At 41.7% G+C, this 65,385-nt stretch overlaps 3 protein-coding genes across 40 annotated transcripts in view; all 3 read left to right on the plus strand.

Annotated features, from left to right (window-relative positions):
* Positions 1–13,942, plus strand: part of tox4b (TOX high mobility group box family member 4 b) — a 14,408-nt gene extending 466 nt beyond the window's left edge. Inside the window, exons 1-10 of one of the 6 annotated variants that reach the window (XM_050067114.1) lie at positions 1,893–2,826; positions 2,986–3,054; positions 5,506–5,556; positions 8,101–8,388; positions 8,470–8,730; positions 9,078–9,404; positions 9,611–9,691; positions 10,867–11,514; positions 11,660–11,814; positions 12,806–13,942. In XM_050067114.1, coding sequence (XP_049923071.1) covers positions 2,689–2,826; positions 2,986–3,054; positions 5,506–5,556; positions 8,101–8,388; positions 8,470–8,730; positions 9,078–9,404; positions 9,611–9,691; positions 10,867–11,514; positions 11,660–11,814; positions 12,806–12,863 — 2,076 coding nt within the window. In that variant the 5' untranslated portion in view covers positions 1,893–2,688 and the 3' untranslated portion in view covers positions 12,864–13,942. Of the gene's footprint in view, positions 1–1,892; positions 2,827–2,985; positions 3,055–5,505; positions 5,557–8,100; positions 8,389–8,469; positions 8,731–9,077; positions 9,405–9,610; positions 9,692–10,866; positions 11,515–11,659; positions 11,815–12,805 lie in introns of those variants that run through there. The other 5 variants (XM_050067115.1, XM_050067116.1, XM_050067117.1 and 2 more) reach the window with 5 other exon arrangements.
* A 1,331-nt stretch (positions 13,943–15,273) lies between these two features.
* supt16h (SPT16 homolog, facilitates chromatin remodeling subunit) lies at positions 15,274–34,239 on the plus strand. The gene is made up of 24 exons (XM_050066931.1): positions 15,274–15,708; positions 16,794–16,886; positions 17,074–17,244; positions 17,441–17,593; positions 17,693–17,839; positions 20,592–20,743; positions 20,985–21,157; positions 22,533–22,623; positions 22,717–22,790; positions 22,911–23,023; positions 23,141–23,206; positions 24,522–24,620; positions 25,029–25,144; positions 27,108–27,261; positions 27,359–27,486; positions 27,612–27,874; positions 27,979–28,097; positions 29,074–29,312; positions 29,421–29,496; positions 30,356–30,525; positions 30,686–30,815; positions 31,162–31,288; positions 31,584–31,658; positions 33,280–34,239. Exons 1-24 carry the CDS (start codon positions 15,643–15,645, stop codon positions 33,387–33,389), a joined length of 3,105 nt encoding a protein of 1,034 aa, XP_049922888.1. The 5' UTR covers positions 15,274–15,642; the 3' UTR covers positions 33,390–34,239.
* Positions 34,240–36,967: 2,728 nt separating this feature from the next.
* Positions 36,968–52,989, plus strand: LOC126404566 (mucin-2-like). Of its 33 annotated transcripts, XM_050067859.1 has the most exons (25): positions 36,968–37,105; positions 38,058–38,126; positions 38,427–38,834; positions 39,035–39,209; positions 39,335–39,507; positions 41,519–41,758; positions 42,202–42,435; positions 42,827–43,060; positions 43,454–43,690; positions 44,081–44,314; positions 44,715–44,951; positions 45,503–45,676; positions 45,887–46,057; positions 46,192–46,362; positions 46,454–46,573; positions 46,830–47,003; positions 47,138–47,308; positions 47,400–47,519; positions 47,775–47,945; positions 48,080–48,250; positions 48,342–48,461; positions 49,633–49,752; positions 49,829–49,957; positions 50,211–50,296; positions 50,557–52,976. In XM_050067859.1, exons 2-25 carry the CDS (start codon positions 38,090–38,092, stop codon positions 50,656–50,658), a joined length of 4,209 nt encoding a protein of 1,402 aa, XP_049923816.1. In that variant the 5' UTR covers positions 36,968–37,105; positions 38,058–38,089; the 3' UTR covers positions 50,659–52,976. The 33 variants fall into 33 exon arrangements, with proteins under 33 accessions (XP_049923816.1, XP_049923820.1, XP_049923819.1 ...); XM_050067863.1 differs by lacking the exon at positions 47,138–47,308 and having other exon boundaries at positions 50,557–52,982; XM_050067862.1 differs by lacking the exon at positions 48,080–48,250 and having other exon boundaries at positions 50,557–52,981.
* The last annotated feature ends 12,396 nt before the right edge of the window (positions 52,990–65,385 follow it).

Consider the following 65,385-nt stretch of genomic DNA (forward strand, 5'->3'; position numbering starts at 1 on the left):
CGACAGAAATATGAGGTCGTCCGTTTCACTCAGTTACTACTTAGTTTGAGGATTGAATTGGACCGAACCATTAGAGCGAACAGGAGGTAAGATAAGCTTAATGTCAGCCGTTAAACGATAAAATAAATGGCGTTTAATTCGTTAAAATTTAAAAATAATCTGTTGGGTGACATAATCTCATGTATGTCGCAGTTCAACTCCAAACCAGAGGCGTGTTAAAGCAGCTGTAGTCCAGTTAACGTCTCATCTGTCCTACTGGATTAGAGTACATTAGAACGGAGTGACGGGCGACTTCCGGTTACGGCTTTCAAAATAAAATCGGCTTAAAATCTGCAATTTCACCTTCTTTATTTATTCATAATGTCAACGCAAAATATTCAGCATTAGTGTAAATGTGTCTTATATTCAGATATTCAGCTTTAATTCTTAGGTGAGATGTTTAAAAAATAATACAGCAACAGGAAACAGCAAAACATGTGTATGGTAATATAGAATCACATTTAGCCAAGGATTTATTGCCTAGTAGGTTTTGACTTACAAGGAATTTGTTTTGGTTTTTGGCGCATACATTAAAACACAAACATATTAAGAGGAATATATTAACAATATCCACTCTTCAGTGCATGTAACCATGCATATAGGCGAGCAGGCAACAACAGCAGACATGCAGATCAGCAATAAGCAACAAGACATATGTGAAATACAACATTCATAGTGGATATCTTGATAAAGACGATAAAATATGTAGTTATAAGTTAGGAAAATGGGGCACAGTTGTAGGACACAGTTATAAAAGAGACTGTTTTTTAGTGTTTGTGAATATTCCATACATTCCCAGGCCATGCAAAGCTGACAATACAGATGGAGATTGATTGAGATCAAGATTGAGCTCCAATAAGTGGACTCTCCCCTACATGACAAAACATTAAATGTGTTTAGTTATAAAAGATATTGGAATCAGTGACGATCAAAACCACAATTTTGATATCACCCACGCCTACTAGGAGGTGTGTGGGGTCCCCGAATAGGTTAATCCAGCCATGGTTATAACAAATATTTTGTCGTCTGCTATGATTTTGTCACTAAAAGTTCAACTTGGGGGTAGTAATGTAATGTTTTCAATATTCCGACACTATTCTTACACTAAACTAAATTTAAAAAATAGTGTATTTTGGTTGTTCCCTACATTCATGTTTTGTGGGGTCCACTTAAACATAATGTATATTATATATACCTGAAAGTCCCACACAAAAATGCATATATTCATATTTTTAATAACTCAGTTTTATATTTGTTAATCATCTTATTTTGAAATATTTATTTTGAATCTATAAAGTGTTTTACACATTTTTAATTACTTTTCAAAAGTATTCTAAAATTCAATTCATTTGTGTGTTATACATCTTTTGTTTTGCATTTGTTCTAATATTTGTTTTTGTAAACATATTCTTAATTCACTTCTACATCGACTGACTCTGTTAGCATCTTATTTTTTACTTTATATATTAATTTATTCATTGGTATATTAGTATTTAAATGTTTTAAGTCCACCAAATCTCAGTTTATAAATAATTTGTTGGTTGGATTTTCATCCTGACAACTAAATAGTGAAAAATATAAAGTTAGCCAGGTGCAAATGGTCATGAAAAAGCTGGAAAAGTAATGGAATTTCACAGTCTAATTTTCCAGGCCTTGAGAAAGTCATTGAATTTGTCAAAGTCAGTGAAAGTTTTGGAGAAGTCCTGTTGCATATAATGAAATTGTCCATGGATAACCTTCCACGTAATGTAACATAATAGCAAATTAATTGAGTTAATTCTTAATTAATTAAGTGAGACAAGAAAAAAAAGTCCATGAAAAGTTGTGAGACAAGAAAAAAAAAAGTCCTTGAAAAGTTGTGGAAAAGTCTGGAAATTTTGTCCATGAAAATTTATGGCGACCCTGGGTTAGCTGATTTTATTTTGAAACCCGTATCGCTCCACGTCCGGTGGTTCCCTCGTTTATCTTGACCCCTTCCGGTCGGTTCATCCCATCCAGGATCCATAGCTCGGAATCCATTGAGCAGCCTGGCCCGGGCCAACACGAAGCAGAAACGGGGGTTCGGTCCGCCTGCCTCCCTCCTGTCAGACACCTTGAATCAATCATTGCCGTTTCCCAGACATCTCGTGGCGGCATTAGCCGTTAGTCCGTTAAACGTACGTTAGCCGCGTCCGCTAACGCTAGCAGCCGTTGATTGAATGTAACGTTCGAGGACCGACAGACAAACGGGCGCCAGGCTGGTCGTGAAGTGGGGAGTACTGCAGCCTTGCGTCAAAGCCAGCTAAAGCTAAACCGTGGTAGGACAAGTCAGCAAGAAAGACAGGCAGCAGCCACGTTACCTCCCGGTAGCTAGCCAGCCAGCACGCAGGTTATTTTTGGCACGGTTGCTTGCGTACACATGCTCCGTTTGAGTCGCGTACGCTAGCCTAACATCCGTGCCAAAGCTGTCAGTTGGCGGTTCCGTAAGAAATAACGTTACAGATAATTTAGACTCGATATTTCGGGGGTCGGTATTTCCACTTGCTAGCTATCTGACACGACTCGCATGGTCACATATAGGTAAAAGATTAGGAATATCGGTTAATTGCGCAACGTCTGGTTGAATTGAAGAGGGGCCTCATAGCTACCATATGAGGCCCAGTTGAAAAGATGGACCTGAATTTTTATTCGGATTTAACGGATGGTACCGGGCAGCACGACGGTGATCCAGAGTTCCTGGACCCGCAGTCTTTCAATGGATTTGACACTGACAACAAGGTGACTCTGTCTAATGAATGGGACACAATGGTACATATGTGAACTACCTAAAGGCTGCCATTAAACGCATCTCAGTGTACATATGTCTTGGTTGCTTGGTTTTGGTTATGATTGTAGTCCTATTGATTCACTGTTACTTCCTTCCAAGGCCATTATCTTTTCCCAAACTTGTGCACCTTAATGTTTCAGTTCCCTGGAGGCAGTGACAACTACCTGACAATCTCTGGGTCCGGCCATCCCTTCCTCTCCTCCTCAGAGGTAGGCCTTAACATCTAGATTACCTGGCATTGAATTTATCTCTGACAGGTTTCTGTTTATCTCTAAGGAGCCCCCTTCCTTTGGACATATGTTCTGGCTTACGATCAAGCAGAATCACATCATGTATTACCATATGTTAGAGTCACAGAGCTAACGCTGCTTTCATGCCATATCAGAGTTACAGGACTTACAAGTTCCCGAATTGTAGGTTGCGTTCATGCTCAAACGTAACCGACAAGGCACTTAACATGGCACATTATATGGATTTGCCTTAAAACTAAATGAACCGGTTCTCCTACATCAGCTACAATCCACCGTGTAATGGGATTAAACCCAAATAAACCCAAATTTAATGGATCTAGACACTAAATAAAGCTATCATACTTCTGTCTTGACGGCTGGGCATAAGAGTTTGTTTTTCTGAGCGCTCAGTATCTGGCGATCTTTGCAAAGCTGAGAAGATTGTTCACCAACTCTTGCCACAGCTCTGAAGATGTTCCCAGAGTCCTCAAAGACTCTTCTGACCACCTAAATGAAAGATATTACATCTGCTTTATGACTGACATATTTTTAACTACCAAATTTACAAGCAATGTACTTAGCCTAAAACAGAGACTATATACACTTTTATAAAATACAATGAAAAGCTTGAGGGAGAAAGGGCAAAATTATTATTATTTTTTTTAACACAGCAAAATAGTTAGTAAAAGTGGGAATTGTTTAAGCGCCTAGTGCCCAACCTGTTGGAGCTGAGGCACATTAACACAAAGCGATATCTACTCGGGAACCCTTGGCACAATTTGCATGTATAATAACTGGTTCAACCAAAGAATGGTTCTTATTTTTTTAGATTTGACTAATTTGTAGATGTCTTTCCAGTAATTCAAAAGAGAAAAATAGCCAAATTTTGACAAAACGTCTGCTTTCTGACCCCTTTTGTGGGTCTAGAAACCCAAGTTGGCTTTAAATAAATACCCCACCCTCAAAATGATCTTTTGTATAATAATTACTCACAGCATTTTACCTTAAATTTGTGAAGAAAACTTAGTTTTTCCTGCATGCCTCCTTAGTGAACGAAGAATCCAAAAAAAATCAAAACAGTCTACATGAACTGAATTAAAAGGGGACTGTTTTTAAACAACAGCAAAACTATATCAAAACATCCGTTCACAAACTCTCACGCAACTTGTACAATATAATCCAAGTCTCATTCATCCACGTGTATGCACAGTACTTCCCAAACACATTACGATTTAAAATACATCAGTACAAACAGTACGCATGCTAGATCCCAGGCATGCCTAGGGCTCATTACTTGTAGTACTTTTAGTAAAAAACGCATGTGTTTGGGAAGTACTGAGCATACGACTGGATAAGTGAAACTTGGATTACACTGCACGAAGCGTGTGTAAACAGATGTTTTAATATAGTTCTGCTGTTGTTAACTGTGAACGCTGATTACATTAATTCATGAGGAATGTTCAGCTTTTTTGGATTCTCCGTTCACCATATGATTCAAGGTAACGTGGTGAGTAGTTGATGTACATTTTGCAGTTGAAGTATTCTTTAAATTGGCATCTAGTTTCTAGTGATGGCCAAATGAGGCCTCATGAACCACTGTCTTTATTTTCTGAAGCCACCAGATGGCGCTGTCTGTTCAACAAAGGATTGAAAGCACACTTCATTGCCAGTCCTTCAGCCTTTATCTTTAAACCAAGAGCGCCATCTGGTGGGGTCAGAAAATAAAGAAAGTGGTTCATGAGGCTTCATTTGGCCATCACTACTAGTAGTTTCTATAAATACATCGTCTGGATTTGGGGTGACTTGCCTTACCAACCTGGCTATTCAGTAGCTATTTTATACTGTCATGCAGTGTGACACATTTATTTTTCTTGTGTTGTACGAAACTAACAAGGAGATAGGATCATTTCTGATGTCCTGGATTAGGAAATAAAGTCACAATCTAATGTGTCATGCAGCAGACTCAGTATTTTTTTTTCCAGATGAGTCTTTGACGATCTTGGAAATAGCTTCAGTGAATCGTAAAGTATTGTTAGACGACCCTTTGAGGTTTTCAGAGATCACCAGGTGTTTATGTTTGAGGAAAAATGGATGCTTAGCTCTGTGACTTGTAACAGTGATACATTAGCGGCACAACCAGAGGCGTATCAGTCTCATGCAGCAGCTTTAAACCACCAAAAGATGATTGAGTTCATGCCTGAACTCAGTCATCTTTAGCTCAGTACCTCGCAGTTGCACATTATGTTTTCTAGCATTTCAACCATGTTCATATTTGATTTTATCATGTGTGAATCATACAAAATAAGGCCTTTGTTCTGTGTGTATGAGTCATTTCATGTCAGTACATATAAAAACAGTCTTACTGCCACAAATATGACCCATGACAAATGTAATTAACATGCACTTGACTGACATACTCACATTTTTTAGTGTGCCACTAAACGCATTGACCTCTTCAACCTCGCTGGACCTGCTGGTGGAGTATGAATCATTTATAAATATTTTATATCTCACTACCCTTCATGCTTAAATTCAGCCACTTTTTTTAAATTAATATTGTCATTTAGGAAACAATCTTTTTACAGAGCGAATCATCAAACATCATATCAGAGTGCAATCTAAACAATCTGCGATGCTGACTCATCCAAAGAGTTAGTGACATGATGGGGTGATGGAGGGGAGGCACATGATGCACACAGAGGCGTAGAGTTTAAGGCTTGTAAAAGTTTATTTATACATCTTTGAAATGCTTTTATGTCATCAGAATAGACAGAAACACCACAAAGGGAGGAGCAAACTTCTCAGTGTTGGAGTGCATCTGTAAACAATATTAGAGGAACTGTAGTTATAAAAATGTAAGTGCGAAACACAGCTACAAACAGGTGTGAGATCATTGTGCAGGTATGGGCTTATCAGTGTCATCACTTGCAGTGTCACATCACCTACCCATACTCCTCATACCCAAACATATTTCATACCTCATGCTGTTCTGCAGTGTTTTTTTTTTTTTGTTGTGCACATACTTTTGTAGTGATATTGCAGTCATCAGCATTCTCACTAACAGCTGCCTTCTGGTCACCTGTCAGCACAATGCACAGCTGTGACGCTCTGTTTTCTTGGTGCATGACCAGGGGCCTGTATCACAAAGCAAGTTCAACTTAAGGGGGATTTATACCCTACGCTGTAGCATACGCACGTGGCATGCACTGTAAAGAGCGTTTATACTTGTGTGATGGTGTGTCTGTGTCACTCTGCAGTTACACCTCCAAAACACTAGTCGGCGGCGGAGGTTTCTGTGAAGTGCTGTAAAGTTTAGTTGATTCAAAATACACATTAAACATGGCTTAATAGAGACAACGTCAAACACAAGTACACAAATCAGCTTCACTATAACTCGCAGCATTCACAGACAAACACTTGTCTTTATCTGGACACATTTTCCCCACAAATACAACATGCTAATGTTTTTAGCACAAGCCTATGGCATTTTACATTGTATAAATTAGCCTAGCAGCTAGCAGACTTTTCCTCTACTCATATGAAGCCAGGGACAACAGCAACATTTAACAAAGGTAACATCACAAAATTCAGCTCCATTACAGCTCACAGGGTTCACTGACAAAACAACTGTCTTATACTAAACACGTTTTCCAAACAAAAATGGTTTCAGCTTACAAACATAGGCAGGAGATCTGTGTTGCCGCGACTTGTAGTTACATTTCTGGGGAGGTGCACGTCAGGCTACAGCATCACTGTGACAGAAGTATAAATCCTGCATTAATCTTGCCCTCTTTGGGCTACCTTGCTTCATCGAGCCATCTGTGATCCTGACATCACAAAGCTGGTTATCAAATGGCTCAGTTACCTCAGGGTTTTCCTATCCAGCTATGAGCTACTCATGTTTAAGAGTTCAGAATGGATAAAGAGAGGAGTCTTTTGAGCGGCAAGTTCAGCTTCAAAGCCCTGCCAGACAGTTCTCCCGACAACACCAAAGCAATTTTGCATTTACTGTCTGTGTGAATTGAGTTACCACCGGAGTACGTCGAGCTGCTTTAAAAACAGGGTTTGTTTAGTTAACCTTTACAAGTGTAACGTTGGACACTACATTGTGATAGGATCGCTATATTTTTTGAGCATGCAGTACCTTAGAGGTTATTCTGGAGAATATTCCAGATATTCCAGTTTTGGATTGTTGCAATAATATAAACATACAGTTGCATGAAGCTAGCATATTTGTCCACTCCCACATTATAAGAGTATTAAAGACTTGAAAAATATCCCTTTAAGGTACATTTAGAACAGATAGAGAATGTGCGATTAATTTGAGTTATCTATGGACAGTTACGCGATTAATCATGATTAAATACTTTAATCGATTGACAGCCCTAATAAATATAAATCTAATGTAGCCACACAACCAGAGTAGAATAAGAATGTCAGGAAACATGAGTCAGTAATATCCAGATATTGAGATAAGGAGGGGGTTCTTTCAGCAATCAGCTGTTTACAGTTTTTGATCTGATCATGAGAAGTGTACCTGCTCCAGAGGCCCTGCAGCGTAGGTTACCATGGTGATCTAACCTGGTTAAAAGTGAGCCAGCTATGCGACGTCAGAAAACCTCAGTTAACTCCAAAGATAGGAAGCTAACCCACTCATCTTGCTTTGTGACACAGGCTGCTGAACACTGAAAATGTTGCACTGAAAGCAATTTTCCGCACCTGACTTGATCACTCCGGACACACATGACAGTATTTTACAGATATTTTAGTAGTACAGTGAATCTTAGAGTGCGTCTAATGTCCAGAATAATAAATCTGTGTTTATTGAAGCTGTAATTACTGACTAATCTTCTCCTAATTCTCTTGTGGCTCTCTGACCTTCCTTTCCAAAATGTTGTTTACTCCTCTCCACCCCAATTTCTCACAAACTTGTTTTCTCTTCTTCCATTTTTCTTTTACTTCTATCGTCTTCTTTTTCCACTTTTCCTCTCCCACCTTTGCTTTCATCCACCATCTTCTCTCCAGACGTTCCACACTCCGAGCCTTGGCGATGAGGAGTTCGAGATACCTCCCATCTCTCTGGATCCAGACTCGGCCCTCACTGTGTCCGACGTGGTGTCCCATTTCGGGGAGCTGTCGGACACCGGGCCCTCGGGTAGCGTGGTGGTACCCGGGAACGCTGTGGTTGAAGGAGACGACCCTTCGTTTGCCTCCACTTTCGTTAATGCCCCCTCACAAGGACTGGAGCACCTGAGTCTGGGAGTCATCAACCAGTCGGGAGGAAGTGCTTTGTTGGGCTCGTCACTGGGGATGGTGAGGAGACATTTGAACTGTCTGACGTTATCTCGCTTTCACCAGTTTACCAGTTAGCTCACATTTTCTTTTCACACCCAGGATCTCGGTCATCCCATCGGCTCTCAGTTCAGCAGCTCGTCCCCGGTGACTATCGACGTCCCACTGGGTGACATGAGCCAGGGCCTGCTTGGATCCAACCAGCTGACTACAATTGACCAGTCGGAGCTCAGCGCTCAACTGGGGCTTGGCTTGGGAGGCGGGAACATGTTGCAGCGCCCTCAGTCGCCTGATAACCCTCTGTCGGCCACGGCGTCACCCACCAGTTCACTTCAGGATGACGACATGGATGACTTCCGAAGGGTGAGTCCAGTCACCTTGATGGCTCCAAAAAGAGGAGCAGCTTCGGTAGTGTGGAATAAACTGTGGCGTCCTAAATGTTTTATGAACAGCCCAGGACTTCTCAGACTCTGAGTTACTGCTCAGAGGGAACTCAGTCAACGGCTCCTCTGGCAGTAGCACAGAGTTTCTTACTCTTCTCTCTCGCCATGCGCACACAGGAGTCTATGTTTTTATGTCTTGAAATATGTAGTTATGTGTTATTTAATGTTGTTCATATTTCTTGTGGCTGTATGAAATGTGCCGTATAAAAAAAGGTGACTTGACTCAGAGACTTTATTTTAATCGGTGTCGTCTGCCCCTCCAATCAGAGCGTCCTGGTGGAATCTCCGGTCTCTCTGGCTGTCTCTTCAGGAGTCATCTCCCTCGATCCTTCCCTGTCCGAGTCCCCGCTCTCTGCCCCTGCGTCCAGCATCTCTCCAGCCGTCAGGCGGAAAGGAGGAGCGGGAGGAGGGAAGAAGGGGAAGACAAAGCCGAGGAAAGACCCAAACGAGCCTCAGAAACCTGTGTCGGCCTACGCTCTGTTCTTCAGGGACACACAGGCAGCTATTAAGGGACAAAACCCTAACGCTACATTTGGAGAGGTGTCTAAGATAGTGGCGTCCATGTGGGACAGCCTGGGGGAGGAGCAGAAACAGGTGAGAGGAAAGTGGAGGAATCTCTAACCAGGATTTCATCCAGTCCAACAGGAGTGTTGTAATCTGACAGATAAAGATTTTGGACCCTCATAACAGCAAATATACTGAACAGGAAAGGTGTTTTTAGCTGTGAAAGTATGACGATATCTTTAAAAATTTCCTTGATCCAAACACAGTCCTAACTTTAGTGCGTGATTTGTTTTCAGGTTTACAAAAGGAAAAACGAAGCAGCGAAGAAGGATTACTTGAAGGCGCTGGCAGAGTACAGAGCCGGCCACACGTCTCAGGTGAGTGCCTCTCACTGAAGAGAGATCACACAGGTGACACAGAGGGAAGTCTGCACCTTGTTTATCGTCCACAGAATGAGGTTGCAGGCCAACATTTTCAGAACAAAATAAATCAGGCTGCGGTGAGAGTCTCTCTCCATTGGATATTTAAAAATAGCAGGTTTATGCATTTAGTCCTTCTCAGGCAAACTCAGGGGTTTAGTGTTGCCGTAGCCCACAGGAACGACGCTCCACAACACTTTTTTCCCCTCACATAACCCTGCCGAAATTAATACATTAATACATATAAACGCTTGAAGATCCGCTCATTACTAAAATCGTGTTCACAGCTCCACCTTTTAGTACCAGATCTGTGTGCTAGGTACCCCAACAGAGGGGGGACCAAAAATGGGGACGGTATGGAACGGTTCCACTGGTACCATCCACAACTTTTCACTGTGGAAATGGAAAAAAAGCATCCTGAACCATGCTGCTCAGTGGAAACAGGGCTTAAGATTATGGTTTATCTGAGTACCTCTCTGTTCGTTCCAGGGGATGGATCTAATTGCTGGTGTTTGAGACTGTCCCCATGATTTCATTATTTATGGGATGGTCAGTTGTATTTTTCTGCTGTGATGGCACAGGGTTTTCAGCAGAGTGAACAACACACATTTCCAGTCTGTTTTGTGTCCCTGTCCCAGACTGTGTCATCCTCTTTGTGGCTCAACAGGGCTTCAAGTAGCCAAAGTATCACCACACCACAAAGTCGCGATTATCTACAGCACTTCTTCATGTTTGTGGTTGTTGAGACAAGCGACCTAAGTTGAGCGCTCGTCTCCGCTAATCCAATTACCAACACCAAAACAACAGTATGTGGTGTGTTGTGCTTACGTAACCAACCCTGCTGGGCATGTTTGGGGATTTGCACCTCTAAAGGATTATGATTGGTTGGTAATAGCTTTGTCATTGAGATCTGATCAGAAACTTTGATTAGTATTATCACTATTTTTTGTTTGTAAATAGAAGCAAAGAGCCGCCGGTAACTGGTATTCGTAGGCACTAAGGTTCTGCATGGTAAAGTCAGGGATGTGTGTTGCATACTGAGGTTGGTATTAAACCACAGAAACCAGTAAAACTGATCCCAGGCAGTATCTTTACTTATATGTCTTTATTGTGTCCAACCGTCCTCTCTTCAGGCCCCTATTGAAGTCATGGACACCTCTCCGTCGCCGCCTCCTCCAGCCCCAGCTCCCGCTGTCATAGCCACACCCTCCTCCACCCTAGCCACTCGCACCACCAGGTCACAGCATTACAACCCCGAAGAAAACACCATCACCAACATCTGTACCTCCAACATCATCCTGGATCTGCCTCGGGTCACCACACGCTCCTGCACCGGTGCCATCAAACCCCAACCTCCGCCCGCTCCCACCCCGCCGAACCCGCCCACTGTCACCAAGATCATCATCAAGCAGACGCAGCTGCCCTCTGGCGGCGTTTCGGTCACGGCAACGCCCGCCTCTTCGCCACGCCAGCCGCCACCACTGCAGCAGATGCAGAGCGCTCCTCTTCCACCTCGGCTTCAGCAGATGGTACACGCCCAGGCCCCTCCGCCTCTGCAGGCCAAACCACGAGGCGGCGGAGCGAACGCTGCCACAGCCCCACCTCCGCTGCAGATCAAGGTCGTCCCATCGTCGCGGCAGTCGGATTCAAGCGCGCCGATCATTGTGACGTCAGCTGGTGAAACGCCCACGTCGGTGTCCTCCGCAGATCTGACTGTAGAGCTGGGACAGTCGGCTGATATGGTGACGGGAGGAGAGGAAGTGGCGGAGGCAGAGGAAGGGGTAAGTGGACATCCTGCCCTGTTGATACCTGTATTATACCAAAACAGGAAGTTTAGTTTATCCAGCTGTTGTTTAATGTCCGTAGCTCTGAACGTGATGGTCGATAAATACCTCAAATGTAACTTTATCTTGTTTTGTCCCTCAGATGGAGGTTGAGGTGAACGTCGCCCCCATCCCGAGTGTGACTACCGCCGCCAGCCGTAACATTTGTGTGCGCGCGGGCTGCACCAACCCCGCTGTGGAGAGCAAAGACTGGGACAAGGAGTACTGTAGTAATGAGTGTGTCGCCACACACTGCAGGTGTGTGCTCCAACAACATGCAAACCAAATCTGGGTCCTCGAGCTTTGTGAAATTATTTTTGATCATCAGCTTTTGTGTCACTACAGTTTTACAGTTGAGAGCATTGCTGTGAGATGTTTTTTGTGTGTGTTCAACGGGGCTCAGTTACGTTAAACATGTTCGTAAAGCCTGACCAGAGTCTCATATACACAGATATAAATGTAACGTTACCAGTTGCCACGGTGATTTCTTTTTCCCCTGGTTGAATCCGTTGGGAACAGCTGCTCAACTGTTGTGATAACGTTAACTTGTAGCATTTGTGTTGCTCCTTGTTCTCGACTAATTCCACCTGTTGACACACCGGGGTGTCGTCGGCGTAAATGAATTGACATGTTTGGAGTGTTCCCACTATGGCCTCATAATTCACAGTGAAGCCCAAGTGGCTCCAAACGCTGGACCTGTAGGTTATTGGAGGATCTTCTATTTCTGGTGTGGCAATGTCGTTACTAACCATCTTGCAGTGAGCTAGCCTAGTGTAGCTACCTCTCAGTGTGTCTCACTGGAGTAGGTGTTTATGGTAGTGATGGCCAAATGATGCCTCTTGAACCACTGTCTTTATTTTCTGAAGCCACCAGATGGCGCTGTGTGTTCAACAAAGGTTTGAAAGCACACTGCATTGCCAGTCCTTCAACCTTTAGCTTTAAACCAAGAGCGCCATCTGGTGGGGTCAGAAAATAAAGAAAGTGATTCAAGAGGCTTCATTTGGCCATCACTAGTTTATGGTTGGGGGTGGCAGGGGCAGACAGCATGTTGCGTGCTATGTTGTGTGCTCTGCCTTGTTGAGCGCTGTGCCACAATTGCTCACCCGATTGAAGCTGTGTATTTATTTTACAAATTTTAATCAGTTAAGTGCATCTTGTCCAGACTTTACATCCTGCATACCATGACATGTCAAAAATGACTAAAGCAGAGTGATATTGATCCTTTTCTTTCATCTTTTCTCCTTCACAGAGATGTGTTCATGGCCTGGTGCGCCATCCGAGGGCAGAACTCCACTACGGTCACATAGGGAAAGGACACGCGTGACAAAGGAAGGGCGCCACACGGAGAGAAAAGGACAAAGAATAATGCATGAAATGCAAATGAACAGGAATGAATGATCAGGCTCAGGTATCGGCACATAATGGTTTTTTCTATCAGGAGCAGAGACAGGAAACTCTGTACTCCTCTGTGATCGAAACGTTTACTCTGCACAAACAACCCTCGAGCAGAGAAACCCTGAATCCTTTGGGAATGCTCCAGTGGAAATGACTGCTCACAGTACGGACGGACGGATGAATAATAAGACTGTAGAACAAACAGAAAGAGAAACTTCCAATCTATTGTGAATCTGAATTATGGACTTGATAAAAAAAATAGAACATTTTATATGGACTTATGGTGTTTTTAATTATTTTGAAAAGAAAAAAAAGTGCAGGAAGGAAATCTTGAATCATGAGTTCATTTTTTTTAATTTAAAAATTCCACTTAATACGTGTATGCTCTTCCCTTTACTGTTACACTGACGATTGATTGATGTGAATGAAATCTAAGAAGCGATTTTTGTTTAACTGTTTGGTAACGTGCGTGTGCTTTGGCATCGAGGGGGTCAGCGGCCACTTTTGAGATTTACCGAGCAACAACTGGGCAAAGCACAAACGACCTCATTGAGTTTGAAGTCGTAGGAAAGGGTCAAACGTTTGCAGGAAGCCTTTTGAGACAAACTGGAAACTAATCTGCCACCAGCCAAATGCTGTTTGTCACCTTTATAAGCCACTTTGGTCGACAGAAAACTCCCATCATGCAAAGGGTTTTAATTCAGACTTTCAAAACAGGTGCTAAAATACAACTTCAGCGTTCTCTGTTCTCCTCTCTACTGAAATGCCCTGCAGCTTAAGAGCTTTTTAAATATGTGACACATATTTTGTTTCACGAGGAACATTTGTGTTGAAATTTGGTGGAAAACAATATTGGAATGAAATGAAACACACCAGCTCTGACAACACTACTGTAAGGGGAAAGGGAATATAACATTTAAAAAAGCTTTACTTTTTAACACGGCAATGTTTAATTTAAGAAATTTGCTTTCAGGTCTGTTGAAAGGAACGGGATAGTTGCTTCCAAAAAAAAAAACCTGTTCTCAGTCGGATGAATTGATGCAGTGATCTGGTCTGGTTTATTGTAGATATCCTGGAAATGTTTTTAATGGTGAAATAAAATATTTTATGTTTAATATACATTTTGTGACGCACATTTTGGCTTCATAATTACAGCTGCAGGGGCATTTGTTTGATTAATTCCACAGGTGTACGTTTTTTTTTCCCTTCATATTTATACATGTATACATCGATCAGCCAAATGTTCAAACCACTGGCAGGTGAAGAAATAATATTGATCATCTTGTTGTATTGCATTGTTCTGCTGGGAAACCTGGGGTCCTGGCATTAATCATCTCAAACTGGTTTCTTGAACATGACAATGAGTTCACTGTACTCCAATGGCCTCCACAGTCACCAGATCTCAATCCAATAGAGCACCTTTGGGATGTGGTGGAACGGGAGATTCACATCATGGATGTGCAGCTGACAAATCTGCAGCAACTGTGTGATGCTATCATGTCAATATGGACCAAAATCTCTGGGAATGTTTCCAGCACCTTGTTGAATCTATGACACCAAGAATTAAGGCAGTTCTGAAGGCAAAAGGGGTCCCACCTGGTACTAGCAAGGTGTACCTAATAAAGTGGCCAATGAGTGTACCATACAATATAGTTTAAAAGTTCATCATACAGTATATAGAAAGCAACAGCTCAACACTTTATTTTAAACAGAAAATAATTTTATTTTTTTTTTTAAAATTTGACTTACAGCATTTAGATCAATAGAAAACCAAATTAAATCCTTTATGAAAAAAATGGGCTTTTTATCTGTAAATTTACATTAATTAATATGAAAATCAGAAAAATTAAAAACTGAAATTAATAGGACACCAAACAGTATAAAATGTTACATTAAATGTTCACAAATACTGCTGCTGATAAAAGGCACAACAATGGGAGTTCCACACATGTGATATCATCTTTCCACTTTCTATCGCGAGATTTAACGTCAGTAGACGTGTTTGATGACGGTGGCGGGAAAACCCACCATGGCGGGAAAAAGCAGCGTGGTCAACACAAGACAGGGGGCGCTGTTGCGCACTGCAGCGCTACAAATTACATGCAAATGCGCCACAAACCATCAAATAAAATTACAAAGTAACAAAAGGAAGTATTTACCGAGCATTTGGACTCGTGTTTTTTTTTTTCTTCTATTTTCCGTTAAATATTTTTTATAGGAAGTAAAGTAGTAGTTTTGTTGGGCGCCATGTTGGTTTTAAATAACGTTTGTTTATTATAAAAGCTGATATGTGAAGACTCGGAGGGGGAGGAGGAGGAAAAAGAAGCACAGGAGGAAGGAAAGGAGGGGGGGGGACTGAGGACTAATTATAACAGATTGGTGTGTGCGTGGTTGAGTGTGGCGAAAAGCCAAATTACATTATATTTTTTAATAATTTAGCGTGTTTTAACCCGAGTGGGAGCTGATTAGGTTTTTGCGTTGTTCGTTTTAACATTAATCCTCAGTGGGGAAAAGGCCTCCGTGGTGAAATCATCAGGGAAGCAGCAGCAGCAGCATCTCGTAGTGGTGCGTGGATCTCAGCAGGCGTGGAAAGAAAGTGCGTTGTTAGTTGACACTCATCATCTTCATCATCATCATCCGGCCTGCTGAGAAGCGTAGCCGGGAGCTGGAGTTTGCAACAGAGGACTCGCCATGGCGGTAAACCTGGACAAGGAAGCGTACTACCGCCGGATCAAGAGATTATACAGCAACTGGAAGGTAAAATGGAGCTATCTGAGGCGTGCTGCGGAGGGAAGGTGCCCACTGTGGGTATTTTTAACGTGGAGAAAGTGGGCTTTCTGTTGAAGCACCAACCGCTAAGTTAGCCGCGTTTTCCCCCCGAGCGAGTTGACTCTGTTGTCGGCGTGAGCGGTGCTGTTTCCCTGCCTGCACCCAGGGCCGACGACCAGGCCTCAGTCTGCCACTTTGACTCGCTTTGTTTACCCCGAAACTCATTTTCAACTGGACGTGTTTGAAAGATGTCTCCACTTAGCCTTGTGTCACACAAACAGTCTAGCGAGCTAACTCATGTTAGCACACTTATCAGCCCATTCACCGCGTTAGCTTGCGTGCTAGCTAGTAAGTTTGCCACCGAGCTAACTCACCACTAGCCGAGCGGCTAAACGTGAAATAAACCAGCGTGTAAACACAAATAATTCGCGTTCAAGTGTTTACAAAAACACAGTTTGTCACGTAGAGGTGCTCGACATTTTGCCGTTAAACGTAAATGTCAGTTTGTAACGCTCGCTACATGCTAATGCTAGCTGGCTAATTAGCATCAGAATAACGCCAGCATCCCTGTAACATGTGCAGGATGCCCGCAGCTTCTAGAAACCAGTTTTATATAAAGTGTTACTCGTTTGAAACGACTTAACGTAGCATTATAGCTACTTTATAACGCATTGAACTCATTGATAGAAGTTTAAACTTCATGTTTCTTAGTGAGGTTTCACATGATATCGCAGCCCAATCATGCACATTAATAAATGGTTCATTAAAGGACGCGTTATGTGTATTTTAACTACCAGTTAGATACTTTAAAAGAGCTTTGCGATGCTTTAACCCCCCCTGTGTGCTGCCAGGTGGTGCAGCATCAGGTGCTGATGTTGCTAACGCAGCCCCGAGTGCTACAAATGAACTTTTCAGTAATGCTAACAAAGCTAGCCACCTGGCTTCTGTAGCAACTGCACTTTCTAGCAGGGGGGGGGTCACTGTGGATGAAGTAGGAGCACCTCCAGTATGGTGTTGCATTTTACTCTTTGCATGCATAACATTAAATTATATGTGCTTTTTTTGTTTCCCAGAAAGGAGAAGATGAGTTTGGCAAAGTCGATGCCATTGTGGTGTCTGTCGGAGTGGATGAGGAAATCGTGTATGCCAAATCCACAGCCATACAGGTAAGGGCATACCCAGACATGCAGCATGATGAGGTCACTCAGGATGCAGATACAGTCATGTGCTGCATGATATGATCTGCTTCAGGTCAGTTTCTCAGTCAGATGTTGTTTTTTTGCAAAGGTTTGAATGCATCTCCAGAGCTAAAGGGACAAAGTTCACCCCAGCTCTTCTTTCCTTTTTCCTCAGACGTGGCTGTTTGGCTACGAGTTGACAGACACCATCATGGTGTTCTGCGACACCAAAATCATCTTCCTCGCAAGCAAGAAGAAGGTGGATTTCCTCAAACAGGTGGCTGTCACCAAAGGCAACGAGAACGCCAACGGTGTGCCGCCCATCACCCTGCTCACCAGAGAAAAGGTAACCTGTGTAAAGACACAGCTGCTCCTTTTTGTACACTATCAACACATGAGTTGAGGGTATGAGCTGTTTATGATTGATGGGCTTGTGTGTAGCAGTGGCAGTTTGCTCTTAGTTAACTTTGTGTTTTTGTAGGTCATCGTCAGAGATCTAAAGTTTGATTCTTTATTGCCGTTTGGTGTCATGTGTCTCTCAGAATGAAAGCAACAAAGCCAACTTTGACAAGATGATCGAGGCGATCAGAGGCAGCAAAGAGGGCAAGGTGGTGGGCGTCTTCAGCAAGGACAAATTCCCCGGAGAGTACATGAAGAGCTGGAACGACACCATCACAGCTGAGGGGCTGGAGAAGGTAAGACGGTATCCATAGCGTTTTTTCTGCAAATCCCTGCGTCTTCTATCCCTGTTTTGGTCATCGCCGCTCCCTTTTGACATTGCTTCCTGCCTGCAGGTCGACATCAGCGCTGTGGTCGCGTACACGATGGCGGTAAAGGAAGACGGAGAGCTGAGCCTGATGAAGAAGGCAGCGGCCATCACCAGCGAAGTTTACTCCAAGTTCTTCAAGGAGCGCGTCATGGAGATCGTTGATGCAGATGAGGTGAGGACAAGTAGCGCTGTCATGATTATGATAATTAAACTGCCATTTTCTGTTAATTTTATGCAACACAGCTGTGTCATTGTGTTTGGCTTTGCAACTTGACCCTCATCCATGTTGTTGATTTTAGTGGTTGCTGGCAAAGGTGTCTCAATTAATCTTCACATAGTTGCTAACTCAATACTTCACCTTTTGCTCTGCTGTAGATTGATTTATTTCAAATAGCTTGTTCTAAAACTGAAGTGTCGGCAGACAAAAGACAGATAATTTGTGATGTGCTGTAAAGTTTAGTTGATTCAAAACACACATTAAACATGGCTTAATAGAGACAGTTTCAAACACAAGTACATAATTCAGCTTCACTATAACTCGCAGCATTCACAGACAAACACTTGTCTTTATCTGGACACATTTTCCCCACAAATACAACATGCTAACGTTTTTAGCACAAGCCTATGGAATTTTACATTGTATAAATTAGCCTAGTAGCTAGCAGACTTTTCCTCTACTCATATGAAGCCAGGGACAACAGCAACATTTAACAAAGGTAATGTTACAAAATTCAGCTACATTACAACTCACAAGGTTCACTGACAAAACAACTGTCTTATACTAAACAAGTTTTCCAAACAAATATGACATGCTAACGTTATTAGCACAAGCCTATGGCATTTTACATTGTATAAATTAGCCTAGCTATGAGCGGAGATTTCCTCTGCTCATATGAAGCCAGGATAAATCACACACAAGACAGCCGCAGAGCCTACGCTGTAGGTACAACGTTGCGTTGACATAGAGGTTTAAATCCTGCTTAAGGAGCAGATTAATGTTTAATTGATGATTTTAATACCAGTTTACTGGACTATTGCTGGTTTTGTGGCATGCTGCAGCTCTGTTCTCTCTGTCTTCTCTACTGCTGTGTGCTTTCAGTTGCTAAAATTGTTATTAAAAAAAAAAACACAAAACCTAATGGCACAGATATTTTTGTTTCACCGACCTGTTTTGAAAGTTGCACTTCTAAAGACACCCAGCTGCTAGATGTCCAGAGAAACATTCATCATCCTGTGTTTTATCACTTTAATTATGAGGAACCAAGTTAGAAAAATGGTCCCGTCAGCCTCCTAATTGCAATTCAGTGTCGGATTGTTTGGGATTTCTGACAGCAACATCATCTCCCGCTTGGTGAAAAGAAACTACATGTGTCAACGAACAGTTGCCGACACTCCTGCAAAGCCTTCGTTTGTGGCAGCTGCATCAAAGTAAAATCCAGTGTTAACACTCTTACAATGAATTGCTATAATTTGAAATGTATTATATTAGACGGTTAGTTTTTAATCTGCTTTCAAGTAGTGATGGCCAAATGAGGCCTCATGAATAACTGTCTATATTTTCTGAAGCCACCAGATGGTGCTGTCTTTTCAACAAAGGTTTGAAAGCACACTTCATTGCCAGTCCTTCAGCCTTTATCTTTAAACCAAGAGCGCCATCTGGTGGGGTCAGCAAATAAAGAAAGTGGTTCATGAGGCTTCATTTGGCCATCACTGCTTTCAATTGTTGATAAATCAGGAAAAATATATAAATACATACATTTATTTAATTGTGTGATTACAACTTGCAACCAAGCCATGGCTGACAACATGAACTAAGAAGGGGAGAAGATGTGCACAGTGTGTGTTTTGTTTACTAGAAAGTTTTTTAGGTGAGGATACAAGAGGGCTCTTTTAAGAGTCTTTTATATTATCTGTTCAAGGTGGAAATGTTTGCCGTTATTCCACGTAGCTGTTGTGTCAAAGGTACCAACAGGGAATGGGGGTCCATTGTTGTTCCGCTGTTAAGCCGGATTTCATTTTGACATAGAACCAAATGATGGTGCCATTATGCTTCGATTTTAGATAGCGTGCCGGCATCACCACATTAAATAAGGTGTGACAGGTGTGACATGAAACATACAGCGTTGGCTTCTAGTGTGACACATAACGTATGTGTCGGCAGAGCTTATAAAGACTAACAATGGCGTAACATGGAAGTAACAATCAATTACCCTGTCTGTTGTATGGCGGCTGATCTCATCCTCTGCTTGGAGGGTAAAGTTTTCGATTTATGCGGACATTTTCAGACGCTGTTCTTCTTCTTTGAGTAAACTGCTAGCTGCTACTAGCTTCTTTTTAAATCTCCCACGGTGTGTTGCACATAGTACGTCATCAAAACGTCATACCCGTGCCGCCCATAATCCCGTCCTGCCAGCTGTCTGGTTTACAGAGACATCGATTCAGGCGAGACAACTCTGTCCCCTTATTCCACGATCATACCTTTTTATACAGAACAGTGAGGCGGCATAATGGTGCGATATTCCCGCCTTGAACAGGCCGTTTAAAAGAAGGCTATTGAGTCAAGTGCGCCATCTAGTGGTAAAATTTGGTATACCAATCTGGTGTTTGGCTGAATAATAAACCGGTTTGAAAATTTTCACACCCGCCCAACCTTACTCAGGACTGAATAACGGAGCTTTTTAGAAGCAGTGTTTGGGACTCAACAGGAACGACAACTTGTGGAAAATATCCTGTTTATCAAAGTCATATTTCATATTTACACTTTGACTTTAAAGTCCTCAAAGGCGCAGTATTTTTTGTACAGCATTGTAAACGAAAAAATAAGACCTATTTTGCGTATCCGTATTTTTTTATTTTGTCCACAGTGTCAGTGTGAGGTAAATATCCATTAACTTCACTCCTGTCTTGTTCCCTCTCCCCAACAGAAAGTGCGTCACAGTAAGCTGGCAGAGTCGGTGGAGAAGGCCATCGAGGAGAAGAAGTACCTTGGTGGTGCAGATCCTTCCACAGTGGAGATGTGTTATCCTCCCATCATCCAGAGCGGAGGCAACTACAGCCTCAAGTTCAGCGTCGTCAGGTAACTCGCCTCACCTCAGAGTCACTGTAACGTGACCTCCACAGAAGGGCCACCTCTGAAATCATCCGATTGGACAGTGGGGATAAAAGTGGAGATGACGTGGGGTGCTTTTCTGCTCTGAGTTGAAGTCTTAGCACAAAGACTGGAAGCAGGAGAAACAGAGAGAGAAGACAATTTAGACAGTCATACATTATTACCCTGATGATGATTTTAACATATACTCCTCCTCATTCTGTCCCAGCGACAAGAACCACATGCACTTCGGGGCCATAACGTGCGCCATGGGGATCCGCTACAAGTCGTACTGCTCCAACCTGGTGCGCACCCTCATGGTGGACCCCCCTCAGGAGATGCAGGACAACTACAACTTCCTGCTGCAGGTGGAAGAGGAGCTGCTCAAACAGCTCAAACACGGTGGGTTCAGGACCACGCTGGGAACAGGGGGACTTGGGTACTTGTTAAAGCCACTATTTGTGATATTAGCGTCTCAGAAAAATGCCCACTACTTATAGCTTTAAAATCAACAGAAGGTGCAAGGTGTTATAAGCAGCAAGCCAACTGTGGCCAAATAAAGGAAAAAAAGGGGCAATGTACTGCATGGGGATGTCAGGTTCAGTTAATTTGCTTTCAATAGACAGACACCCACTAACCTGTAACTACCTCGTTGATTCAAGGGAAAAAAAGGGAAAAATTACGCTGGTCTGACTCTCCATTGACTCGGTGAGCTTCAGCGCCTCATTTCAAAGCGCACTCGGTTTAGAGGTGGTGATGTAAATGTCTTTCATTTTATTTTCTGTACGCTGTGCTGACAGCCAGCCAGCTGTGCTAACATGCGGAAGCATAGTGCGCATTGTCCACCATCCAGTCTCCACTGGCTAGCGTTAGCCTTGGCTGCCCTGCTCTGCACTGTGCACCAACCAGTAGTGATGGCCAAATGAAGCCTCATGAACCACTGTCTTTATTCTCTGACCCCACCAGTTGGCGCTCTTGGTTTAAAGATAAAGGCTGAAGGACTTGCAATGAAGTGTGCTTTCAAACCTTTGTTGAACAGACAGTGCCATCTGGTGGCTTCAGAAAATAAAGACAGTGGTTCATGAGGCCTCATTTGGCCATCACAACCAACCAGGTCTGGTGTGAGCTAGCTAGCAGTGTCGCTCATTTGGAGATTACTACTGGTTGCTACTGTAGAAACATGGTGGCAACCCTCTGGTCGCCCAAGTGAGTAAGTGGCTTCATTTGAAGCCGTAAAACCCCTTAAGCATTGTTAAGTATGTTTGCACCATGAGCGGTGCTGATGCTGCTAACAGTTGTTAATAATGCCAAAAGGGGTTTGAGGTAGTGATGGCCAAATGAAGCCTCATAAACCACTTTCTTTATTTTCTGACCCCACCAGATGGCGCTCTTGGTTTGACGATAAAGGCTGAAGGACTGGCAATGAAGTGTGCTTTCAAACCTTTGTTGAACAGACAGCACCATCTAGTGGCTTCAGAAAATAAAGACAGTGGTTCATGGGGCCTCATTTGGCCATCACTACTTTGAGGCACAAAATTGAGCCCACGCGACCTGGAGGGAGTAATCGCTAAATGAGCAGTGCTGCTAGCTAGTGTTAGCTCCCACCAGACCTGAGTGGTGTGCAGTGCAGTAACTGAAGAATAGCAAAATTAATCTACAGACCACATGCGTCACGGCCCAAAATATTCTTGGTCGATAACCTATTAACCGTTGACATCCCTAGTTGGGAATATTTGTATATGTTGTTGTTCTTAAACCTTTTCTCTCTCCTTCACAGGTGTAAAAATCAGTGAGGCCTACAACGCTGTTCTGGACTACGTGAAGAAAGAGAAGCCGGACCTCACAGCAAAGCTGACCAAAAACCTTGGGTAAAAGCACACGAATGGAATCTATTTTTTTTCATGTGCTCACTCAAATTTATCCACTTGTCTCATATCTGTATTTGTTGTTGTTCTTTGTAGCTTTGCAATGGGCATTGAGTTCAGAGAAGGCTCCTTGGTTTTGAATGCTAAAAATCAGTACAAACTCAAAAAAGGTGAGTAACAGCACATCAAGTGATTGCATTTCACATGATACTGAGAAAAGAAATATATAAAAATTATATAAAATGACATCATCGTTAACCAAAGCTTGTGTGTGTGTGTGTCTCCTCCAGGCATGGTGCTGAGCATCAGTTTGGGTTTTGCTGACCTCGTGAACAAAGACGGCAAGAAGGAAGAGCAGAAAAAGTACGCCTTGTTCATTGGCGACACAATACAGATCAATGAGGTAATATGCACTTTCCCTGCTTTAACTATTATTTTATATTATTGCCAAACCAAACCACAAAGTGCAGCAGTAAAAAGTCGCAGCACCTCATCACAACCTGAAATGTCTGTGTAACAGGAGGAGGCGGCCACGATACTCACACCAGTCAAGAAAAAGATCAAAAATGTGGGAATCTTCTTGAAGGTACGTAACTCTGCAAAAAGTTGAAATGGTGAGAAAACAATGGAAATGGTTGACATGGGCAACACAATACTTTGATGTGTCAGTAACATAACATAAAACTTTATTTATCCAAAGGGAAATCGCTGTGCATATTTAATTGTTTTTATCTTTTTATAGGGTTTTGTTTTTGTTTTGTTTTTTGAATTTTGCATATTGTTTATGTGGTAGTCTTATAAAAGTAGAGATTAGTTTTTCAACAGTAGTTGAATCATGGTACACAAAATTTGGCTCATACCCTTTTAAGTCACCTTACTTTTTTCCAGACCTCCACAGAAACAGTCTGGCTCATACCGTTTAGGAGTCACGGTTAAGTTTGGTTTCGGTACAGCGGAAAACAACCCTAACAAATTTGGATACGTCTCTTTTCATTTATTGTGAACACCGAGTAGTGCACGTTTAAAAGACAGACAAAATACTCTTGCTGGGGAGTGAGGTGACATTTTGCCCACTTGCAACTTAAGTAAATTATTTTCATCATAAAAGTAAGGCTGCTTTCACACCTGCTGTGTTTGGTTTGTTTCAATATAACTCAAGTTCGTTTGCCCCCTAAGTGTGGTTTGTTTGGGCAGGTGTGCGCACCAAAACAACTGGACGGAGACCAAAGGACAAACTAACTCTGGTGTGGCTCGTTTGTGTTGAACGTGTCCCGACCTCGATCTGAAAAGCATCTCTTATACTATTATACTGTAACTATCAAAATAGATAGAATAATGGAAAACAAAGCCTGTGCTTTAGATGGAGTGTTTCAGTTGGTTCCACCTCAGCCATATTCAGACACTTTTAAGCATTTATCATCCCAGTGATCTGCACTTGTGGGTGATGCTGTTGCTGTTGTAGCTGACCAGGAACTTGTAGGCCGAGTCTTCCAGCTCCATTTCATTTGCGCTCAACATGGTGAATATTTGAGCTGTGCACGTTAAACTCATCTCTACATGCAGCGATGCGTGTAACTTGTTACTGCTGCCTACTCACTGTTTAAATAACATAAAACTGATGTCTTTTTCAGTGCCCTCACTCAGATTTGCCAATTTTAGTTAAATGATAAGAATTATAAGTTGGTCCCAAGTAGCACACTTATTTGTATTGTTAATGTCTCATTCATTTGTCTTATATAAATATTTTAATATAAAAAAAAAACAAATTGCATTTACTCAAATTTAATCTCACAATATATCACTGCTACACAGGATACACTTCTTCATATGGGATTTTAGTTCTTCTTCTATTTTATCTAAATATTTTTATGGAAATGTGACGTAGTGACTCTTTTTCTCAGAATGATGACGAGGAAGATGAGGAGGAAGAAGGAGACGATGCCGAGGAGCTGCTGGGGAAAGGAGCTCGGAGTGCCGCCCTGCTCGCAGACAGAACCAGAGTAAGTGTGGACAGTCGCGCGGTTTCATATGTGACAGGTGATCAGTGTTTATTTGGCACCTTGACGGAGTTTTAATAACTAAGAGTGTGAATGTTTTTGTACTCTATCAGCTACTTGGGAAGGTAAGTATTCAGTGTCTTTTCTAAAATCTCATCAGCTGAACTGGTTTAGTTTCAAGACTCCACGCACTGATGGGGACAAATTTGTCGTTCCTTTTTTGATTTGAGTTGTTTTTTGTGTGTCTTAATTTTTTCCCAACCATCTAGAGCCTGTAACACATGTCCGTATTCTGCATGTGTGTTATTTTTTCCCATTCTTTGTAAAAAAAAAAAAAAAAAAACCACAACATCAAGGACTGTGGTGTTTCTGTGTGTGATCACTCAGTTGTGTCTGTTTTGTTGAACTCAGAATGAGATGACGGCGGAGGAGAAGAGGCGGGCTCACCAGAAGGAGTTGGCCAATAATTTGAACGAAGAAGCCAGGCGCCGTCTGACGGAGCAGAAAGGAGAGCAGCAGATCCAGAAGTGAGTTTGAACACTTACAAGTCAAGACATTTTGTGTAACGTCTTATACCCAAGTTCCTGGAGAAACCTAGTTTTTAACTCTAGTCCGACACACAATGCTCTCTGCTGTCAGCTATCGGAACTACACGAGAACTGAAGCTAGATTAAAATGTTGCAGATGGCATTTGGGACTTTGCTGTTGGCAGAATACTGCAAGCAGAAGTTTCCATTTTCTATCTTTTTTTAAACGCCTCTGTGCCAGCAGTAGCCGTAGCTGGAGGCATTATGTTTTCGGGTTGTCCGTGCCATTCTTTGAACGCGATATTTCTCTTGCCATGACGGAAATTTGGCACAAACGTCCCCTTGGACTCAACGACAAACATATTTGATTGTGGTGGTCAGAGGTCAAGGTCAGTGTGACTCTGCATCCGTCTCATTCCTGTGACCGCAATATCTCAAGAACGCTTTGAGGGAATGTCTGCAAATTTGGACTTTACATGAACTGATTAGATTTTAATTTCTGCTGTTTCTCAATCAAAATGATGACAAGTGATGGAATTTGATGACATCATTAAGTAACGTGATCATTCATTGCTCATAAAAATCTATCAGACTCAAATCAGGGAGAAATCATGTTTATGGAAAAGCTTTAATCGCGTATTAACGTTATGTCATTCCATTCTAATAAAATGGTGCCTAACTTTAACTAGCCTAACGTTAACTTGCTAACGTAGCATTAGCGATAGAAGAGTTGACTACCCTTACAGCCACTGTAGCTAATGGTTGTGGCGAATTCAGTTGTGGGGTAGCGCTGCACTCTTATCCATGTTCAAAACAATCACACTAAAAATAACTTCATGAGGAGGTTGAATGTTGTAACGTTGCTGCTGGCGCCAGTCACAGGGCCTGTCCCAATACCCACACTCACCCTAGAAATACCCACTTGCACTTGGTTGTGCATGATCACGTTTAGGCTAACGGCGTCCCAAAACAGAATTGAGTTAGTGGAAGTGGTTTCCAAGACTTAAAATCCACCCTAGATTCCAAGGGAGCCGCGACCCACACTTTCAACGAAGTGGAAGATGAAATTTCCCAGAACACCTTGCGAAGTCAGCAACTTTGGCAAGTTTTGGAAAACAATTTGTTACTGTACGATCGGAATGTAGGCTATACAAACAACAGATGGTTGGACTAGCGTAAACTCATCAGCAACTCGGTTGAACAGCGTCAAAATATTTTAAACAAATTGACTTACCCGAACAAAATAGATCAGAACTATAAGACGTTGTAGGCGCCTCCTGTTTTCAGCATTTCTCCTCTGTTGATTCATCAGTCAGAGAAGAATAAATATAGCACACGCCACAACACAAGTGCTGGAGCCGGCATTTTCAAACCTGAATGACTACCGGTATCTTGCGTCGCTACTACGCGTGACGGCCACGCTGATTTGCATAAAGTGGTGCCCCAGTTCTTAGGGAAAGATCTCTACCCTGATATTTCCCACATCCCTCATCAAGGGTTATCTCGCAAATGAGGGCACTCAATACCAAGTGGAAGATTTAAGGGTTAGAAATGAGATTGGGCCACACTTCTTCACTTCTTCTTCATTATCCTTACTTTTATCCAGACCTTTAGGAAAAAAAGTCAGCTGCACTTCAGAGCTTTTCCTGGGAAAAGGAGCTCGTAGCTTTTGTTGACGCTGCCACGCTACTCGTCCAATTAATAACCACTGTAGTTGCAGTTAGCTGTGTGGTGTTGTTTGTAGAATTGCGGGATTTTTCCTGTACGGTTGTGCTTCATAGTACTTCATTTAAAAGTTGACATCACATGAAATTTGAATCTTAATGCATTTGAACTTCCACTGGTAATTGGCCGAGACCTGTTTTATTGGACTACTTCAATATTTCTGCATTAGAGCCACAGATTCACACACGTAATTAAGTTTTTGTCCGTTAATTAAGTTCCACTCTCGTCTCCACTCCAGGGCCAGAAAATCTAACGTGTCCTATAAGAACGTCTCTCAGATGCCCAGAGAAAAGGACATCAGAGAAATGAAGATCTTCATCGACAAGAAGTACGAGACCGTCGTCATGCCCGTTTTTGGTATCGCCACACCGTTCCACATCGCCACCATCAAGGTAAACAGAGGTTATCTTGTGTAAGGTTAACCATCCACCAGTCTTCTGTTTGTTCGTTCATACTGAATGATGTTTCTGACTTCTCTTACCCATCTAGAACATCAGTATGTCCGTAGAAGGAGACTACACCTACCTGAGGATCAACTTCTACGTCCCCGGCAGCTCTCTGGGACGACAGGAGGGAAACATCTTCCCCAACCCCGACGCCACGTTTGTCAAAGAAATGTGAGTCTTAACAATTTACAGAATAATGAGAGTATGCTCTGAATTTCGGATCAGGGCGCCAAAGTTTAGTCTGAACAACTCCCTCATTCACACCTCGTTGAACTCCTTTCACTGTTTCCATTCAGCACGTACCGAGCATCCAACCTCAAAGCTCCTGGCGACACATCGGTACCCTCCACCAACCTGCAGAACGCTTTCCGTATCATCAAGGAGGTACAGAAGCGCTACAAGACGCGAGAGGCCGAAGAGAAGGAGAAGGAGGGCATCATCAAGCAAGACTCACTGATCATCAACCTCAACCGCAGCAACCCCAAGCTCAAAGACCTTTACATCAGACCCAACATCGCACAGAAGAGGATGCAGGGCTCGCTGGAGGCACATACTAATGGTGAGACAGCTCCTCCTGAGATCAACAGGTGTCTGGTGAAGTTGAGAGTGTGTAACAGTGTGAAGCCTAAAATCCCCCTTCTCCTCCTCCTCCTCCCTGCGCAGGTTTCCGCTTCACGTCGGTCCGCGGGGATAAAGTGGACATTCTGTACAACAACATCAAACACGCCATCTTCCAGCCGTGTGACGGGGAGATGATCATCGTACTACACTTTCACCTCAAGGTAGCCACACTGGTTCAACACTGTATGAGTTTGTGTCAGTATAAATGTATTCAATGTATTCCAACTAACTTCAGTATCCTCAGGGACCCAAAAAACTGCTGTTACTGTTGTTTACATAACATCACTTTTTATTTGTTTACATTTACACTACTACGCTTTGCATTTGTTTACATTTATTAATACTACTACACTTTGGGTTTGTATTTACCCTGCTTTGCTTTGCATTTATTTACATTTATTTACACTGCTTCAGTTTGCACTTGTTTATATTTATTAAAACTGCTTTGCTGTGCATTTGTTTACACTTACACTACTTAAATTTGCATTTGTTTACATTTACGCTACTTCACTTTGCATTTACCCTGCTTTGCAGTTAACATTTATTTTCACTGCCTCACTTTGCACTTGTTTACATTTACCGTTTCACTCCGCATTTATTTACATTTATTTACACTGCACTTTACATTTGTTTATTTTGAATTATCCTGCTTTGCATTTGTTTACATTTATTCTCCCTGCTTTGCTGTGCATTTGTTTACATTTATACTAATTCATTTAGCATTTGTTTACATTTACACTACTTCACTTTGCATTTAACCTGTATTTACCCTGCTTTGCTCTGCAGTTGTTTACACCTATTTTCCGTTTCACTCAGCATTTGTTTACATTTATTTACACTACACTTCATATTTTTATATTTTTGATTGTCCTGCTTTGCATTTGTTTACATTTATTTGATTTTTCTTATTTTTACATTTATTTACAATACGTCACTTTGCATTTGTTTACATTTACACTACTTGCATTAATATTTTTCTATGACAGTTTTATTCCACTCTGTACTGAACTCTGTATGAAAGTCTAATTCCTGGTTTCTGCAGGGTTACAATCATCTGTTCTGTTATTGTGGCCTCACATTAGCAGTCTTTTCAAATCCGAATGATCATTTTCCCCATCTCACTTTTTCCCCTTCCAGAACGCCATTATGTTCGGTAAGAGGCGCCACACGGATGTCCAGTTCTACACAGAGGTCGGGGAGATCACCACAGACTTGGGCAAACACCAACACATGCACGACCGAGACGACCTGTACGCTGAGCAGATGGAGCGCGAGATGAGGCACAAGCTCAAGTCGGCCTTCAAGAACTTCAAGGAGAAGGTGGAGGCGCTGACTAAGGAGGAGCTGGAATTTGAGGTGCCTTTCAGAGACCTCGGGTGAGTAAATTAGACAGGAAATGCTCTGAGTGGCTTGAATGTAAAACTGAGATAGAGAAAGAGGTAACATCTGTGAGCAGGTGGACTGACTGTTGTGGCTCTCTGTAGGTTCCAGGGTGCCCCCTACAGGAGTACCTGCCTGCTACAACCCACGTCCAGTTCCCTCGTCAATGTCACTGAATGGGTGAGTGGGCAAACTGGGCAGGCCTTTATCTATCTGTACTTTTTAGATATTGACATTGATATACATGATTTAACTTTCTGAAAATTGTTCAGATACTGTGCAGTAAGAAAAAGGAACAGAAAAGGGTTAGATAAAGAACATTTTTAGTAATGTTTTAACTGTCCGTCGTGGTGAAGAGGGAGCTGAGCCGGAAGGTGAAGCTTTCGATTTACTGGACCATCTTCGTCCCATCCGTCACCTATGGTCATGAGCTCTGGGTAGTGACCGAAAGAATGAGGTCGCAGATACAAGAGGCCGAAATGAGTTTGCTCCGTGGGGTGGCTGGGCTCAGCCTTAGAGATAGGGTAAGGAGCTCGGACATCTGGAGGGAGCTCGGAGTAGAACCGCTGCTCGTACGCGTTGAAAGGGGTCAGTTGAGGTGGTTCAGGCATCTGATCAGGATTCCTCCTGGGCGCCTCCTGTTAGAGGTGTTCCAGGCACGTCTCACTGGTAGGAGGCCCCGGGGCAGACCCAGAACACACTCGAGGGATTACATATCTCATCTGGCCTGGGAACGCCTTGGGGTCCCCCAGGAGAAGCTGCAAAGTGTTGCTGGGGAGAGGGACGTCTGGGGTGCTTCGCTTGGCCTGCTGCCCCTGTGAGATGACTTCGGATAGGCGTATGAAAATGGATGGCTATAACTTTAATGAACAAAATATCAACAATCATCTGGGAGTTAAAAAAATAATATCAGGTTTAAACAAAATATAATTAATTATTTACTCTGAAAGCATTCATCACATTTTTATTAATGGATTTTTAATTATTGCTTTTTCTTAGTCCACTTTTTTATTTTAAAATCTTTGCTGTCTGTATCTAGCCGCCATTTGTGGTGACTCTGGACAAGGTGGAGTTAGTCCACTTTGAGCGCGTGCAGTTCCACCTGAAGAACTTCGACGTGGTCATCGTCTACAAGGACTACAACAAGAAGGTCACCATGATCAACGCCGTACCCATCAACTCCCTCGACCCCATCAAAGAGTGGCTCAAGTAAAGTTATTTAAACGACGAAGACAATAATCGATATAATATTTGCTTGTTAAGTCTGAATGACCTCTAGTCTTTAGATGGTTCTTTAGAAATACAGTCAGAGTGTCACATAGGCTGCTCTGGTTCCTGCATATTAAAACGTTCTTTGTGTCTTTCTCAGCTCGTGTGACATCAAATACACAGAAGGAGTCCAGTCTCTGAACTGGACCAAGATCATGAAGACCATCGTCGATGATCCCGAGGGTTTCTTTGAGCAGGGAGGCTGGTCCTTCTTGGACCCAGAGAGTGAGGTATGTTCAGCACAGTGGATAAAAAAAAAAAGTTTGTGCTGTAGAAAGACATGTCACAAGTTTGGAGGCAAGACAGTTGTTCTGTCAGTGAACCTTGTGAGTTGTAATGAAGCCGAATTTTGTAACGTTACCTTTGTTAAATGTTGCTGTTGTCCCTGGCTTCATATGAGCAGAGGAAAAGTCCGCTAGTCGCCAGGCTAATTTATACAATGTAAAATGCCATAGGCTTGTGCTAATAACGTTAGCATGTTGTATTTGTGGGGAAAATGTGTCCAGATAAAGACAAGTGCTTTGTCTGTGAATGCTGCGAGTTATAGTGAAGTGAACTGTACTGTTTTGTTCTCAGGGAAGTGGCGCAGAGGAAGATTCAGAGTCAGAAATAGAGGATGAAACGTTCAACCCGTCTGCAGATGAAGAGGAAGAGGAGGAGGAAGACAGCGATGAGGACTACAGCTCGGAGACAGAGGACTCTGGTATGATTTAAGCAGCTCTTTTTGTCATGTGTCATAAAACCGGGTGAAATAATAAATCTCAACCTTGCTGAAACTGTTGTCCTTTTTGTACTCGCGCTACCTGTGTCATGACTGCGTACAGAAAGGAATCTAAAAGTTGGATGTCAACTGTTTTATTTATCTGTTAATTCAACCTGTCAGACAGTATCATAAAATAATTGCCCATATTTGCCTAGTTCTTCCCTTTTTATACTTGTTTCGTCCTGCTTTCATACATGTAGAGTTCTTACTGTCTGTCATATGGTGTGTTTTGTAGATTACAGTGCATCAGTGGGCAGCGAGGAGGAAAGTGGGAAAGACTGGGACGAGCTGGAGGAAGAGGCCAGAAAAGGTTTGTGTCAGAATCCAGTTTATTTCCAAATAGGGTTTCCACATACAGAGAAATTTGCTTTGGTGTATTGATGCACAACAATCAACTTATAAAGAGAAAATACAAACAGAAACAAGAACTGTAAAAATTTAAGAAACTTAGAAACAGAATAGAAAAAAATCTGAGTATCTGAAGCTGGTGAACATGCAGCTAGGTAATGTGATGATTTTTAACACTTTCATCTAATAGTAACTGTATAATGTGGGGTTAATTACACTTATTTGTTCCAACAATTAATCTGATCTGGATTATGCTGTGTACAGTATGTCAGGATGTCCTTATTAATAAAACATGTCCCAATGGGCTCTGATAAACCCTTAACACATTCTCAGTCTTAAGGGGCTTTGTGGCAATTAAGGGAAATTATTTCCAGTAATTTCAAATACATCCCACAAGAGTACTTGCAAATACTGTGAGTGGTACTGGAACAGACCTGTCGTCTCATTTTAGTAATGTCCTCCAAAAAGCCTTTAAAGGGATAGTTCAGGATTTTTGAAGTGGGGTTGAATGAGGTACTTGGCAATAGTCATTGTATTACATACAGTAGGTGTCTGTTGGCATACCCCCAGTTTTAAGAAGTGGCGTACTGACAGGTAGTGATGGCCAAATGAAGCCTCATGAACCACTTTCTTTCTTTTCTGACCCCTCCAGATGGAGGTCTTGGTTTAAAGATAAAGGCTGAAGGACTGGCAATGAAGTGTGCTTTCAAACCTTTGTTGAACACACAGCGCCATCTGGTGGCTTCAGAAAATAAAGACAGTGGTTCATGAGGCCTCATTTGGCCATCACTACTGACAGGACTGTAAGAGCTTAAGTGTATGCTATATTGAGAGCAATTTCAACGCTTTGACTCCCTGTCAGACAGCCCGTTCCAACGGGGAAGCCGTCAACTGCTTCAGTTCCCCATCTATGCTTTTGTCAAAGCCAGACTCCATTGCCAAAAAACAGTAATTTTGGCTCGATGAACACGGGAGCTGCTGGTCTACTGCTGCCTCGACCCCTTTTTTAGTTATCGTTATTATGTGACTTTGTAGAATCCGAGGTAACCATTCTAGACGCCAGAGTCCCACGATAACAAACAAGCTGATTGAGTGATGGTGGTAGACCAGCAGCAGCTGTGTTAAGCGACATTAAATCCCTGTTTTTCTCAATGAAGTCTGGCTTTAAAGAGTGATATAACTGCTTCATTTCCCCATTGGACATTGCTGTCATACAGTTAAGTAAAGCAGTCAGAATATTCTAAAATATAGCGTAGACTTAAACTTAAATTGACTTTTTCAGTGCCTGAAATGTGTTTCGTTGCTGACCTGTCCACAGCTAGTGATGGCCAAATGAAGCCTCATGAACAACTTTATTTTCTGACCCCACCAGATGGCGCTCTTGGTTTAAAGATAAAGGCTGAAGGACTTGCAATGAAGTGTGCTTTCAAACCTTTGTTGACCAGACAGCGCCATCTAGTGGCTTCAGAAAATAAAGACAATGCTTCATGAGGCCTCGTTTGGCCATCAATACCCACAACAGTACATTGCTTAGATTCCGTGTTGAACTCCAAATGCTAAATCTGTCACGTGTTGTCCATCAGCTGACAGAGAGAGCCACTACGAGGACGAGGACACCTCCAACAACAAGAAGAGAAAGGTGCGGCCATCCTCTCACAGCAACTTGCCCAGCAAGAAGAAGCGACGGTCCTAAATGTCTTTTACACACACCCACACACACATACTGCCAAACATAGTTGACCCTTGACCCTCCCTTCTACCCCAACCGGCTCTTTTGACTCATACACTTAACATGAATACACACACACATACACTCAGACAAACGATGTGTATATAGACGTAGACGCCCCTTATCTTCGTGTTGGTCAGTGAAGTGTCATGTTGAAATGGTAAGAGAGAACCAGCAGGACAGTTTCACACACATACACACACACACAACCACACACACACACTTTGTTCAATATGTTGTTTTTTTCTCCTCTCTCCTCTTCATTCCTTCCTCATTCTTTTCTCTATCTCCACCTCCCATCTCCATCCATTCATCAGGGTTTCATGTTCATTCGTCTGTGTGTGTGCATGTGTGTTTAAATGGGTTTTTATTGCGAGCATTGTTTATTTTCTGTTTGAAAAGACGAGTTTCTTAACTAATGAATAATAAAAGAAAAGGCTTGACGTATCCTCTGCCAAGTGTTTTTATATCAAAACTGAGAAACTCCCCTCTCCACCTCCTCCTCTGTTTCACGTTCCCCTCGTCCCCCTTTTTCTTCAGTGTTTGTTAAATTGTAGTAATAAGATGGAACATTTCTTTTTTTTTTCCTGAAGGGGGCAGATACATTTTCTGATGATTCCTTCTGTTTTTTTAATGGGGTTTGTAAACGTATGCACACACACACACACACACACACACATAGACATACACTGTCTCCCTCGCACTTGTCCTCCTCTCTGTTCCCCTTTTTTGTTTATTCTCAGTAGATTTGTTGTTGTACTGTTAATTCTGAAAATCCTGTTTTGTTTTTGTAATAAAATTAAAAGGAACTGTTGTTACGAATGTTCTGTTTCCTTTCTAAATGCTGGAACACTCTTCTCTGTCTGCACTTTTGGGAACTTTAACGTCGTTAATGCACTTGGGTGTAAAATGTTCAGTCCCTCCATGAATTCGCAGGCTTTTTTCGAGATTGTTGCGGAATCTTTAGCAGTAATTTTTGTATTGTTGGGAATCACACGTCTGCATCTTCAAACCATAAACAAGGAAGTGAATTCGGTAACTTAAGTCCATTGAGTTTGCGTGGGGACTGCTATGATTGGTGGAACTCACGGGAGGCTGGTCAAAATTGCAGAAAAGTTGCGATTGTGCAGAATTCAGAGATTGATTGAACTTGTGTTAATTGTTGTGAACGCAACATCATGAATTCTTGGCGGGACTGAATGTGTAAGTAAATGTTTCAAACCTGCCATCCAACAAGTTAGGTCAACCAACTTCTTAAACGTGCACAGCAGCACAATGCATTGTTTGCTGGACACTGACGGGTTGTTTGGGCGAAGAAATTTTGTCACCCTCGCTGAAACTGTCACTGTCATGTCAAAGACTTAACTGGATTTTAATTAACTTTTGGAGTGCATGAAATCAGGTTATTTCAGGCCATTAATGATTAGTCAGTAAATAGATAATTCCATAGAGGTGAATTAATTCGCAACTATTTCAATCATAGTTTCTCCAAAGTGAACATTTAATGCTTCTGTTTTATATCATTGTATATACAATGAAACACTGAAACTCATGGGGTGCTTTCTCACCTGCCATTGGTTCAATCAAACTCAAGTTCGTTTGCCTCCTCAGTGTGGTTCGTTTGGGCAGGTGTGAACACAGCAATCGCACTCAGGTGTGCACCAAAACAACCAGACCAAGACCTTCTTGAAGAGGTGGTCTCAGTCTGGTTACAAACAAACTCTGGTGTGGTTCGTTTGTGGTGAGAACGTGTTCCGACCTTGATCCGAACCAACTGCAGTCACATGACACATTGTTTGGGTTAAACATGAGCATGTTACAGACCTGGAGGATTATTAATGTGCACCTCCTCCTGTACTGCCTTAATATGCACATTCAGCACATCCAATGATATCTTGAGGTGAGAGTTCAAAGGGACTCCTTTGAAAATCGCATTGCTAGTTGTTCCCTTGCTAAAATAAGCCTAACTTTGGAGCTGCCAATCTATGCCAACATGGTTGGCACCAACGGATGCTCTAGGTTGCCTAGTTTCCCAAGATACCAGTATCTTTTGCTAGCTTAAAAAAATGAGCCACACCATAGCCTCTTATAGACAGTAACTTTTTGAAGATAAGAGAAATCTATCTTTTAATCCCACTTCAATCGCATTAAAACAGTTGTTGGTTTAAAAAAACCTTCAAGATTATTTAACATTAAGATTTTGAAAACATTTTTGATTAAAAACATCCCTTAGATTTGGACATTAAATGTACCATGTATAGGATTTAGGAGCATTTGTTGGCAGAAATGGAATACGATATTCATAACTATGATTTCTTTAGTTTATAATCACCTGAAACTATGAATTGTATTGTTGTTACCTGAAAATGAGCTCTTGATATCTACATACGGAGTGGGTCCTCCTCCACGGAGTCCGCTAAGTTGTTTCTGCAGTTGCTCAGAACGGACAAACAAAACACTGGCTCTAGAGAGGGCCATTTGTGTTTTTGCGTTGGCCACTGTAGTTCCCCTACACCAGGGGTCGCCAACCTGCAGTTCCAGAGCCACATGTGGCTCTTCGGCCCCTCGTCAGTGGCTCCCTGTGGCTTTGACAGAAAATTTTAGGGAAATGAATAACTGTTATTTTTTTTGACATTTTGATTTTCATTTATTGTTGTAGGCCAGATTTGTTTTTCTTCTTCTTTGGCCAAAAATTGCTCTGTTGATATTTAAGGTTGCTGAACGCTGCTCTTCATGCTTGGCACACAGAGAAGTTTAAGTTCTGCAACCTCATCACTAAATGTCACTGAATCCTACACACTGGATTTCTGAAGAGCTGCCTAAGATATGTACAGAGCAGCAGACACATCAACTATGTCACTGTTGTCTGGTGGAAAATTACTGAACATAATTGCTTTGCTGGATTGCGATTTCTGATTAGCTGTCCCGACCCATCTGTGCACGATTGGATTTAGGTCAGGGGGACGAGAGGGCGGGTCAATGGCATCAGTGCCTTCGTCACCCAGAAACTGCCTACACACTCTGGCCATATGAGGTCGGGCATTGTTCTGCACCAGGAGGAACCCAGGGCCCGCTGCACCAGCGTAAGGTCTGACTGTCGCTCTGAGGATTTCATCCCAGTACCTAACAGCAGTCAGGGTACCGTTGGCTATGACATGGAGGTCATCCTTTGTTCAAGCATCATGTGTTGTATAAGATCATCGTTTAAGAATCACAAGCATTCGTCTTTGACGCAAAGAATCCTTTGAGAAGCTTAAAGTCATAAAATGATTATCAGTGGTGGGTTTTTTTTGTAACTCGATCAAGTTTGACCTTTTGACACCAAACATCTTTGCTTTAAAAGCTGCTTTTATTTTGAGATATTTTAATTATAGTTAATCTCAGCTAAGACACTGTTGGGTGTGAAAAGTGACTTGTGGCTTAATGACCCCATCCCCTGAGGCTGCTTGCACCTTACAGCCAAACCTGTTCTGCTTGAGAAAAGCATGTCCTGTCACTCGGTGCAGAGAAAGCATGTGTTAGGGATCAGAAACTTGTATGGTGAGAAAGTTTGCTCCACTTTTGCAGAAAAAAAACCTTTTCTTAAAGCACATCCTGCTTGTGCAAAACACAGTTTAATGTCAACAGCGCGCGCTTGTGATCAGAAGAACAAAAACATCTAAAACTCTACAAAGCTACAGGTAAGTGAAGACTATTATGTGACATTTTGCTTTAAGTTTAAATGCTATAAATGGTCATTATCTGTCTTTTATGCTTGAATGTTTATCATTTAAAAAAATCAATATTTTAAGCCATCTGCTGATTAAATTACTGAATCTATTGACTGGTTTTGAGAGACTTCATTATTTTTTATTGTAAATTTGTAGCCCTTATTATGTTTATATTTTATCTCTCTGTAAAGCATGTAAAATTGCCCCGGTGTATGAAATGTACTATACAAATTTAACTGCCTTACAAGAGCAAATCAGAACTAAAATAATATTGTGGTGATTTGCTCAGATTTACTGTATCTAAATCGAGGGTGTAGTAATGATAAACAGTACAGCCTTTAAAGGCCTGTTGTGATTTTTGGGCATTTAAACAAACTTGACATTTTAAGATCCTTTATTTTGGTAAAAGTAGCAATACGTAATGTAAAAATACTGTTAAAAGTAAAAGTCCTGCTTTCAAAATCTTGCGTTAAAGTACAGAAGTATTCTCAAAATATTCTTGTAAAGTTTTAAAAGTACTCACAATGCAAAAAAAAGTATTTTATTATTATTACTGGTTAATATTTAGGTAGCATTGTGCTTATTTTAACTAGTTTATATACAGTTTGGTTGTGTAGTCCAATAAAGCGTCATATTTTAAGTCATGGTTTTTATATGTAAAATTATACTTAATTTGTCTAACAAGTATAGCGCAGTAAAAAAAATTACATTTCCTTGTGAAATGTTTTAAAGTGACATCTCTAAATACTCCCGTCAAGCACTTTGTAACTTTTAAAAAGTGCTCTACCAATAGAGTTTGTAATTATCATAAGTACAAGTAACTCAATTTGCACTGATATGAACAAACCCAGATTCCTTTGTTAGTACACTGTCTTTAGTGTCTGGTATAATGTGCTGAAAAATGGTGACATGTCTGTTGCAGGAAAACAAGTGTGTGGAGACAGCTTACAAGACATGAAGAACATACTGTCTGTACTATTGTTCCTCACAGGTAAATATCACTTGTCATTAAGATTAGTTCGCTATTTTTGGACCCGTAGAACCAGCAGGATGACATCTATTAGTAATTATCCTATAGGCCTTAGGTAGAGGGGGAATAGGATCTGTGGTTCACAACATGTTGACAAAAAAGATGACTAAATTTGATTTAAGCATCTGTCTGATCCTTTTAACCATCTTGCAAATCCCTGAAATTTCTCTTGGGACCCTTTCTTGACTCCCAGGTTGGGAACCACTGGCAAAGACGATGAGTAGCTTCTTACTGATAAATAGCAATGTTCTCCATCCACAGGGCTGTTTTATCATGCCTCCTGCCGTCCTCGGTATCACTTCATTAATGAACCTCTTGCCTGGTTGAAGGCCCAGAGGTTCTGCAGAGAGCGCTACACTGACCTGGCCACCATCTTTGATGTGGAGGACATGAACCGGCTGGTGAACTCAGCTCAGGACTCCACCGGAGGCTTTACGGGGATGGCCTGGATTGGGCTACACGACAACCTCACCAGCTGGAGGTGGTCATTTTCAGACAGCAATTACTATGGAGACAATTACTATGGAGACAATGAGGGCGACTACAGGAACTGGGATTTTGGTCAGCCTGACAACTTTGGCGGGAACCAGATGTGTGTGACGATGTGGAGTGGAGGGGTGTGGGTCGACTCACAGTGCTTCCTGAGAAACCCCTTCATCTGCTATGATGGTCTCAGTTCACATTTTCTAAATACATCCATAGATGGACACATGAATGGCTTAGTGTGTTGTGTTATGTTAAAGCAGCATCAGGACATTTTAGATGTTGGGGGCCAATTGCTCCAAATACAGCTCATGACATCTTTCTGTAGATGTTAAAGTCAGATTCATGAATGCTTTTCTCCAATCTCTCTTTCTTTTCTTCCTCAGGGACAACCGGTACAGCTCAGCGTTTCATTTTTGTTGAGCAGGAGATGAACTGGACTGACGCTCAGCTTTACTGCAGAAAACGCTACACAGACCTGGCCAGTGTTAGAGACGAGAAAGAGAATGAGGAAATACAGCGTTTGGCCCAAAACAGGAGCGTTTGGATTGGCTTCTATAGGTCTGGAAAGTGTAATGTGTCCCTTTGTTTGATGAATTGTTATTTTCTTCATAAGCCATTTTTCTAAAAACATGATAAAAAACATTCCAGAATATTCTGTGACAGACCTTTGTTTCTTTGTGAAGGACGCGGGAATGGTCAGATAAAAGTAACTCCACCTACCAGTACTGGAAAAACGGACAGCCTGATAATGTCGCAGGGCAGCAGAACTGCACTGTGACAGATCTGGGCAATGCGGGCCTGTGGTTGGATGAACGGTGCGGCAGAGAGCTCGTTTTTATCTGCTATGAAGACCAAGGTGAGTGGGTCCATCTCAGTTTAGGTGATTGCTTTGGCAGCTACAGCTGCTTGTGCTAAGGTTTTCATTTTATTTAGAAAAAAAAAAGTAAATGACACCAACCTGGCATGAATCAGTGGATAAGATCTGGAGAAGCAGTGTGATACCTCGATAATTTGAACACATCCTCCGGTTCCCTTTCTTAAACATGGGAACCACGACCACGGTCTGCCACTCCACAGGCACTGTGCCCAACCTTCATGCAACACTAGCCCCTTTTACACTGCCAGATTTTCGGCGAATGTTGGGCCAATTTTCCGCCTTGTAGGGTAGTCATATTGGCGGAACCTTTTTGGTTTAAAACGAACAAGGAGGGGCTGTTGATGACTTGTGGGAGAAGCTGTTAATGACACTACACGTGCGACCCACTGGCGGTGGATAAACAGGAAACAGCTGATAGCAGGAATGAGCAGCTAGTACTAGTAGCAAGAGAGAAACACAAACCTGACAGACACTACAGTAAAGATGAGCAACTGGGGAGACAAAGAATTGCGCGCCCTCCTTGCCCTCGCAAACGAAGAAGCCATTAACCGTCAAATGATGAGAATGGTGAAGGACAGGCCAACTTATGAGAGAATCGCCGAAGGACTGACCAGCCGCGGCTTTCCTTGGAGTACGTCACTGTTTACATCACACGCTGAGCTACACATTTTGTTACTTACTCACACACCCCAATTGCCCAGAAAAAGGCACATTCTGTATAAAGAAAAGTAGGTAGGGGGCATTTTGCTGCACTCCCCGATTTTGTTTTTATACTGCCAATGCTGAACGAAGACTGATTGGGCTTTCCTGCAAATTTGCACAATTCCTATTTAATAAGCGCTACTGAAAAGGCATGTCAGCCAAGACAGCCTAACAATGTCAAGAGCCTTCAGCATCTCAGGGTGAATCTCATCCAGACCTGGTGCCTTGCAGAGGGGAGGAGGGTGTCTGTTTTGGGACCTCATAGTTGCAACTCTACTCTTTGCAGATAATGTGGTTCTGCTGGCTTCATCACACTGTGACCGCACTGGGGTGGTTTGCCCCTCCACATCTGGAGCCATAGTCCTGTGCTAGAAAACGGTGGTTTGGGAGAGAATTACTGCCCTAAGTGAAGGAGTTAGAGTATCTTGGGGTCTTGTTCACAAGTGGACACAAATGGAGTGTGAGATGGACAGGCAATTTGGTGCAGAGTCAGCAGAGATGTGGGCACTGCACTGGACTGTAGTGGTGAAGAGAGAGCTGAGCCAAAAGGCAAAGCTCTCAATTTGCCGTTCCATCTACATCCCAAGCCTCACCTATGGTCATGAGCTCTGGGTAGTGAACGAAAGAATGAGATTGGCTGGGCTCAGCCTTAGAGAAAGGGTGAGGATCTCGAAGTAGAGCTACTACTCCTTTGCGTTGAAAGGGGCCAGTTGAGGTGGTTCGGGCATCTGATCAATATGTGTCTTGGGAGCCTCCTGTTGGAGGTGCTCCGGGCAAGGTTCCACCACTACCACAGTGACCCCGAACAGAATAACCGCCACAAAGAGAAACTCCAGTACAAAGATCCCGTCATCTGTGCAGCCTTCAAGCTCAGAAGTCGAAAAAACAACATCAATTCCTGGTGAGATAGATTGTTTTTTTCTTCAGTAAACCCAGCAAGTATTTACTTAGCAGGAATTTGTCACAATATGAAGCTGGGCACCTTTTACACAGCAATGTAATAGGAAGTTATGGTGAAATATTACAGTGTGTTGTCCAAAGGAAAGATGTTTGTTTAAAATGGACATGGCACTAACAGTGATCCCTGGGGAACACCACACATAACGAAGAGCTTGCTCCCAACCCTTGGGAGGCAATCTTGCATGTTTTTAGCTCGAAGATCTTGACTTGGAAGTGCTAATTGTCAATGCATTATTTGAGTTTGAAATTCATTGGCTACAGTAGTGTATGTGGCAAAAAATCTCTTTCAGTTAAAAAAGAATTTTTTTTTCATGTCTCCATTTTGCAGACCAAACTCTCCAGAAATCAACTTTTTCCACCACCACCACCGACACAGTGACACGAAACAAAATAACACCCACCAATGAAGAATCATCTGGTGATGGAACTTCAAATGAGGAAGTTTTTTCCACCACTACCACAGTGACCCCAGACAGAATAACCCCCACTGAGAGAATCTCTGGTACAAAGATAACATCATCTCCACAGCCTTCAGGCCCAGACATGGAAAAAACAACATCAATTCCTGGTGAGACAGAAATATGTTTTTTTCTTCAGTAAACCCAGTCAGTATTTACTTAGCTGGAATTGGTTAGAATATGAAGCTGGACATCTTTTACACAGCAATGGAAAAGGAAGTAATGTTAAATATTACAGTGTGTTGTCCAAAGGAAAGATGGTAGTTTAAAATAGAAATGGAACTAACAGTGATCCCTGGGGAACACCACACATAAGGAAGAGCTTGCTCCCAACCCTTTGGAGGCAATCCTGCATTTTTTATTTTTTTTTCGTCTGAAGAGCTTGACTTTGAAGTGCTTACCGTTTTTTTTTCGTCTGAAGAGCTTGACTTTGAAGTGCTTACCGTCATTGCGTTATCTGAGTTGGAAATTCATTGGCTACGGTAGTGTATGTGGCAGAAAAATCTCTTTCAGTTCAAAAATATATATAGTTTTTCATGTCTCCATTTTGCAGACCAAACTCTCCAGAAATCAACTCTTTCCACCACCACCACAGTGACAGGAAACAAAATAACCCCCACTGATGAAGAATCATCTGGTGAAAAAACTTCAAACAAGGAAGTTTTTTCCACCACTACCACAGTGACCCGGAACAGAATAACCACCACTGAGAGAATCTCTGGTACAAAGATCACATCATCTCCGCAGCCTTCAGGCCCAGACATGGAAAAAACAACATCAATTCCTGGTGAGACAGAAATATGTTTTTTTCTTCAGTAAACCCAGTCAGTATTTACTTAGCTGGAATTGGTTACAGTATGAAGCTGGACATCATTTACACAGCAATGTAATAGGAAGTTATGGTGAAATATTACAGTGTGTTGTCCAAAGGAAAGATGTTAGTTTAAAATGGAAATGGAACTAACAGTGATCCCTGGGGAACACCACACATAAGGAAGAGCTTGCTCCCAACCCTTTGGAGGCAATGTTGCATTCTTTTTAGTCCGAAGAGCTTGACTTGGAAATGCTAACCGTCATTGCATTATCTGAGTTGGAAATCTGTTGGCTGTGGTAGTGTATGTGGCAGAAAAATCTCTCAGTGAAAAAATAATTAGTTTTTTCATGTCTCCATTTTGCAGACCAAACTCTCCAGAAATCAACTCTTTCCACCACCACCGCAGTGACACAAAAAAAAATGACACCCACTGATGAAGAATCATCTGGTGATGAAACTTCAAACGAGGAAGTTTTTTCCACCACTACCACAGTGACCCGGAACAGAATAACCACCACTGAGAGAATCTCTGGTACAAAGATCACATCATCTCCGCAGCCTTCAGGCCCAGACATGGAAAAAACAACATCAATTCCTGGTGAGACAGAAATATGTTTTTTTCTTCAGTAAACCCAGTCAGCATTTACTTTGCTGGAATTGGTTACAATATGAAGCTGGACATCATTTACACAGCAATGTAATAGGAAGTTATGGTAAAATATTACAGTGTGTTGTCCAAAGGAAAGATGTTAGTTTAAAATGGAAATGGAACTAACAGTGATCCCTGGGGAACACCACACATAAGGAAGAGCTTGCTCCCAACCCTTTGGAGGCAATGTTGCATTCTTTTTAGTCCGAAGAGCTTGACTTGGAAGTGCTAACCGTCATTGCATTATGTGAAATGGAAATACATTGACTGCGGTAGTGTATGTGGCAGAAAAATCTCTTTCAGTTAAAAAATAATGATTTTTTTCATGTCTCCATTTTGCAGACCAAACTCTCCAGAAATCAACTCTTTCCACCACCACCACCGCAGTGACACGAAACAAAATAACACCCACCGATGAAGAATCATCTGGTGATGGAACTTCTAATGAGGAAGTTTTTTCCACCACTATCGCAGTGACCCCAAACAGAATAACCCCCACTGAGAGAATCTCTGGTACAAAGATCCCATCATCTCCACAGCCTTCAGGCCCAGACATGGAAAAAACAACATCAATTCCTGGTGAGATAGATCAATGTTTTTTTCTTCAGTAAACCCAGTCAGTATTTACTTTGCTGGAATTGGTTACAGTATGAAGCTGGACATCATTTACACAGCAATGTAATAGGAAGTTATGGTAAAATATTACAGTGTGTTGTCCAAAGGAAAGATGTTAGTTTAAAATGGAAATGGAACTAACAGTGATCCCTGGGGAACACCACACATAAGGAAGAGCTTGCTCCCAACCCTTTGAGGCAATCTTGCATTTTTTTTCATCCGAAAATCTTGACTTGGAAGTGCTACCCGTCACTGCATTATCTGAGTTGGAAATCTGTTGGCTGTGGTAGTGTATGTGGCAGAAAAATCTCTCAGTGAAAAAATAATTCGTTTTTTCATGTCTCCATTTTGCAGACCAAACTCTCCAGAAATCAACTCTTTCCACCACCACCGCAGTGACACGAAAAAAAATGACACCCACTGATGAAGAATCATCTGGTGATGAAACTTCAAACGAGGAAGTTTTTTCCACCACTACCACAGTGACCCCAAACAGAATAACCACCACTGAGAGAAACTCCAGGACAAAAATCACATCATCTGCGCAGCCTTCAGGCCCAGAAGTTGAAAAAACAACATCAATTCCTGGTGAGATAGATCAGTGTTTTTTTCTTCAGTAAACCCAGTCAGTATTTACTTAGCTGGAATTTGTTACAATATGAAGCTGGACATCTTTTACACAGCAATGGAAAAGGAAGTAATTTTAAATATTACAGTGTGTTGTCCAAAGGAAAGATGGTAGTTTAAAATGGAAATGGAACTAACAGTGATCCCTGGGGAACACCACACATAAGGAAGAGCTTGCTCCCAACCCTTTGGAGGCGATCTTGTATATATATATTTTTTTCATCTGAAGAGCTTGACTTTGAAGTGCTAACCGTCATTGCGTTATCTGAGTTGGAAATTCATTGGCTACGGTAGTGTATGTGGCAGAAAAATCTCTTTCAGTTCAAAAATATATATAGTTTTTCATGTCTCCATTTTGCAGACAAAACTCTCCAGAAATCAACTCTTTCCACCACCACCACCACAGTGACAGGAAACAAAATAACCCCCACTGATGAAGAATCATCTGGTGATGAAACTTCAAACGAAGATGTTTTTTCCACCACTACCACAGTGATCCGGAACAGAATAACCACCACTGAGAAAAAGTCCAGTACAAAGATTACATCATCTCCGCAGCCTTCAGGCCCAGACATGGAAAAAACAACATCAATTCCTGGTGAGACAGAAATATGTTTTTTTCTTCAGTAAACCCAGTCAGTATTTACTTAGCTGGAATTGGTTACAGTATGAAGCTGGACATCATTTACACAGCAATGTAATAGGAAGTTATGGTAAAATAGTACAGTGTGTTGTCCAAAGGAAAGATGTTTGTTTAAAATGGAAATGGCACTAACAGTGATCCCTGGGGAACACCACACATAAGGAAGAGCTTGCTCCCAACCCTTTGGAGGCAATGTTGCAACCCAGTCAGTATTTACTTAGCTGGAATTTGTTACAATATGAAGCTGGACATCTTTTACACAGCAATGGAATAGAAAGCAGTGTTTCCCCTACCATTATAGTAGGGGGGCTCTCTGTATCGCGCGCGCGCACACACACACACACACACAGACACGTGCACGCACACACAGGTGTGTACACTAGAGCGCGGCTCAGGCCACATTTTCCTGACCGTACCCGACCCAAGTCTGAGACAATTATAATATCCTGCCTCCATTTTTCGCATTGACCCGAAATTTCTCATTTGTCCATGTGTCCAATTTACAGACCAAACTCCTCAAGTGCCATCTCCCTCCACCACCACCACCACCACCACCACAGTGACCCCAGATAGAATAACCCCCACTGAGACTGAATCAACGAGTGGTCATTTCAGTACAGAGATTACCTCAGTTGGGCAGCCTTCAACTCATGTAGCGGACCAAACAAGACCCCTTACCAGCAAATTAAATTACTTTTATTTTTTACTTTAGTTGGTGGTAGTACCATCACACATTCTGAATATTCTTCCTCCATTTTGCTAATTCGACTCAAACTACATAATTTGTTCAAGTCCGAGACAATTATAAACTTCCAAACTCTCTAAATATCCTGCCTCCATTTTTTGCATTGACTCGAAATTTCTCATTTGTCCATGTGTCCAATTTACAGACCAAACTCCTCAAGTACCATCTCCTTCCACTACCACGAACACCACTACAGTGACCCCAAATACAAGAACCACCACTGAGACTAAATCAACCACTGGTCATTTTGGTACAGAGATAACCTCAGTTGGGCAGCCTTCAACCACAGAAGTGGACCAAACAAGACCCATTACCAGTGAGTTCAATTACTGATTTTTCTTTCCTTTTTACTTTTACTGGTTTTGATACCATCACACCCTGTGAATACCATGCCTCCATTTTAAAGATTGAATTCAAAATATATCATTTGTTCATGTATCCAATTTGCAGACCAAACTCTACCAAGACCATCTCATTCCACCACCATAGATACCTCAACAGTGACCCCAAATAAAAGAACCACCGCTGAGATTGAATCAACCACTGGTCAATTTGGTACAGAGATAACCTCAGATGGGCAGCCTTCAACCACAGAAGTGGACCAAACAAGACCCATTACCAGTGAGTTAAATTACCTTTAGTTTTACTGGTCATGGTTGTCTCTAATTTGCAGACCAAACTCCTCAAGTACCATCTCCTTCCACCACCACAGTGATCCCAAATGACAGAAGCACCACTGAGATTCAACCAAGCACTGGTCATCTCAGTACAGAGATAACCTCAACTGGGCAGTCTTCAGCAAAAGAAGTGGACCAAACAAGAGCAGTCTCCAGTGAGTTGAATTCCTTTTTTTTTAAGTTTGTGTTGGTAATTTCACACTTTGAACTCCACAACAGCAAAGTTTGTCTTCTGATGCCAGTGCCACCACCACCAGCACCACCACAGTGAGCGCGGCTCAGCCCACATTTTCCTGACCGTACCCGACCCAAGTCTGAGACAATTATAAACTTCCAAACTCTCTAAATATCCTGCCTCCATTTTTCGCATTGACCCGAAATTTCTCATTTGTCCATGTGTCCAATTTACAGACCAAACTCCTCAAGTGCCATCTCCTTCCACCACCACCACCACCACCACCACAGTGACCCCAAATACAAGAACCACCACTGAGACTAAATCAACCACTGGTCATTTTGGTACAGAGATAACCTCAGTTGGGCAGCCTTCAACCACAGAAGTGGACCAAACAAGACCCATTACCAGTGAGTTCAATTACTGATTTTTCTTTCCTTTTTACTTTTACTGGTTTTGATACCATCACACCCTGTGAATACCATGCCTCCATTTTGATGCTTGAACTCAAAATATATCATTTGTTCATGTATCCAATTTGCAGACCAAACTCTACCAAGACCATCTCATTCCACCACCATGGATACTACAACAGTGACCCCAAATAAAAGAACCACCGCTGAGATTGAATCAACCACTGGTCAATTTGGTACAGAGATAACCTCAGTTGGGCAGCCTTCAACCACAGAAGTGGACCAAACAAGACCCATTACCAGTGAGTTAAATTACCTTTAGTTTTACTGGTCATGGTTGTCTCTAATTTGCAGACCAAACTCCTCAAGTACCATCTCCTTCCACCACCACAGTGATCCCAAATGACAGAAGCACCACTGAGATTCAACCAAGCACTGGTCATCTCAGTACAGAGATAACCTCAACTGGGCAGTCTTCAGCAAAAGAAGTGGACCAAACAAGAGCAGTCTCCAGTGAGTTAAATTCCTTTTTTTTAAGTTTGTGTTGGTAATTTCACACTTTGAACTCCACAACAGCAAAGTTTGTCCTCTGATGCCAGTGCCACCACCACCACCACCACCACAGTGAGTGCGGCTCAGGCCACATTTTCCTGACCGTACCCGACCCAAGTCTGAGACAATTATAAACTTCCAAATTCTCTAAATATCCTGCCTCCATTTTTCGCATTGACCCGAAATTTCTCATTTGTCCATGTGTCCAATTTACAGACCAAACTCCTCAAGTGCCATCTCCTTCCACCACCACCACCACCACCACAGTGACCCCAAATACAAGAACCACCACTGAGACTAAATCAACCAGTGGTCATTTCAGTACAGAGATAACCTCAGTTGGGCAGCCTTCAACCACAGAAGTGGACCAAACAAGACCCATTACCAGTGAGTTCAATTACTGATTTTTCTTTCCTTTTTACTTTTACTGGTTTTGATACCATCACACCCTGTGAATACCATGCCTCCATTTTGATGCTTGAACTCAAAATATATCATTTGTTCATGTATCCAATTTGCAGACCAAACTCTACCAAGACCATCTCATTCCACCACCATGGATACTACAACAGTGACCCCAAATAAAAGAACCACCGCTGAGATTGAATCAACCACTGGTCAATTTGGTACAGAGATAACCTCAGTTGGGCAGCCTTCAACCACAGAAGTGGACCAAACAAGACCCATTACCAGTGAGTTAAATTACCTTTAGTTTTACTGGTCATGGTTGTCTCTAATTTGCAGACCAAACTCCTCAAGTACCATCTCCTTCCACCACCACAGTGATCCCAAATGACAGAAGCACCACTGAGATTCAACCAAGCACTGGTCATCTCAGTACAGAGATAACCTCAACTGGGCAGTCTTCAGCAAAAGAAGTGGACCAAACAAGAGCAGTCTCCAGTGAGTTAAATTCCTTTTTTTTAAGTTTGTGTTGGTAATTTCACACTTTGAACTCCACAACAGCAAAGTTTGTCCTCTGATGCCAGTGCCACCACCACCAGCACCACCACAGTGAGCGCGGCTCAGGCCACATTTTCCTGACCGTACCCGACCCAAGTCTGAGACAATTATAAACTTCCAAACTCTCTAAATATCCTGCCTCCATTTTTTGCATTGACCCGAAATTTCTCATTTGTCCATGTGTCCAATTTACAGACCAAACTCCTCAAGTGCCATCTCCCTCCACCACCACCACCACAGTGACCCCAAATACAAGAACCACCACTGAGACTAAATCAACCAGTGGTCATTTCAGTACAGAGATAACCTCAGTTGGGCAGCCTTCAACTCATGTAGCGGACCAAACAAGACCCCTTACCAGCAAGTTAAATTACTTTTATTTTTTACTTTAGTTGGTGGTAATACCATCACACCTTCTGAATATTCTGCCTCCATTTTTGCTGATTCGACTCAAACTACATAATTTGTTCAAGTCCGAGACAATTATAAACTTCCAAACTTTCTAAATATCCTGCCTCCATTTTTCGCACTGACCCGAAATTTCTCATTTGTCCATGTGTCCAATTTACAGACCAAACTCCTCAAGTACCATCTTCTTCCACTACCACGAACACCACTACAGTGACCCCAAATACAAGAACCACCACTGAGACTAAATCAACCACTGGTCATTTTGGTAGGGGAAGCACCGCTGAGATTCAACCAAGCACTGGTCATCTCAGTACAGAGATAACCTCAACTGGGCAGTCTTCAACAAAAGAAGTGGACCAAACAAGAGCAGTCTCGGCAGTCTTCAACAAAAGAAGTGGACCAAACAAGAGCAGTCTCCAGTGAGTTAAATTCCTTTTTTTAAGTTTGTGTTGGGAATTTCACACTTTGAACTCCACAACAGCAAAGTTTGTCCTCTGATACCAATGCCACCGCCACCACCACAATGACCCTTAACAAAATATCCATCTAAGTCAGCCAGTACAGAGATTACCTCAAGTATACAAGATACATAAAGGCAAATTACCTTAGTGAACGACCTTTTGATCTATATATTTTCATCCCCAATGTCTCAATTCTACAAACAAAATTCCAGACAACTTGCTCACATCCATATTTGCAGTGACCCCAGATAAAAGAACCACCACTGAGATAAAATCAACCACTGGTCATGCCAGTGCAGAGACTACCTCATTTGGGCAGCCTTCAACCTCCCATGCAGACCAAACAAGACCCATTACTGGTGAGTGAGATTCCATTTATTTTTATCAGTGTTGCTACTGTCCCATTACTGTCACATCAGGCCTCCATTTTTTCAGATGAAACTCCCAAACAGCCAGCTTTGTCTACCACCAAAATGACCACCATGGAGCGAGACTCAAGCAGTACAATGGTTTCATCTCAGCAGTATTCAACTGCAACGGGGGATCAAACAAACAACATACCTGGTAACTATCATTTTGATCATGATGCTTAAATAGGAAAAAGAAAAGCTCTTCTTCTATTTGTGTATGTGGCAATATTGAAAGTTATTTTTGCATTTCTTTTGTGGCTTTAGTGTTTTGCAAGGGTTGTGTCAAAAGTAAACTTATTCCAGGCTCCAAAACGACCCTTCAGAAACCTTTATGGGATGTCACTGTCAGTCAAAGACTATGCATATATGTTGTTGAAGTTAACGCAGTAAACGTTCTCTGTTCTTAGCACAACATGTGGTTGCCCTGAGATTGAAATTAACCTCTCAGACACCGCTGACTGAAGACGACATCGAAGAGCTGGTATTAGTGCAGGTGAGATGTCAAAAACACTTAAAGTCAATTTTCCATTCTTTATTCAAAATATTCTATAAAAATAGTATTTAAATAAGCAGAGGTTTAAAGATGTTCACCTTCTTAATCATAATGTAATTTTGTAAGATAGTTGCCATTTCACATTATGAATTCTTTTGTTTTTCCAATGAGTTCAGAGGTTAGGATCAGTTACGACATGCCATGTGAACAATGCTAAAATTGCTCAAATTTAATTCTTTGTGCTTTGTGCTCTTTGTCAGTTTCGCAATCTACTGATAGAGATGGGACTTCCTACGAGCATCAAAGTGGGTGTGAAGAGCACTGAAATAATGAGTAACAAAGAGACTGATACGGATGGATAAATTAAGGATCGGTGAAGAGATGAAGAGGCTCGCTGCTGCTTTGACCACAGAAGAATTTATTTATTTGAGTGTCATTAATTACAAGACCTATACGTCACCAGGCCAACTGCTTGCCATTGATTGGCTCTGTAATCTCGGGTGTGAGGCAGGCCCTTTCTTTCAACAAAGGCTCTCATTGGCTGTTGTTGGAAGCTACTATTGGCTCAAGTGAGGTGTAAATCAAAAGGTCAGGGTTCAGCCACCATTTTGGTATTGAGGAGTCAGCAAATTTATACGAAAACTGGAGTTATTAGGACAATACGTTGAGAAGTATGAACATTTGAAATGTTGCAACGACAGTCCATGCGTATCTGTGGAAGTAATAATTTGTTTTGACTAAATATTTCAGTGGATTTAGATCGTCTGGACCTTTCAGAATGTATGAGGAATATTTTTGTTGGAATATTATCGAGTTGTGGATTATGATATGGCTTCATATGTGAGTTATAACTGTCTGTTGTGTCTCTAACAGAGGCGTTTATTGGAACTGCTGTGGTGGTTGTACCTTGAAATGGTTCGTATCAATCGGACCGCAAGGAGTGTAGCTTCCTAACGATAGGTTGTATGAATGGACCACTTCAACACAGCTGTTGTTTACATCACATCATAATCATCTCATAAACCTTACCAGGGCCAGTGGGTGGGCGGATATTGGATTTAACCCATCTTCAACTTCTGATTTGATGACTTGAAAGTATTCCTGTTGGTTGTTGCTCTCCATAAAACGCAATGGATTTTCATATCACAGGTTTTCCTGTCCTTTCAGAGGGAATGAACCTGAATACCTTAGTTGCTTGCAGCTTAATCAGATATGCTGCAAGTGCTTATTGGTAGTTCAGGTTAGTGATGGCCAAATGAGGCCTCATGAACCACTGTCTTTATTTTCTGAAGCCACTAGATGGCGCTGTCTGTTCAACAAAGGTTTGAAAGCACACTTCATTGCAGGTCCTTCAGCCTTTATCTTTAAACCAAGACCGCCATCTGGTGGGGTCAGAAAATAAAGGAAGTGGTTCATGAGGCTTCATTTGGCCATCACTAGTTCAGGTAGTTGGTAGTTTATGGCTTCATGCTTTCTTTATCCACTGTGCTCAATATTGTAAAGTCCACAACAGGTGAAGTTACAGTAACAGTTAAAGTCACCCTCCACTCATAAATGTGTTTCATTTATGTTCATGTCCCCTTAAATGTCTGACCTTGACTAAACTTATGTTTATCTGTGCAAAAATTGTCACTGGAAGTGTTTTCACATTCCTTTACTGAGGGGGGCAATGTCTGTGCATGTACAGGATCTGTAAAAAATATTTGTCATTGACATAAGTTATCCGCTATTAGTTGGTTTCCAGAAACATGGGGAATTCATTCCTTTAAATATGAGCACATATATCTTTTTATGTTAAGCATTTGAAATTAAAAAAACAGGATAATTTGTAAGGATAATATTATCGCAATGCTAATTTTCAGTAGCGTGTTAATGGTAATTCCCATTCGTGTTAGCATTGAGCTAACAGACTAATTTGACACAAGAAGTACTCAGATCTTTTACTCAGGTAAAATTAGAAGAGGAACAAAAAGTACTCATTGTGCAGAATGGTCCATTTCAGATAAAATAAAACTACTGATGCATTAATGTGTTTATCACTTTAATGTTGAGGCTGGTAAATGTGGGGCTTTTTTTGTGGGTAGCAGTCAAGTCTTATGTTTATCCATCATGATATATTTGTTAATTATATTTTTTGCTATTAGCCTGAATCTACAGGTCAGATAAAGCTCTAGCTGCCTCTCATAATGTGTCAGCAGATTCTAACAGTATAATCATTTCATATCACTCACATCATGTGATCCATAAGTGTGTGCTTTTGTTTTTTTGATCCAAGCATCTGTAAGAACCTTCAGATATTTTTACTCAACACTAATTCATGTAGTAAAGGTTTGCTGTTTTCCTCCTATGGTGTTAAAGATGGATTTATTTTGATTTAATTAGGTCAACCTTTGTGAACTCGGTTACCTTTTGTTAGTTCACCCAACATTAAAAAAAGAAAACATGCATACGTATGCAATCAAAAGTAGAATCCACCTCATCCCGTTGGGGAGGTTTGGCTTGTAATGTGAGGTCACTACTGGTATTGCCTGACAAGAAAATAAAAGAAGTCATGTGCTATATGCAGTAGTTTTATGTGGTATAACCATAAATATGCAGCCTGAAGAGACAAAGTTATTCACTCAGCAGCTCTCCACTGGGAACAAGACATCAACACCTAAATCAGGTAAGAGCCTTTCTTTTTTTTAACATTTTCAAGCTAATTTTACCTTAAACGTAGAAAATTTATACCATTAACAAGCAATGTGTTATTTTGTGTTTGCTTTTTACACAGCCATTCACAGATTGTGTCTGAACTTTAAGGGCTAGCTCAGTGAAACACTTCAATGCGACAGAAAAGCAAGATTTGCATTGTGTGTTAATTTTTAAGAGTGGATTCCAGTGTCAAAAATGTAACTGTGCAAGAGCTTTTTTTAATGTCAATTTTTTGGGGGGTTCTTTCCCCATATAGCTTTTTTTAGTGTGAGACAACCTTGTCTCCAAGAAGCTCAAATTAATTTGCAGCAGTAATATGTAATGCTACCTGGATTCATTTTTTTTAAACAACATTTTGAATTTATCAACAGTATTTCAATTGTTTCCCCACACAGTTTTCCCTTGTAAAGTAACCAGAGCATTGTATGGTTACGTTTAGGCACTCAAAGTAGGTTTGGAAAGGTCCACAGTGACATCAGGTTCACTTTCCTGGGAGCCCGGTCTCACTCCGAAGTTGTTGAAATCTGGGGCTTGGGCAGTGACTTGTGGCGTCAGAAACCAACGAAAAAAGAGGCCCTTTAACGTTGACATGATACGCGGCCGGTTGCCGTTATAGCTTAACAGCGCCCAGCAGCGTCAGGGGGAAACATGGTGGGACAAGGATGAAAGTTAAGGCAACGAAAGTTCGACTAGGGCAGGTGGAAGGAGTGGTGGATGGGTCCAACAAACACCGACTGGACACAGTGTTTGCATCCTGTAAGATTCAAAAGCCAAACCCTGTTGTTTTTTCCTGAACTTAACCACGTGTTTTTGTTGCCTAAACCCAACCTTGTGTTTGTTGTTGAAGGAAAAAAAACAACTCAATTTGCGGTGTTGTACTGACGTAGTGCATTTACTTTGAAAGAGACTGAATGTAAACGGTAAATTTCCTGTGAAAACGGAAGTGTATTTCGAAACAAGACATCAGAACATCAACAACCAACGCACCCAGGGTACCTTGCACGTCATGTTAGGACATGGAAAGTCCATGACCAAATGTCAGTATGTGACGAGATCGGAGTGAGAATGTGTCGTTCCTAACATTTAATTGAAACCACTTTATTTACCTTAACCAAAGTACTTTAGTTGCCTAAACGAAACTATCAGTGGGATGTCTTGTGCTTTGCATGCACACCATCCACCATGGCCACCTCTGTATGCCATGTGTGAACATAATCCAGGCAGCAGCTACAGTTCTTACGAGTGTTGTCGTAATCAAGATCAGTCTTGAACTTTCTGAAGGTCAAGGTCTCGTCTTGGACTGAACGGCACTTTTACTCAGTCTTGTCTCAGACAAAGGTGACTCAGGATTTTGTTTCAAGACAAGTCAAGACCAAGGCCCGCTTAAAACAGGATGTTGAGTTAAACTTATTTCAGCTCCTTGGTGTTTGTGTTTGTTTGCTCATAGAAAACAAAGAAAATTGCCACAAATAAAATTCACTTCTGCAATGCCTGCTGATTTTTTCTCATGGTTCACTTAAACATACATGTATATACAATATACTGAAATCAAAGAGGTGTATTAAAAGTATCTTCATTTGTTTTTTGTTGGTGTTTTATGTGAATATGGATCCATTAGATCAAATTAAAGTGTCCCTTTTGTTTGTTTCACATTTTACCTTAAGTGTGTTGCATAATGAGGGACTCACCCTGCCTTGGTCTTGGTTTTGCCTCAACACACTCTGGTCTTAGTCATCCCTTGATCTACTACCACAACGTGATTAAGGAAACAAATTAGTCGGAGACTGTGTTGATATAGATGATGATCCTTGAGTGACACGATTAAATCAAGACTTTTTTTTCTCCCCTCCACCAGGACGACAAAACTGACCAGACCACCACGTCATGGAGAACGTCATCTCTCTTGTCAGCACCTCGCCCTACAGTGGAGAAGCAGCCCTCCTCATGAAAGCAGGTGTTGAAGGAGTGCCGTATTTGGCTATGGGAGTTACGCTGGGTTCAGTATTGCTGGGGCTCATCAGCTACATCTGTGCCTTCTGGTCGCAGCGCAGCAGGCTCAAAGTTTTTAAAGAAGCTATCATCTTGAACATGTCAAGACAGTGTAGCAGTCTCAAAGGTGTTCAAAACATCCACTGCGGTCTTTTCGCCCTGCTCTTGATTGATGGTATGAATGCAATCGCAGCAATCGTTTTGGCGACCGAGTTCGTCGGGTCCACCTCCATCTCTGGACTCACCCATGCTCCCGCCTTTTTTGTGTGGTTCATGTTCAGATGCAAAGGACTGATTTTACATCTCTTAAATGCCCTCTTGTGCCTCCTCTTCTTGTGCCACCCACAATCGGGAGCCAAACTGTACTGGTTGTACACAATTGTGACAGGCTTGGATATTGGGATTATCCCTTTTTATTTATATTTCATACGGATGACAATATTTGTGCTGGATGCTCTCACCATTGGATTAGCTTTGGCCATCATTGCAAAATGCACAGTGTCATCTGTGCCCCCCACTGCTGCCACTATGAAGAAACTGATTGTGCTTGTCGCTATGCTTACATTCTTAATTGTTTTCACCCCCTCTTTCATTCTTGACTGCCTTATGTTCAGTGCAGCCAAACATGGGGAGGTAATTGATCAATACCTCACTATTTATATGAATGTTCTGCTTTGCACAAACCTTCAACTCCTACTGGACGGACTCCTGTGTTATTTTATCCTGAAGTTGCCCTCTGAAGAGGAAGAACAACAACAACAACACCAACAAGACCAGAGTTTCCCAAACCCAAACTATCCTATTTCAGCAGATTAATTTTCATAATGTGCAAATGTTCAATAATATCTTAGCACCATGAAAATAATGAGCAATGGCAAACAACTGATAAGTTGGTGGAGGAGAACGGCTCATAATTCAAAATTAACCCACTTTGTTCTTGTTTTCAAGGAAAAACAATCTGTAACTGTGAAAATTAGTATAATTTTTTACTTTATGTAATTTGTTTATTCAATTTCGGTCTCCTATAATTGACCATTCACCAAACCCCTTCACCCAGAAACCCAAAGATATTGAGTGTCTTTGAGTTGTGGATGGAAACAAGCATTTCAGAATGTCATCTTGATTTCTAGGGAATGTACTTTTATGTATATGTATAACTGAATACTTTTTCATGTATTTAAAATGATTTATTCATACAAAAAAATGTCTTGGAATAAATGAGTTTTGATTTTAATAATAAATGTGGATAATAGATCATATATCATGTTTATTCTCACTTTTTTTAAATGTTTGTTGGTCTGTAACAAAGAAATGCCAATCAAACAAAATCATTTTGAAGCATATCCAAAACCAGTTTTCGTTCCACCAAGATGTGATTTAGTAGCTTATCTTTATAGAGCTAATCTAAGGTTGTGGCTGCATGCAATAAAAGGAGAGAAAAATCTGTCACATGCTGTCATCACCTGGGGAATGTTAACAAGTCACTTCTGCATTCATCTTTGATCACATATCAGGATGAGTTTTGATGGCAACTTTTAAAGATCAGGTCAAGAGGGCAGCGTGTCAGTTATGAAATACAACAAAGGTCAGTGGATTTTAAATCTGTGAATGTGTAGCAGAATGTAAAACCTTAATTACCATCTTGTTTAGACCGTAATACATTCCGCAACAGCCATGCTAGTGTCTGTAATAATGGGACATTAAGAAATGTACCTACTGTTAACTTGTTTAGATGTTTATATTCATTGATTTATATTGTTACCTGATCCATACCTACTTGATTTTGGCACCGTATAGACCTTTTTAGGGCTGACGTCACAATGACGTCAGTTTGTTAGCTGGAGGCAAAACACTCCACTCCACCACAGGGCTGTAGGCTACATAGGAGTCTTAAAATGTTGTCTTGTTGTGTTATTGGGAGCCAGAATAGAAGGAGTCATGGCTTGAAAATGACATTTTATCGCATACCAGCCGCCACTGCCCGTCAACAAAAACAAAGACAACTGTGATTAAATGCTAGGGGTTAGGGAAAAAGTATTTCCTGTTGTAGGGATGAATAACGTTATGTGTATTAAGGGTTATCATGTCCACCTCATCAGAAACTGGGGAGGTATTAAGAGGAATATTGGATTACTCTGTAACGCTAACTTTTTAGTGCCTTAGCTAGCGTTAGCTTGGATAGCAAAACAATCTGGAGGAAACCGTTCAAGTGTCGTCCTCCTTTGTAAGATTGGCATAGTAATCAACCACAAAGCTTCCTGTGACATCATCCATCCACTGAGAGCATACGGGTTGGCCAGTCTGGTCCCGTTGGTCAGTGTTTACTTATTCAAGTAACACTCGTGGTCCCGGAGAGTGAGTGACCTGACATGGAGCGTTCGTAACCTTAGTCTGACGCTCTACACTAAAATGAGAGCCCTGCTGGTCTGAGAAAGAGAGCATTAGTATATTTCTATATGAACTAACAAACAGTTAAGTTAACACACACACATTCCATTCTTAGCATGCGGTGCTCTGGATAACTGAACAATATATTCCGTCACCGCTTTGAATTTACCAACGGTCCAGTTTGTGCCAGAGTGCGCTCCGACACTTGGAATGAGTATTTCTGAATGCACCACTTATATCATCTTCCTCCATTGTCTAAAGCAAGCCAACAGAACTTGCTAGCTAACACTAGCTAATGTCTGCGGAGATTTGTTTTGCATCCAGCTAAGCCCCACCCACCCAAAAACGCCATACTGTTTACTAAAAGTAAATGGTCTATAGTTATCGTACAGTGCAGTGCTTAGCTAACATGCTAGCTAGGCTGACTCTGCCATAACAAAGTCCATATGCCAGGACTAACTAAAGCTCACGAACCTATTATAGTTTGTGTGTTTAATCTGTTAAAAAAAAAAGCTGAGTAACAAGGTTAGGCCCTATGTGCCTGATTATTTCTTGGCCTGCTAGGAAACCAGCTAAGACTCCAGGATGTAACATTAACTAGTCTGACAAGACAGTATGACTCAAATCGCATACTTCTGTACCAAACATTAAATATTTTGAGTGTGCTAAGTGCATTCACACTACATAGTACAGGAAAATGCAGTTGAGTGTTGAATGATAGACACTTCTCACTGTCATGAATAATTTGCACAGAATATTGTGGCAGTTTAACTATTGCACCCAAAAGATTATTATGAATCATAAATGCACTGGGTTAAAAAGTCCAAATGCCAGTCTATTGACTCAGAGTGGCTGAAAGAATGACTTCCAGGTGGGAATGACTTCCTGTGGCGCTCTGTGGTACATCTCGAGGGAATGAGTCTGTCACTGAATGTGCTCGTGTGTCTGACCAGCATATGGTGGAGTGGGAGGGAGACATTGTCCAATATGACACGTATCTTAGACAGCATCCTCCTGTCTGACACCACCACCAAAGAGTCCAGCTCCGCCCGACGTTACTGACCTTGCGAATCAATTTATTGAGTCTGTTGGCATCTGTTACCCTCAACCTGCTGCCCAAGCACACAGCAGCAAACAGGACACCACAGACTCATAAAACAAAACCTCAGCCTCCTCAGAAAATAGAGACGCTCTGGCCCTTCTTGTAGAGGGCTTCAGTGTTCCTAGATCAGTCCAGTTTCTTGTCAGTATGCACTCCCAGATAGTGACAGCCAAATGAGACCTCATGAACCACTGTCTTTATTTTCTGAAGCCACTAGATGGCGCTGTCTGTTCAACAAAGATTTGAAAGCACACTTCATTGCCAGTCCTTCAGCCTTTATCAGAAAATAAATGTCGGGTCAGAAAATAAAGAAAGTGGTTCATGAGGCTTCATTTGGCCATCACTACTCCCAGGTACTTCTTGTCCTTAACAATGTTCACACTGACCCCATGGATGGAAACAGGGGTCACCGGCGTCTTTGCCCTCCTCAGATGCACAACCAGCTCCTTTGTCGTTGTCACATTACGTTGTAAATGGTTCTGCTCACACCATGTGAGTCATCAGAAAACTTCTGAAGCTTCTGACTCTGTGTTGTAGTTAAAGTTTGTGGTGTAAAGGGTGAAGAAGAGGGAAGAAAGGACTGTCCAACGAGGAGTCCCAGTGTTGCTGACCAATCTGTCTGACGCAGAGTGTTGCAAGCGCACATACTTTGGAAGTATGTGAGTTAAGGAATACAGTCTGAGCATAAAGCAAGCAGGGGCTGAAATAAAATCTGAAAGTTAACTCAATAACTATTGCTCTCAAATTTATAATCCATGCTCTTGAATAAAAATAGGAATAAAACTCTGTATAGTTTTTCTCTCATAATGTGTCAGCAGATTGCCCTTCAACAAAACAATAAACAAGTACACATCACAAGATCCAGTGCAATGTCGGCTGATACAGAACAGACAATATAACTTTATCAGAGCATCTGTATGAACCTATGCATATATAATTCTCCTCAACATTAAAATCCATGTAAAAGGAAAGTAACCAAAGCGTCAGTTACCATTTGTTACCCAGCAATGTAAACAACTAAAATCTCTACAAAGCTGCAAAAGCAATCAGCCTCACTCTGGTTATAAGAAAATGAACAATATTTAGTTAAACAAAAAACATTTTGTCATTTTTGTTAAGGTTACCCTGCCATCTGTCAGATGAGGTCAGTACTGGCATTGTGTGACAATACAAGGTAATAAAAGAAGGCTTGTGCTGGATTGCGCTAGTTTTAGAACGTTTAGTCATGAATATGCAGCCCATAGAGACAAAGTTAGTCACTCAGCAGCTTTCCTTTGGCAAAAACAGGTCAACACCTTCATCAGGTAAGAGCCAATCTTTTTTTAATGCTCATTTTACCTAAGTTTAGGTAATTTATATACAATAATCTGATATATATATAAGATATAATTATTTGATGTGCGTAGACTAACACTGGTACGGTTAACATTTGGAGTTCCATCACAGTCCTGTTTTAGTGTTAAGTATCTGTACATGTTTGGCGATTCATTGTCGTTCAAACAGGCTAGTTGTCTTTCTCTTTAAAAGACAAGCGTAGTTTTAATTTGGAGGACAGAAGAACCTTATATTTTTTGGGTTTATCAAACATACCCAAATGTAGGACATTACTGCACACTTCTGTAATCTTTCATTACAACTTCTGCTGTGATAGCAGATGCTTTATTAGCTCTATCTCGATGATGTTTTACTGTCCATGGGACTTGCAGTGTAAAAAACAAGAAACAAAAACATTTTTACTGGTGGTCACAAACAATAAATAAATTGTGAAGACAATAAAGCCTCCACAAAAATAGCATTTTAAGTCTTTTTAAGTGTGATTTATCCTGGCTTCATATGAGCTCATCACTGGGCTAATTTATACAATGAAAAATGCCATAGGCTTGTGCTAATAATATTAGCATGTGAAAACAGAAGCGTATTTTGAAAGAAGACAATGCATGTAACAGGCCCAACTTGACACGATGTCTCAGAACGCCAACAACCAATGCACCCATGTTAGTGATGGCCAAAAGAGGCCTCATGAACCACTGTCTTTATTTTCTGAAGCCACTAGCTGTCTGTTCAACAAAGGTTTGAAAGCAAACGGCATTGCAAGTGCTTCAGCCTTTATCTTTACACCAAGACCGCCATGTGGTGGGGTCAGAAAATAAAGAAAGTGGTTCATGAGGCTTCATTTGGCCATCACTACCCAGGGTGCGTTGTCAAGTCATATCAGGACATGGAAGGTCCATGACCTAACGCCAATATGAGACAAGGTTGGACTGAGAATGTGTTGCCAGAATGCGGTAGAGACTCTCGGCATAGTTTTTTTTATTACAAGACTATGACTAAATGTCATAGTTCTGTAATGGTCTGCAGTGACTTCACATGACTTGTTTACTTTCCTAACATTTAATTGAAATCTTGTTTTTTCTCAACCCTTTACCAAAATACTTTTGTTACCTAAACCAAACTATTTGTTGGAATCAGGATGTCCTGCACCAATACCATCCACAACAACACCTTTGTTCATGTGTGAGATTATCCAGGCAGCAGCTTCTTACCACCATGGATGATGTGTTTTGAGTGATACGATAAAATCATTACTTTTTTTTTAATTCCCTCCAACAGGACGACCAAGCTAGTCAGACCACCACGCCATGGAGAACAACACCTACCTTTTTAGCAGCTTGCCCTACAATCGGGAATCAGCCCTCCTCATGACAGCAGGTGTTGAAGTAGACCCCAACATGTGTGCAGGACTTCTCCTGGGGTCCCTCTTCCTGGGGCTCATCAGCTACGTCTGGGCCTTCTGGTCGCAGCGCAGCAGGCTCACAGCTTTTAAGGAAGCCTTCATCTTGACCTTCTCAGCCCAGCAGGGGAGACTCAGGGGTGTTCAAAACATCCACAACTTGCTTCTCACTCTGCTCTTTATTGATATTATGAATGCAATCACAGTAGTCATTTTGGTGACTGGGTTCCTGGGGTCCACCTGCAACTCTGGAATGGTCTGTGTCTATGCCGTCTTTGCGTGGTTCATATCAAGATGCATAGGAGTGGCTTTACACCTCCTAAATGCTCTGGTGTGCCTCCTTTTCCTGATAAACCCACAACTGGGAGCCAAATTGCGCTGTTTTCACACACTGGTGGTTCTGTTGATGATTGTGTTGATCCCTTTTTATGTATTTTACCGCCAGGTGGCAATATTTGGACTGGGAACTATCACCATTGGGTTGGCTGTGACCATCATTGCAAAATGCACAGTGTCAGCTCCGTCCCTCTCTGCTGCCGCTAGGAAGAAACCGATTGTGCTTGTCGCCATGCTCACATTCTTATTTGTCTACGCCCCCCCTTTTATTCTACAGTGCCTAATAATCAGTGCAATCAACCGCGGGGAGCCGACTGATGAGTGTCTCACAATTTTTGTGAAGTCTCTTTTTTTCACAAGCTTTCATCTCCTAATGGATGGACTCCTGTGTTTTCTTATCCTGAAACTGCCCTCTGAAGAGGAAGAACAACTACTAGAGTGGCAGCTGCAACAGCAACACCAGAGTTTTGAAAACTTTGCTGTTTCCACAAATGTAATTACATAATGTACAAAATTGCATTTATGTCTAAGCACCACGAAAATTGTCAAGATTTTGCATCACACCATTTGCAAACAATAGATAATAAGGTGAAGGGAAATGGCCCACTTCAAATTTCATCCACCTTTGTTGGTCTGCCCTCTAGTTGGTGGTTCAAACCCACCAGCTGGCCAGGGTCCTGCATTTCTCTGGGTACTCCAGCTTCCTCCCACAGTCCAAAAACATGCATGTTAGGTTAATTGGTGACTCTAAATTGCCCGCAGGTGTGAATGTGAGTGGTTGTCTGTCTCTGTATGTCAGCCCTGTGATAGTCTAGCAACCTGTCCAGGGTTTACCCCGCCTCTCACCCAATCACAGCTGGGATAGGCTCCTGCACACCTGCGACCCAGTACAGAAGTTACAGAGAATGAATGAATAGTACTCCACGGTATTATTATCGCTGTTTGGAAAAAAACAGCCATTTCATAATGTCACATTGGATTCCATAGTAAGGTTGGGTAAGGTGCATTTAAAATTAATTCTTCATAGGAAAATTAAATTTATTGCAGTTAAATAACTTTGATTTTTAAGATCCATACTTACCCAATCACCTCCAATCTTTAATTCAATTTATTTATTACATTTTTGTCTGTTATAGTTTACCATTGGCCTAACCCCCTATACCAAAAACCCAAAGATATCAAGTGTCTTTAAATTTTGGATGGCTGGATGGAAAAAAACAAGCATTTCAGAATGTCACCTTGCTTTCTAGGTAACTTTGAACATTTCCCTGTGTATTTAAAATGATTTCTTCACCAGGAAAACTGATTTTGGCAATAAATGAGCTGTCATTTAAAGAACTGTGAAAAATTAACCATAAAATGGTGTTTATTTTCTCTTTTTTTGTTATTCTTTCCTTTTTGATGGTCTATAACAAAGAAATGCCAACTAAATTTGATATTTCTTGGCATATCCAACCAGTTTTAATACGTCCCAGGTGTAATTTGGTAGCTTACCTTTATAGAGCTAATCAAAGGTTATTGCTTCATGCAGTAACAAGTGCGGAAACTTTGTCACATGCATCACCTGGATAATGTTTACAAGTCACGTCTGCATTCATCTTTGATTACATATCAGGATGAGTTTTGATGGCAACTTTTAGAGATCAGGGCAGTATGTCAGTTATGAAATATAGCAAAGGTCAGTGGATTTTAGGTCTGTAAGTAATATCTTAAACAAGCCATGCTAGTGGCTCAAATAATGGGCACAAACTGGATCATTTGTAAATTCATAGTGCTGCTGTAATGTACTCTTGGGTCATTCAGAACATACCACTCCTGGAGCAGCAGAGCAAACTCTGGGTGCTCTTTTTAAGGGGAGACAGAGCAGCAGAGCACCAAGTGGAATGAATGTGCAGCCACACTGCCCGCGTGAGCAGCGCTGCTAAGGTGCGGCGTGCTAGCTGTGGAACACCTTGAGAATTGTCATGCCTACTTTGTCCAGGTGATGCGCACAGTTTTAACAAAAACAGACAATGAAAACGGTGTTTTGATAATCGTATATATATATTTGTTAAAAAGTTTTTTTTATTTCTTTTTATTTTAAGGACAGATAATATGTACATTGCAAAGGCAGCAATCTCTATCCAACATAGAGGCAAGATAAAGTCCAGCTGGGACAAGTATAGTGAAAAAGAAAGAAGCACACAATACAAAAAAAGGATAAAAATAAAAAAGTACACATTGAAAGTTATAGTAGTATTCAACAGAGGAAATGAAGAACAAAACAAAACAAAAAGACACCTTGGTAACACCATGTATAGGACCTAGCCACCTAACGTCAAACCCATAGATATGAGTCAGTTCAATTCTGCTGGATTGTAGACCATTTAATGAGAAACCGTTTCCAGATTTTCAGGAAGATGTTTTCCTTGTTGGCAGGTTTATATTAAAGGCCTTTGATAATCTTATTGACATCATATCACCTTCGCTATAATTCCAATGTCTTTAGTTGTCACAGACATGAAAAAACGTATGTAAATATTTTGTTTTACCTCACCTTTCCTGTTTCTGTTTAAATATAAAAGAGAGGTAGCGGTCATGCACTGCTCACACAGGCAGTGTGGCCCAGGATCCCACAGTTTTCCTATATCATCCTGCTGATGCTCCAAGCCATAAGGCAGCTTGTAAAACATAGTTATGGATTCTTTACCCAGTTGGTGGTGCATCCTGCTTCATCTTCCATCCCCTCCACCTTCTGATGACAAAGTCAGCTCATGTATTACATCACTGTAGAAATGTTGATATTATACGCATGAAACGTGCATGTAACACATTCATGGTTTGCAGAAATGTACAATGCCGATGTTTTCTTAATGACTTGCAGTGCTGTTTTTGAAGAGAATGTGTGAAAGTGTCATATCCCTTTAAAAACTGAAAAAAGTCGTGTTTACAGACACGATGATAGAAGGGTTAAATGTGGGTCAGGTAATATATTAAATGAAATAAAGCCTTAGTTTCCCCCTCATAATGTGTCAGCAGATTATCCTTCAACAAAACAATAAACAAGTATAAATGTTTCACATCTGTCAAATCATATGATCCTTTACAATCCCAAAGGATACTAAAGTTGAATGGCAAAATACAACATTATGGGATAAACAAAGGTAAATTAAATTTTTATCTTTTTTATCCCAGCATTTGTAAGCACCTGCACATACTTTCCTGACTGAGGACAGGCACACAAACTGAGCAACACATTTGTGACAGAGCGAAAGAAAGAGTGACAGAGAGAGGGGGAGAGACGGCGGAAGTTGAACTACTGCATGCAGTGTTTCCTTGAAATATTACTAACTTAATAGGAACTCTGCTTTGTCACTTTTTGAGAAACGCACATATTTGGGATTAGTAAATCCATTTTATTAAAGCTGCAGGCAGTTCATTTCTGTGAACGTCAGACCCGGCACGCAGGAGTGAGATGGCATATCCTCCATGGAGTGGCGTACTGTGACCCCTAATGTGCATGGAGATGGCTTCAGGCCTGGAGCCTCATAGAACATGAGGTTTGGTGCAGATTAGACCATGTATGCTGGACCTACAAACCACTTCCTGTTTGGCGGTGAAACATGGAAATTTGACACCTGACCACGGTCACATGATTTGACGTAAACTCAAGCTTTAAAGGGATAGTGCACCCAAAAATGAAAATTCAGCCATTATCTACTCACCCTCATGCTGAGGAATGCTCTGGTGAAGTTTTAGAGTCCTCACATCCCTTGCGGAGATCGGCGGGGGGAGCGGCTAGCACACCTAATGGCTGACGGCGCCCCAGACTAACGTCCAAGAACACAAAATTGAAACCACAAATTATCT

This window comes from Epinephelus moara, chromosome 17, assembly GCF_006386435.1.
Source record: "Epinephelus moara isolate mb chromosome 17, YSFRI_EMoa_1.0, whole genome shotgun sequence".
NCBI classification, from domain to species: Eukaryota; Metazoa; Chordata; class Actinopteri; order Perciformes; family Serranidae; genus Epinephelus; species Epinephelus moara.

Excerpts from the sequence above, each read along its gene's own strand:
- supt16h (XM_050066931.1), top strand. The coding sequence starts at position 15,643 with ATGGCGGTAAACCTGGACAAGGAAGCGTACTACCGCCGGATCAAGAGA. Across the intron at positions 17,245-17,440 it reads CCCTGCTCACCAGAGAAAAG|AATGAAAGCAACAAAGCCAA; the intron begins GTAACCTGTGTA and ends TGTGTCTCTCAG. Across the intron at positions 27,875-27,978 it reads GCTGGAGGCACATACTAATG|GTTTCCGCTTCACGTCGGTC; the intron begins GTGAGACAGCTC and ends CTCCCTGCGCAG.
- LOC126404566 (XM_050067859.1), top strand. The coding sequence starts at position 38,090 with ATGAAGAACATACTGTCTGTACTATTGTTCCTCACAG. Across the intron at positions 49,753-49,828 it reads CCAAACAAGACCCATTACTG|ATGAAACTCCCAAACAGCCA; the intron begins GTGAGTGAGATT and ends CCATTTTTTCAG. Across the intron at positions 49,958-50,210 it reads TCAAACAAACAACATACCTG|CACAACATGTGGTTGCCCTG; the intron begins GTAACTATCATT and ends CTCTGTTCTTAG.